Source organism: Podarcis bocagei (genome assembly GCF_964188305.1).
Source record: "Podarcis bocagei genome assembly, chromosome: 4".
Taxonomy (NCBI): Eukaryota; Metazoa; Chordata; class Lepidosauria; order Squamata; family Lacertidae; genus Podarcis; species Podarcis bocagei.
In genome coordinates, this window is record NC_138128.1 from 88,338,328 (window position 1) to 88,408,257 (window position 69,930).

Sequence of the window (69,930 nt, forward strand, 5' to 3'; positions counted from 1 at the left end):
CCCGAGAAAGCTTTGGCGATGGAAACAGAAGTCTTTTTATCACAGGACAAGAAATCAGCCCTCCAAAACTTAACATGCGGAAAAGACTTTTTTGAAAAAATCCCTAAGCCCCGGGGTCACCATTTCAGCAAAAATCTGACTTTTGGCAATTCACTGAAAAATGGTGCCAGAAGCTTGCAAATGGTCCCCTGAAAGCTTTGGCGATGGAAACAGAAGTCTTTTTTATCACAGGACAAGAAATCAGCCCTCGAAAACTTAACCGGTGGAAAAGACTTTTTTGAAAAAATCCCTAAGCCCCGGGGTCACAATTTCAGCAAAAATCTGACTTTTGGCAATTCACTCAAAAATGGTGCCAGAAGCTTGCAAATGATCCCCTGAAAGCTTTGGCGATGGAAACAGAAGTCTTTTTTATCACAGGACAAGAAATCAGCCCTCCAAAACTTAACCGGCGGAAAAGACTTTTTTGAAAAAATCCCTAAGCCCCGGGGTCACCATTTCAGCAAAAATCTGACTTTTGGCAATTCACTCAAAAATGGTGCCAGAAGCTTGCTAATGCTCCCGAGAAAGCTTTGGCGATGGAAACAGAAGTCTTTTTATCACAGGACAAGAAATCAGCCCTCCAAAACTTAACATGCGGAAAAGACTTTTTTGAAAAAATCCCTAAGCCCCGGGGTCACAATTTCAGCAAAAATCTGACTTTTGGCAATTCACTCAAAAATGGTGCCAGAAGCTTGCAAATGGTCCCCTGAAAGCTTTGGCGATGGAAACAGAAGTCTTTTTTATCACAGGACAAGAAATCAGCCCTCGAAAACTTAACCTGCGGAAAAGACTTTTTTGAAAAAATCCCTAAGCCCCGGGGTCACAATTTCAGCAAAAATCTGACTTTTGGCAATTCACTCAAAAATGGTGCCAGAAGCTTGCTAATGCTCCCGAGAAAGCTTTGGCGATGGAAACAGAAGTCTTTCTATCACAGGACAAGAAATCAGCCCTCGAAAACTTAACCTGCGGAAAAGACTTTTTTGAAAAAATCCCTAAGCCCCGGGGTCACAATTTCAGCTAAAATCTGACTGTTGGCAATTCACTCAAAAATGGTGCCAGAAGCTTGCTAATGCTCCCGAGAAAGCTTTGGTAATGGAAACAGAAGTCTTTTTTATCACAGGACAAGAAATCAGCCCTCGAAAACTTAACCTGCGGAAAAGACTTTTTTGAAAAAATCCCTAAGCCCCGGGGTCACAATTTCAGCTAAAATCTGACTGTTGGCAATTCACTCAAAAATGGTGCCAGAAGCTTGCAAATGATCCCCTGAAAGCTTTGGTAATGGAAACAGAAGTCTTTTTTATCACAGGACAAGAAATCAGCCCTCGAAAACTTAACCTGCGGAAAAGACTTTTTTGAAAAAATCCCTAAGCCCCGGGGTCACAATTTCAGCAAAAATCTGACTTTTGGCAATTCACTCAAAAATGGTGCCAGAAGCTTGCAAATGATCCCCTGAAAGCTTTGGCGATGGAAACAGAAGTCTTTTTTATCACAGGACAAGAAATCAGCCCTCGAAAACTTAACCGGCGGAAAAGACTTTTTTGAAAAAATCCCTAAGCCCCGGGGTCACAATTTCAGCAAAAATCTGACTTTTGGCAATTCACTCAAAAATGGTGCCAGAAGCTTGCAAATGATCCCCAGAAAGCTTTGGCGATGGAAACAGAAGTCTTTTTTATCACAGGACAAGAAATCAGCCCTCAAAAACTTAACCGGCGGAAAAGACTTTTTTGAAAAAATCCCTAAGCCCCGGGGTCACAATTTCAGCAAAAATCTGACTTTTGGCAATTCACTCAAAAATGGTGCCAGAAGCTTGCAAATGATCCCCTGAAAGCTTTGGCGATGGAAACAGAAGTCTTTTTTATCACAGGAGAAGAAATCAGCCCTCGAAAACTTAACCTGCGGAAAAGACTTTTTTGAAAAAATCCCTAAGCCCCGGGGTCACAATTTCAGCAAAAATCTGACTTTTGGCAATTCACTCAAAAATGGTGCCAGAAGCTTGCAAATGATCCCCTGAAAGCTTTGGCGATGGAAACAGAAGTCTTTTTTATCACAGGACAAGAAATCAGCCCTCGAAAACTTAACCGGCGGAAAAGACTTTTTTGAAAAAATCCCTAAGCCCCGGGGTCACAATTTCAGCAAAAATCTGACTTTGGGCAATTCACTCAAAAATGGTGCCAGAAGCTTGCTAATGCTCCCGAGAAAGCTTTGGCGATGGAAACAGAAGTCTTTTTATCACAGGACAAGAAATCAGCCCTCGAAAACTTAACCTGCGGAAAAGACTTTTTTGAAAAAATCCCTAAGCCCCGGGGTCACAATTTCAGCAAAAATCTGACTTTTGGCAATTCACTCAAAAATGGTGCCAGAAGCTTGCTAATGCTCCCGAGAAAGCTTTGGCGATGGAAACAGAAGTCTTTTTATCACAGGACAAGAAATCAGCCCTCCAAAACTTAACATGCGGAAAAGACTTTTTTGAAAAAATCCCTAAGCCCCGGGGTCACAATTTCAGCAAAAATCTGACTTTTGGCAATTCACTCAAAAATGGTGCCAGAAGCTTGCAAATGGTCCCCTGAAAGCTTTGGCGATGGAAACAGAAGTCTTTTTTATCACAGGACAAGAAATCAGCCCTCGAAAACTTAACCGGTGGAAAAGACTTTTTTGAAAAAATCCCTAAGCCCCGGGGTCACAATTTCAGCAAAAATCTGTCTTTTGGCAATTCACTCAAAAATGGTGCCAAAAGCTTGAAAATGCTCTCCTAAAAGGTTTGGCAGTCGAAACAGAAGGCTTTTTATCACAGGACAAGAAATCAGCCCTCGACAACCTAAGCGTCGGAAAATATGTTTTTGAAAAAATCCCTAAGCCCCGGGGTCACAATTTCAGCAAAAATCTGACTTTTGGCAATTCACTCAAAAATGGTGCCAGAAGTTTTCGAGGGCTGATTTCTTGTCCTGTGATAAAAAAGACTTCTGTTTCCATTACCAAAGCTTTCAGGGGATCATTTGCAAGCTTCTGGCACCATTTTTGAGTGAATTGCCAAAAGTCAGATTTTTGCTGAAATTGTGACCCCGGGGCTTAGGGATTTTTTCAAAAAAGTCTTTTCCGCAGGTTAAGTTTTCGAGGGCTGATTTCTTGTCCTGTGATAAAAAAGACTTCTGTTTCCATCGCCAAAGCTTTCAGGGGATCATTTGCAAGCTTCTGGCACCATTTTTGAGTGAATTGCCAAAAGTCAGATTTTTGCTGAAATTGTGACCCCGGGGCTTAGGGATTTTTTCAAAAAAGTCTTTTCCACCGGTTAAGTTTTCGAGGGCTGATTTCTTGTCCTGTGATAAAAAAGACTTCTGTTTCCATCGCCAAAGCTTTCAGGGGATCATTTGCAAGCTTCTGGCACCATTTTTGAGTGAATTGCCAAAAGTCAGATTTTTGCTGAAATTGTGACCCCGGGGCTTAGGGATTGTTTCAAAAAAGTCTTTTCCGCAGGTTAAGTTTTCGAGGGCTGATTACTTGTCCTGTGATAAAAAAGACTTCTGTTTCCATTGCCAAAGCTTTCAGGGGATCATTTGCAAGCTTCTGGCACCTTTTTTGAGTGAATTGCCAAAAGTCAGATTTTAGCTGAAATTGTGACCCCGGGGCTTAGGGATTTTTTCAAAAAAGTCTTTTCCGCAGGTTAAGTTTTCGAGGGCTGATTTCTTGTCCTGTGATAAAAAAGACTTCTGTTTCCATCGCCAAAGCTTTCAGGGGATCATTTGCAAGCTTCTGGCACCATTTTTGAGTGAATTGCCCAAAGTCAGATTTTTGCTGAAATTGTGACCCCGGGGCTTAGGGATTTTTTCAAAAAAGTCTTTTCCACCGGTTAAGTTTTCGAGGGCTGATTTCTTGTCCTGTGGTAAAAAGCCTTACAGGGTTTTTTCTTCTTTTTATTATTGTCCACTTATAAGATTGGCAATTTATAAAGAGTGACATATCCGTTAAGATCTAGATAGCCTGGCAAGTATATTAGCCAGTTAACAAGTCAAAACAGCCACTAAAGGAATATGCAGAAATGGCGAAACTTAGCGGAAGAATAAGAAATCAAGATGGCAATTTTTGTTATAAAAGAATGGAAACGGTTTGTTGAATGTTTACAGATCAACAGATGAAAACATTGGCAGGATTATTGTAATAACCTGTGGTTTTATATTTAAAGACGGGGAGTAATTGAGCAAATTAAGTTAATTTGGGTATGCAGAAGATATTAAAAACGTATTTAAGGAACCGCAGAAAGAGGAAGTCAAGTTCTGAAATGTCAAAATGATTGTAAAATTAGTGAAATGTATAAACTCGAGAGTCCCATGGACTGCAAGAAGATCAAACGTATCCATTCTTAAGGAAATCAGCCCTGAGTGCTCACTGGAAGGACAGATCGTGAAGCTGCGGCTCCAATTTTTTCGCCACCTCATGAGAAGCGAAGACTCCCTGGAAAAGACCCTGATGTTGGGAAAGATGGAGGGCCTAAGGAGAAGGGGATGACAGAGGACGAGATGGTTGGACAGTGTTCTCGAAGCTACCAGCATGAGTTTGACCAAACTGCGGGAGGCAGTGGAAGACAGGAGTGCCTGACATGCTCTGGTCCATGGGGTCATAAAGAGTTGGACACGACTAAACAACAACAACAAAAAATAAACTTGAAAAGTATAAATAAATAAATTCAAACAGCAAAAAAAGAAAAAAGCTCAAAACTGCCAGCCATAGGCAGTTCTGAAATCTGAGATTCTACCAGGGTTCAAGTGGAAGTAAGTGCAGAGACCTGTTTTTAATGTTACAAGCCATGAAATGCAAAATCAGGGATTCTCGGCAGTCCTGGTTCATCATCTTACTGTAAGATCCAGTCATTAGTAGCAACACAAATTTTTGGACATTCCTGTGTGTACCTTTGTCTCTTCATTAGAAATCACCAAATGACTGCTGTAGACATGCAGAATTAAACCAACCCTAGTGAAAAAGGAGGGACAGCCTGCTCTGTATTATGAGTACTGTTGGCTCACAGGAGCCTTAAGAAATTTAATTATGATCACTCAAGTCACTCCTTTGTGGCATGTAGTTTATGAATGACCATTCTGGATCCTGAAAATTTTACAGTGTAAAAGCTGGACTCCAGGGTACTGGTCTGTAGCGAGCGTGGTCTGCAGTAGATGACTCTTCAATTAAAAGCTGTGTCTGGCATACTGTGTTTAAAAGTAACTTTTATATTTAATGCTTAAATTGTCCTATTAAACCTACATATAAAGGGGGGAGTTAAAATATGTGTAACACACAGGACCCAGTCCTTTAAATGTTTTAACTCATCTTAGATTTTATTTAATGTTTCAATAGCTTAATACAACAAATACAAAATATAAATTAAATCAGGTTTCAAATTTGAGCAAAATCCACCTTTATTTACACATCTGTGCTTCAAACATTTCTGCAGTAGGAATATTCAAGCCTTCAAATAACACTATGTTTTCTTGGGGCAAGAAAGAGATCCAAAGGAATGAGTCTGTGCCAAGCATCAAGTCAAGAACGTTCAACCAGCCTTTTTTCTCCTCGTCCTCTGGTTACACTGAGCATTTACTGTATGACAGAAATAGGACTGTAGAACTAAACCCTTTTTAAATGGAATCTCGAGCCATGTCGGGTCTCTTGGAAGACAAGCAGAGGCCTTCACTACAATGGAAATGAATCCCTTGATATTAGGTCATCTTGGTATACCCAGAAAGGCTTAAAGACGTCTAGGGACCTATCCAGACTGTGCTTGGCTCTGCAATCTACTCTGTATGAAGTTCAGATTTGCCAGTTTAGGACTTCACCAACAAAACCAAACCATGCAAAGATGTTCCCAGTCCCTAAAAAAAAAAATGCAATATTATTTTTACACACCCCAATTTCATCACAGTGCCTTTAGGCACAGCACTGTTACATAAGTCAACACTTAGAGGATTCCTTTGCATTAATACTTTGTGCTTTCCTTTCCTGTACACGGATTTATTCCCAGTAAGTAGTTGCAAGGATAGCTGGGTATATAAATATACTGATTTCTGCTAATAACAGTTTAAAATTAGCACACTACAGATTGAGTAATGAATTCTATAATGGGGGTGGTAAAGTTTGAGTATAGTATTGGTTTATCCATATCACAGTTATGTATCAGGGAAATAAACCAAAATTTATTGGGGGGGACCCTTCATAAAGTTGGAATTTATAGTGTTAAGGATACCTCTTATCAACCGTCCGTATCAAGTCACAGCATTTCAAGATGGGCATCATTTGGTACCAAAGGTAGGTAGACATATCTCACTTGGTATAGACCACAAAACTACAAACCAAAGAGTGGGCAAAGCAATTTGAAGTTGGTTGCTATGCACTGAACACTCGTTAAATAGATGAGATGTTCTGGTTATTGCTTGGAATCTTTCAGATGCCTTGCTCTGAATTTTGTCTCCTTTACCAACACCATTCCATATACTAATACACTAAACAAAAACAAAAAAAACCCACCCCAGTGCCACTTGGTAGTCCGACATAAATGACAAGTGCAAAAATGCTTTTCTAGAGTTGTTTTTTTAAAGCACATTCAAAACAGAAATGGTAAGAATTCCATACCTTATAACTCTCCATAATGGGAAGATTTTGGGAGGGTTGATGTGATGTATCTCCCCACGGAAAATACATGTGGAATTAAACCAAGGAAGATATACCAAGTATTATATCACTATTTTAAGTACAATAATCCCTAGGATGGCTAGTTTTGAAGTGCAAATGTAGTCCACAAAACAACTTATAGGAAGATTTATTTTGGGGGGAAGGAATGTATTTCATACTAAATACTATTCAAGTAACTGGGTTACTTGCTACATCAAGAGCCAAGGTGTTCTGGTTAATATTCTGCTCACCTCTTAACTGAATCATCCTGTGAAGTAAATCTATCTAATCTGGGTCACAACGGACTGCAATTCTACGCATATTTCCAAGTAAGTCCCACTGAACTCAGGCCTTGCTCTAACGGAGGTTGTAAACTAGCAGGTCAGGGGAAAGGGTTCTAATAGCCTCCCCTTCCTGATGTTCTGGTTGTCTGTGTGGGTTTAAATTTTTTTTAAAAAACGGGCCAATCTTTCAATCAGCCTTAAGTGGCATGGCCCAAGCGCACCACCTCTGTTAGAATGAAGAACACTGATCCAAGTAAACAGGCATAGAATGACGCTGCGTGTCAAGTCTCATAGGAAGCAGCAGCTCTTAACAATAACCGGATGGAAACCATTGTTTTCCTTTGAACAGACAGTATAATATTGTACAACCTGCAATGTAATGTAGACCTGAACTGTAAACTTTTCAAACACACTGTTGCGGATGTGCCCTTTTCCTTTCTAAAAGGAATCTGTAAACCTAGGGAGAGGCTGCCTCTGTCGTGAGTTCCCAGTTGCATTTTGAGAGCTGCTTTAAGCAACCGACCGTACGTGCTTTCAAAGGATGCTACAATTCCCCTTTCTCCATGCAGCAAAGACTGGGGGCGTGGTGGGAAGAACGGGACGGTTTGCCACTGCAGTTGGTAGAAGCACCTCAGAGTCTGCCTCTATATTGGTGACAAAAAGATGACCATAGTGCATTTATTATGTATACTTCTGGACTACCTGCTGCCCAGATCTTCAGACACCAGTCAGTGCATACTAACAATTCTGAACATATCCTGTGCACCTTAAAAGCCAAAGCAAAAAGGAACGTTTCTGCAAAATGCATTCAGCTGGATCACTGACTCTGCAATAATGTGCAGTTTGTGAATAAGGCATGCTCCGAGATAACAATGTCCCCCCCCCCCTTTCAAGTGGCACGTAAAGATACTGGAGTGGGCATTTAAGTGTATAAATATTGTAATACTGTGACGAGATCAAGTAAAGCCAGAAGCTGTACAACAGCAGTTCTAGAATTGCAGCTACTTCTAATTTGCAGATTTGCAAATTTAACTACGCTTATTTCTAATTCATCACATTGGCCCGTGCATTTCTGCATATAAGTATTAATCCATGTGCAGCAGTGTTTTACACAGAACCAGAAAGGAATGTTTACACCGTCTATTATCGCAGTCTTAAACAAAGGCAATAAACCTGACACCCTTTACTTCTCTCTTTAGAGCTAACCTAATAGTAGCTCTCGGCTATAAGAGCAATATATACTTTGTAGGTCTGGTTCACTTGAGTTACCAGGAAGAGGCACTGGGGAAAGGGCATAACTGGCTGCCAGTGACAACACTGCATCATATAACTTCTACCTGAATTATTCAAAAGATTTTCAGCATACAAGATAGCTGCTGATCTTCTGTGTTGTAGACACTTAAGTGTATTGCATGGAAATGTTCCAATGAATTCCTGCGATAGTCTGGAAAAAGCTTACATGGCCATTTGAAAAAGCAATGTCAGCATCAGCACAAACTACCTACTCTGAAATTATGTATTTCAAACTCATTCTTGAATCCATATGCTAATCACAATTACCGTTTTAAACTAAGGTGGCCTTTTTTGAGCATTTACAAAAGATGGCTTGGTTGATTAAATGCAAACCTGAGCAACTTATCGAAGTTATATTTCACAGAAAAATGTTGTGTGTTCATGACTGCCAAGTGCTACACTTTCAGGACTCCTAATACTTTAAGCTCCAGCTCTTTTCACGACCATAAGAACACTCTCTGAAGAAAGTGATATCTACCACAAAGGTTAAGCCGATTAAGGTAGTTTAACTTGCAAGAACTAAGAATATGAAGAAAACATTCAATGAATAAACTATCCAACATTTCTCAGCTAACCAATGAAATTTCAACATCTGCCAACGCTACATGGAGCCTTATGACAACTGTGGTAATGGGCAAAGAAAAATGATTTGTATGTACTTTCTCAGAGCCACTGTTCAAAACCTTGTCATTTGCCCAAACAAAATAAAAAGAACACCACACATTTCAATTGTCTCATGGGACACCGCCTGCTACTACCCCAATTTTATGGTATTCTTCTTCTAAAAATAGTGTTTTAAAAGCATGCAGAGATTTTTGTTAGTGTTTAATACTGTGTTCAGAAGGAAGAGTTGTGGCACTAAAGCTAAGTCAACCTCATTTCAAAAAAGATAAGGTGTTTATTTCTCACCGATTTACTGAAATGTAAACAAGGAAAACCTTGGGATGGTACAATAGCATGAAGTCATGTGCTCCAAGTCAATGAAGCTCTGTTCACGGTTGTCGTTTGGGTACCAAGACAGCAACTTTGCCCCGCACGACCCAATTCCTTTTACTAAAGGCCTTGGGACCCTTTTTCGTCAGGGTGCGTTTCCCTCTCATGATTTCCCCTCCCAAAATGCACCCTATTCTCATTAGGCAAACAATTATTTTAAAGGTATGACACGTGTTAGTTTTTGTTTGAGACAGCTAAATAGGTTGCACTTGATGTTATAGAGATCCAATGTCTTTCCTTCATCCAAAGACGGCTCAAAGTTCTCCAGACGTTAAAGAATGCCGAAGAACAAGTAGTGACTCAACTTTGCTGCATTTCGACGGGTGCCTTGTAGCCTCGCTGCACGTGAATAACATACCCTTTTTGTGCAGCTGTTCCTGTGGAAAGTTAATCGCAAAGACTTCACACAGATGTGAATTCAAACCAGTCCTCTTTAGCCAATTAGCCTTTTCAAGATTGATGGCTTTGCAAAGGGCCAGCAATACTCATTTGGAACGGTGCCATTTACGTTGCATTCAAAAAAAGAGAACATAGGAAACCAGATCCTGGCCCTCCTACTCTGTTGATAGGCTCTCGTATTCGCCAGCGTGTGGTAGTACAAAAATAGTCTCGTGGTGATGTAGAAGGCAATGAAGACATCTATGGAGTAATGTTCATGGGCTGCCAAAATGAAGAAAATCCCAAAGAGATTCAGCACCCAGGACAGTGTGTGCAAGAAATTCCAGCTTCTTGGCGTATCTAGGGAGAGAAGAGCATTCAGCCAATCACAATTTACCAGGTTTTGTTATCAAATGACAAAGGGGTGCCCTGGATTGACTGCCAACTAGGAGCAATCAGGAAGGTTAGCTATCGTCTTCTGCTACTGTCAGCTTCCACATGGCTGCAGAGGGTAAGGGAAGAAGAATGCCAGTCACCAGCCAGAGGACCAAGGACTGTTTCGAGGTTCTTCCTATTTCCTTCCATAAAGGGAACGACAGCATGGCCCTCACTAGGGCTGGGCATTATCTGGTTTTCAACATTGTGAAACATCACGATATACTGATGTATCACAATGTCTGAAATAAGGATGGAGCTCTGCAGAGGCATTGGCTTGCTTCCCGGTTTCCCCCACATTGGGATTTTTGCATAGCAAACACACACACACACACACACACACACACACACACACACACGATTCACAATATATAGACAGGTCAAAAATGATGAAACCAATATCATAATATGGATTTCAAACCGGTTTTGGACAATTTATTGCCCAGCCCTAGCCTTCAGTGAGCTGAAAAGGCCGTTTGATAACTTGCCTTCTTGTTACTTTGCATTCTTTAAAACATCTCCCCCGCAACACTTTCTTCCTCCACTCCTCTTTCCTGGTGTCTTTTAGATTCTAATATGGCCTTGTGTCTTTTCTTTGACTAGCTTACTTATTTGCTAGACACCAACTAAGCACTGAATGCAGTAAGTAAAAAAATCCCCATCATCCTGTGTAATGATAAAACATTATTTTAATGTTACATCAGTACACGGATCATGAAGTCTGGTGAAACTGAAATTTGCTTTGCTTTCATTTTCTAAACAGGAATGACAGATCTCTCATTCATAGCCATAATAATCCAGTCAATCACAAAGCCCACTGCCAGTTAGGCAGCTTTTGCCCCCCACAAATGCCTGTCTTCCCTTCACTGAAGCCTTCACCTGCTATGTTGGAAAATATTTCACAACATCAAGATGCAAAAAAAGGAGTGACATACTAGATTCATGATGCCATTTCAACGCTGTACTTACATTCAGTGACAAAGAAGTTGAGCATGGTTAGGACAACCGTATGGCCGCTGAACATGTAGTCTCCACAGGTATGTACTCCTGTTAGCGTCATGCCAAACCCACTCCAGATTGCAAAGGCTCGCTGAAGTTTTGCCCACACGTTGCCATACAACTAGAAACAGAAGCGTGCAAAACAAATAAATGAATAAGGAACACATCAAGAATACTTGAAACGATCTACCAACTTTAGAACAGCACTGAATTTGCCCCTAGTTCACATAGCATGGCTTCCATAGGTAACTGAAACACAGTTCATTTTGTTTGTTTGTACATTTGGTCTATTTACATCTACATTTAAAAATACACACCAAGCATCAAGTCTCCAGGATTTTCCCTACTTCCCACAAGGAAAGCACCAAGCTTTGACCTCCTTAGAGATATTCAGCCTAAAAATACATGTTCACATTTTGCCCCTGAATGCATCATGCTCTAAACACACACATATATAATGTATCTTCAGAGTAACATATACTCAGGTTAGAAAGGATGTACTTTCAAAGACCTTGCTCTCTCAAACACTCTGTTCTATTTTCAAAATGAATACAGCTTTATCAATATTGAATGACTTAGCATTAACATAGCATTTTAAAGTGTTCAAAGTGCTCCATAGACATTCTCTCAGTATTCTGTGCAACACCCTGCAGGGTAGGTCAGTATTATCTCTCACCATCTCCTTAGCTTGCTAAGAGCACTGAGTGAGTTTGTGGCTGAGAAGAGATTTATGATTGTGTGAGACCTTTGCAGAATACCACAAAACAGAATTGATTCAAGGCTGGAGTAGATAGCGTGGGATCAGTTCATTTCTCTACTTCCGTTAGTCCAGGAGGCAGGATGAGCTATCTAGCTTATTCTGTGTCTTTATGATGTAGTCATCCCACTCAACTTATGCCACACAGTATTTCAGACTTCCCAAACCTGGTGCCTTTGAGATACTCTGGACTGCAACTCCCATAAGCCCCTGCTAGGATGGCCCATTGACAAGAATGACAGGAGTTGCAGTCCAACAGGCCGAAGGTACCAGGCCGAGGCTGCACTAGAATTTGTTGCCTTAACATGTACCGTATTTTTCGCCCTATAGGACGCACCTTTTCTCCTCCAAAAATGAAGGGGAAATGTGTGTGCATCCTATGGGGCGAATGCAGGCTTTCGCTGAGGCCTGTAGAGCAAGAGGGGTCAGTGCGCACCGACCCCTCTCGCTCTCCAGGTTTCAGGAAGCTATCCGCTAGCCTTGGGAGCCCGCGGGAGTTCCCGCTGGGCTCCCCAGGCTTGCGGACAGCAGACTGCAGCCCGAAAACCAGGGAGCACAGCAGAACGCGCCCCGGCCTTCGGGCAGATATCCACAAGCCTGGGGAGCCCGGCGGGAGTTCCCGCCGGGCTCCCCAGGCTTGCGGATAGCAGCCTGTTCTGGGGGCTGGGGAAGCTCAGGCTTCCCCAGCCCCGCGCCTGGGGGGGGGGGAATAAATTTTTTTCTCTTTATTTTCCCCCAAAAAAACCTAGGTGCGCCCTATGGGCCGGTGCACCCTATAGGGCAATATATACGGTAAATATTGAAAGTATTCCAGAGAACTCGTGTTGCCTAAATTGGCTAAAGAGAAAGGCACATTCTGGAACTTTATCAGGCTATTGCAGCAAGTTCGACAACCTGCTTTCAACATAGCAGGGCTGAATTTTGGGGAGGGACCCTAGTTTAGTGGTAGAACACATCTTGCCTGCTCCAGGCTCCACACTCAATCCATGCCAGCTCCAGTTAAAGGCGTCACGTAGTAGGCAATGTGAACGAGCTTTGCTCAAGACCCTCTGCCTGTCCGAGTGGACAATATCAGGTTAGATGGACAAATAGCTACCATTTGGCATTTCTAATTTGTTTGTCCTAAGTTTACTTCTGTCTCAATGCTGTGGCCAATGCAGAAGTAAACGTCAGAATTTGGGATGGCAAGTGGTTGCTTACCTTCCCAGAACACTGCAGATGTTGGCCTGGCACAGATAATGAGGTCACAAACATTGTAATGCAACGCAACAAGAACACTGTCCCCATAAGACTGCATAACCGTCGCAGAAGGATCGACCTAGAAACAAGCAGAAAACGTCTGAGTTGTTTAATGGAGGGCTTGGATGCCAAGATGTTAACTTAAGGAAGTTCTGGGATGGAAAGTTTTCAGGTCCTTCCTGTCTCAGCAGCCCACCCAAACATGCTTAGGAATCCCCTCCCCTGCAATGACCCTCTAGAGAGATTTTCCAGAGATAAAACGGTAACCTTTACTTCGGGAAGCTTTTCTTAGGATTCAAGATTTTGTTTTGGCATGGCTCACATGTTACATTAAACCATGGCTTTAAAACATAAAATTTAATTGAAATGTGCTGGTTCATGCTACTGAAAAGTTCTCACTCCACTTAAAAACAAGCTGTGATTTAACGTGAGTGAGCAGGGTGCTAGCAAACACAGTTGGGGGTGGTCTGCTATCTCTCTGCAGAGCAGTGCTAAGCACTACCAAAATACATTGGGAATAAGCAACGTGCTACAGTTTGCTTCACAAGTCTGGCACCATTTTCTCATGCCACCAAACCACTTGCGCAACAGTTTTATGGGAGTGATGGAACCACCGTCCCCATTGTTGCACATCAACCTCTCAACATGTGGAGTAGCTGCCATGGATTCCACATGGTGTGGACTTTAGTATTCCCTCTTAATGAGGAATCAAGTCTCTTTTCTATTTTTCTCCGGAACTGCAGCACACGACAGATACACACAAAATCTTCAAACAAGGTTGTCTGCAATTTCCAAAATAAAGGCAACTGAACTATACCTGTGTCTGTGAAGTAGAAGAACAAGCAGCCAGATGTAGCAGAGAACCACACCACATACTTCAGTCATGGCAAAAGCCCACGGTATCCTAGGAACACTAAAAATGGAGGAAAGAAAAATCAAGATGCTATGTGCCACTTTGACATGTGCAATTTCTGGGCAAAATAAATGCAGATGATGTAAGTAGGACCTTACCAACAAAACAAAACAAACCCATTTGATTTAAAACTGAAACTATCGTTTATGTACCTAAACGCTCAGCATCATTTCTAGCATAGCTGATTGGTTTCAAACCAACTTGGCATTTGCAAGAAAGATCACGTTTTTCTGCAGTTTAGTATCTTACCCTTCTTAAGCTTTGCTTTACTGCTCTAAAACTGGGGGAAGTGAAGCAGCAAGAAGCAAAACAGCAGAAGCATTTGCTGAAACTTCTGCAGCCTTAAAATCAATGGGTTAAACTGGCTCTGTTGAAACAAACAGATTTTTGGAATTTGATCACTAGACAAAGCAGAGGCTTGTTCTAGTAATCTTAAAAGTGCAAAGGCACCCTTGTTCTATCCTACCCAAGAGGGGGCCCTGCCTTGGGAGACAGCCGGCCTCCGCAGCGCTGGGGAAGGGGAAGAAAGGGAGGGAGAAACCTCGCCTGACACCATAAATTCACACCATGTATCTACAAAAAGAGAAAGTCTGCAAGTAATATCTGACAGCTCCAATTTCCATGTCTGCATCCTAAGCATAATCACTCTCTTCAACAGGAGAGTAACATGTAATGCCAGGTAATTCGATTCAATGCTCTTTTGCCAAATTACAAAATCAAAATTTCCCTACATTTTAATGGAGCAGCTACCTAAGCTTGCCTGCTCCTCAAAGCTATGTTTTCCACAGTTATATCTGAATACTGTTTACTAGGGCTAAAGATGCTTTATCACACAATCAAATCAGCTGTCTTTTCTGAACTTCAGTGCTTTCCTGCAAGATCTTTTCTTCTCTAAGCTGAGTATACATTTTCCTTGTACTATTATGGCCCACTTCTTCTGCACATTTACTTCTCTACACGCTCCCTTCTTGTCCTTCACATTTTGTCCACCATTTAATGAATGTATTTCATGCCTGTTTCTTCATTTAACAGCAGTTCAACGCTGTACCACCCCCAGCTCATTCTACCACTCAATCATCCTCTTATTTTACAAATTGATAACCTTCCCTTTCAATGCACATACTTGCAGGGAGGCTAAGAATGCATACAACAAATAAGAAAATCAAGAGGACAAGTACCTAAAAAGAGCTGAATAGTAATGTGGATTTTCCAAGGAAGATGAATATATATTATGCTGATGTGAACAAGGTAATTTACATTGGAAAATGTTCCATTCACACCAGAAATTTTTTGATGCCCTGGAAAGTGATCCAATCCAACATACAGTACAGTGGTACCTCGCAAGACGAATGCCTCGCAAGACAAAAAACTCGCTAGACGAAAGGTTTTTCCGTTTTCGATTTGCCTCGCAAGACGAATTTCCCTATGGGCTTGTTTCGCAAGACGAAAACGTCTCGCGACTTTGTTTCCTTTGTCTAAAAACAAAGACATGTTTTGTTTATAAAGTTAATTTATTTTCCCTTCAATTTTTGAACTGCTCTTTACAGTATGTGTGACTTTAAAGAGCAGTTAATAAACTGTTGTTGTACCAAATTTGGCTTTGTTTGGACTTTTTTTGACCATAGGAACGCATTAATTGATTTTCAATGCATTCCTTTCGTGATTCGCAAGACGAAAAATTCGCTAGACGACAAAACTTGCGGAACGAATTAATTTCGTCTTGCGGGGCACCACTGTATTTTACTTCCATTCAGAAAAAAGCTAAGCTTTGAAACAGCTAAGCTTGTTCAATATTGTATTTGTCATTGACATTCATTCATTTTTATGAATATAATTACTAAACGGAACATCACTGGGTCTGAACTCTGAGAAGACAAGGAAGTCTTTGCCTGGTATCAGAAGGACATAAATAGCACCAGGCAAAGCTCCCGGGGAGAACACTCCAAAAGCGGGATGCCAAAACTGAGGAGGCTCTGCCCTCAGATACCACCTCCTTACCACCCACGGCTAGGGCATCCAGACAAGAGCAGCCAAACTTGACATCTGCATGGGCAGACACACACAGAAACAAGTAACCCTTCAAATATCCGGATCCCAAGCCATGTCAAATATAAGCACGATCACTCTGAATTGTGTGCAGAAACAGAACAGGAGCTAGTGAAGCACCATTGTTCCACTTTAAGCAGCCAATTCCAATTAGCAGTTTCCAATCAGCCTTCAAAGGCAGCCCCGCATGTAATGTGTTATGGCAGCTTACTCTGGAGGTCAGCAGAGCATGGATAACTTTGGCCAGGCTCTGGAGAAGTGTGCGTGACACAAATTGGGGAGGGGGCTCACTTAACACTTTCGGCAGTGGGGTGCTCCCCCCACTTCTCCCAGTTCCTTCCTCTCAAGCTTTCTGCCTTCTGCTAGCAGAATGAAATCAAATAAAGAGTGAAGCTTATTGTCCTTCAGCCACATAGGACTTAGGAAGAGCAGGTACAACTACTTACCTAGATAAAATCTACAGCCTTTCAATACTGGTAAATTGACAACAAAAAGGTTTTTTTAAGACAACACCCAGATAGGGATTGTGCATTCTAGAAAAGCTTTAAGATAAAACCCAAGCAATGTGGTGACTGTGGGCTGTAAAAGAACACTTAATTTTTCAAGCACTGCCAGTAAACAGCCGTAAACATTTCAAAATGCTCTTAACTGTCCTTTCCGTAAAAATTGTTTTTAAAAAAGCACAGAATGGAACAGATACCAATGTATCACTCAAAACATCCCCCGATCACAAAAAGGAACATTGCAAAGGAATGAGAGCCAAGAGATAAGTTTCACAGCTAAAATCTGAGCTACTGATGACCTAATCTGCAATAATAGCTCCTCTTCTATTCAGCCACTTGCCCTCTTGTTATCCCATCTACTATTCAGCAAATGGTAATCATGGGAAAGTTTAGGCTTTTTTGCTGGCCTATGAAGTCTATGTATTAACCTTTTAGCCTTGTTTTCAAGTGCTTTTGCAATCACTGCCCACAACCCATACTTTTTGGAGACAGAATATGTGCACTCTAACACCACAACAATATGCAATTGCTTCAGTCGAAGCTATTCTGCAGTCACATACCTTTGCTGCTAAAAGGGTAATAACAAAGGCCAGTCACTAAGACGACTATTGTAATCTTCTGACCTTGTTTTCCTGATTACTGTCCCTACACTGAATCCTTCCTTGGTGCCCTGATGACAGTAATTCTATTCTAAAACAATATCTAGCATTCAATAGTTTCTCTTTTTGCTCCCTGCAGGGATTTTTTTTAAAAGCAGTTCTTGAAACAAATAATGCCTGCATTTAGTATCAAATTTTGTAAATGTTACATTTCTTGACCGAAAGTCAATAATAATGCGCCGTGTCTACAGAAAGGACAATTTCACCCCAGCCACCAGTTAAGAGGACCAAGGGCTGTTGCTGACAGATTACATTCTTCCCTCCCAGCAGGAAAATGCATATGATTTCCCAGCAGCTCTTGAGATCACTGCTGTAGGGCAGCTCAGTGTTTTGGAGGCATTTATAAAATTGTTTTGGAAAACTCCACTTTCTTCTTCTTGCGGTGTAATCTTAAAATGGACGGTGGTTTATTTGTTTCAGACAAGCCACGCATGATACGACAGAAATAAAGCAAGGGCAAACTTTGGTTTATTTGTTGCTTACCTTTCATGGCTTCTCTGAAACAAGCCAACAAACCATGCTATGGGTTCAGGTGAAACAATAAACCATAGTACAGCTTCGATGACTGGGTCTGAGTCTGGAGGGTGTTGTGGGTGCAAGGCCAATGAATGTTCTCCTTTAATTAAACCATTCTTTTAAGATGAACTGTGGCTTATCATGATGTGCAAATCAGGCCACAGTCAGTTACGTCATGCATCATGGCTAGCCGCTGCATGCTCAAAGAACTGGGGACAAGTCCACTATGAGCCTCTGAATCCAGGGAGAGGAAAAGCAGTGCAGATGTTGTGATCTAGCCATTTTCCATATTTCATGGATTTGCATAGACCTTGAGGTATTTTCACAAAACAGTGGGAAAGAGCTGGTCAATGAATTCCCCAAAGGTGGTGGGGGTTGCCATAAAGGTGCTGACAGCATACTTTCATGAAAAAGGGGGGGGGGGGAGAAACCTAGGAGAATTATTTTATAGATTCTTATTTTGCAAAATAAAAATACATTTTTTAAAAAAATTAAGAATGGGAGAAGCAACACGAAATTCTGCAAAACACCTAGTTTGGCCTCAACAGTTTAGCAATTCTGATTTTTAGCACTTTTTCCTAAGCAGGTTAAAGCACTTACCTGTCTAGGAATATGTCTGGTAGTGGTGGGTATGTCTGCATGTCAGGAACTCTCTCGTGCACGATAACCATGACAAATGATGTGAAGCCAAACACAATAAAAACATATATACAACTCAAAGCTGTCTTCCAATACTCTGGGTTCAGTCTTCGCGTAGGATGTTTGTTTTTTCCATTTGCATACTGATCAGCGTTCAAATCGGCAACAGGCTCACAGTCATCACAATCCCGTTGAACCTCGCCATTGCTAAACCAGTCTGTTCCTTGAAGGGAGCCAATCACAGGTGACAGGGAACCAATGGGACTATCACTGTTATAACCAAGCTCTTCCAAAACTTCAATGTGGTGCTTCTGTAACTTGCGAATTGACAACATGAGCCGCTTGATATCACCTAGAACCTTGATTTCCAGAGGAGGAGACCTCAAGTCGTATTCAGTCAGCGTCAGTAATGTAATTCCATCTAATCTGTGCTTGTCACACAAAATGTCCACATACTCACAGAAGCCTTCTTCCTTCAGCCATTTGGCTACATGCCTGGTAGACCAACGCTGAATGCAAAGCTGGCTGTTGCCTTCCATCTTCTCTACCTGTCAAAAATCAGATGTTTTAAAGACCGAGAAGACAGTGCCCACATCATTATAGCACCAAGTTCTCAATGTTCTGGGATATAACTTTAAAATGTACTTCAGACAGACTTTCCTACGAAGTAACAAAATTACATTGTATTCAGCTGCGCCTGAATACCCTTTTCAGATTTAATTTTTACAGCCCAGAGACCTAGTGCTTCCCAACTGGTGACTAGACTGTCTGCTTGGGAAGGACAAACTGTATTCCAAATCAATGTACTCGCCTACAAAAGCATTTTTTCTGGCCTGTCCAGCCACCCACACCTTTTTTAACAATGGGTGGCATACTGATGACGTGGAAGAACTGTGCTTCCCTGACCCCCACTTGAAAGGAACTTTCCCGGCCAATTAGTCACAGGACAATTATTACTCATCTTGAGCAAGTAGTTATTTCTGAAACAGATATATTACGCAAAAGTGTCAAACTCAACTCATTCTGATCCCTGGCTTCACAGAGGAAGTTGACCACGTGAGGTAATGCAGGCCATTAAAAAGAGATGTGCCCTTTCCTCACTATGGAGGAACGGCACGTCTCCAACTAGGAGGTCCTCTGCTGTGCCGTGTTTTGCCTTTCCAGACAGCATCTCCTTCTTTCTTTTCTACCCATCCCATCTCCAATAGTTCTGTAGTATTACTATTGCTATTATTATTAATTAGAAAATTTGTATAGGCTTCATCTGAAGATCACAGGATGGGTCACAACAGAAAAATAGAAAATTAGAACACAAAATACATAAGAAAAAAGCAAAAAAAAAAAAAGCGTCAAAAGAATTGGAAAGCCATGGTGGTAGGATAGAAAACTAAGCACAGCCATTTCTGAGATAGCGTAAGCCTGTGTATACCCTGATTCTGGCTTCAGTGTCTGTTAACTATTAGGAAAATACGTGCCATTTTTACAGTAACGTCTCCAAGTCAGTGTTGGAAATTTAGATACGAAAGCCAGGCACTAAATGGCACTTTGAACCTAGGTTATGGGAGCAACAACGGAATGTCCAGGCGCATTTTTTTTAATAACAAGAATAAAATGAAAAAGCTGAAAATGAATGAATTGCAGTGAAAATATTATGTTCATTTTTCACGAGGTCTAGTCCATCTCCTGCCCACCACCCAATATTCTTAAGAGGGTCTCTTCTCCAGTCTTCAGAAAGTAGCTGGAAGTGGGGAGGCAGAAAAAAGGTCCTCCTTTCCTTCCACTCTGCAGTTTTAATCTGAAATCTTAGGTGAAGTACTGCGCCCAGAGCTCAGAGACTGCTCACGCTAATGAAATTCCCTGTTGCAAAATGCACCTAGAACAATGGGAGTTTTGAACACTGCTCTAAGTTCAAGAGAATGAACTTTCATGGGCAGCACCAGCGTAATGTCTGTTTCTTTTTTAGTGTGGATGATCTGCATGTGGAAACTTGTCCCTGCAGTGACAATAAACTGCCATGAAAACTTAGATGGTGCTAAGGGCAGGACAGAAATCTGTAGATTCTTACTTAAGAAACTTACTTACTTACTTAAAAGAACAATTACAACAAAACAAAAACTCCACAATGTCAAGCCTTCAGAAGATCACTTGCACATTCATGTAAAGGTAAAAAAAGCCAAAGGACCACTGGACAGTTAAGTCCAGTCAAAGGCTACTATGGGGAGCAGCGCTCATCTTGCTTCAGGAAGAGGTAGCCAGCGTTTGTCCGCAGACAGCTTTCCAGGTCATGTGGCCAGCATGAGTAAACTGCTTCTGGCGCAACAGGACACTGTGACGAGTGCCAGAGTGCACAGAAACACTGTTTACCTTCCCACCGCAGCTGTACCTGTTTATCTACTCACACTGGTATGCTTTCGAACTGCTAGGTTGACAGGAGCTGCGACACAGCAACAGGAGCTCACTCTATCGGGCGGATTCAATACATTCGTGTTTCACTTAATCAAGAATCTATTTGTCATTTTCTACTGACATTGCAAACTGAGTTTCAACATTTTCTTGCCTGAACACAGAGAAAACTGATTGTAAAAATACAGTGGTACCTCAGGTTACAAACACTTTGGGTTACAAACTCCGCTAACCCGGAAGTAGTACCTCGGGTTGCGAACTTTACCCCGGGATGAGAACGGAAATTGCGCGGCGGCGGCAGCGGGAGGCCCCGTTAGTGAAAGAACACTTCAGGTTAAGAATGGTTTCAGGTTAAGAACAGACCTCCGGAACCAATTACGTTCATAACCGGAGGTACCACTGTATCCTAATCCTTACGTCAACCAAAGCAGACAAAAGGTTCAGAGAAAAATAAAATACAGACTCACCAGAAGATTATTCTCAAGATTTTTCAGAAAAAATCGGAAGACAGATACCTAAAGGGTTGACCAAAGAAATGCTCTTGATGCTCAAATGCTTCAATTAGGACTCCTTTAGAAGAGATGTCAGACAACAGATTCTTTGCTTGGCACAGCAGGAAAAAGAGCACCATCCTTCAATTTTCACACCATATGAGTCACTCACAATGCTGATCAAGCATACATACGCTCATACATCAAAGGTCACATGTGATAAGTCTTGTACTTGGGAGTAAGTCCACAGTGAATTCCAAACATTGGAAAGGTGGGAGGGTCAAATGACTGAAGAAATCATGCTCTCTCAATGGACTTCCCAGATAATTTTTTTATCAGTAGCTCTATACCAGGGCTTTGCTGTTTAATTTTTACCCTACATTTCTACAAGTACATGCACCCAAAGCATATTACAAATCTTGTTTAGGGAACGGTTAACAAATATTTCATCCTGTTCCAGAGGAAACAAACACAACAGTATGTCAATCTGTACTGTAAACCAGAGACATTACAATAAACGAGGGAAACTCCTGCTCTTAGGCCCATGAGCAGTTGCAAACAGTGTTAGAAACCGAGATATGAAAGCTAGGAGCTAAATGGCACCTTAAGTCTAGGTTATGGGCACAGAAATAGAATGTCTAGGCACGCTTTTTAAATAAGAATACAAAGCTGAAAATGAATGAACGGCAGCTAAAACATTATGTTCATTTTTCACATGGTCTAGTCCTTCGCCTGCCCATCCCCCAATATTCTTAAGAGGGTCTCTTCTCCAGTCTTCAGAGTGTAGCTGGAAGTGGGGAGGCAGAAAAAAGGTCCTCCTTTCCCTCCACTGCAGTTTTAATTAGAAATCATAGGCGCAGTACTGCGCCCAGAGTTCAGAAACTGCTCACGCTAGTGAAATTCCCCGTCACAAAATGCGCCAAAACAAGGGGAGCTTTGAACACTGGTTGCAAACCAGAGAAACATGGGAAATACATGTGCCCAAGCCTACACCATAACCTGCTCTACTGACTGCAACAGAATGCTTCTTCTAAGCCTAATTTCAGTGAGCGAAAAGGACTCTGTGGATGCCAGGGAAGCACTCTGCAGGTAGGTGTGGACCTGCTGAAACCATGTTGGTGACACCTGCAAACAAGTTTTACCTGCTGGGTTCTACAAATGGTTAAGCCAGTACCTCAAAGTAGAACCAACTACATCTAGACAGACATCAGAAGATACACTGTGGTATTCATGTTGGCTACTTAGGTAAATACCACAGCTTGCTCTATCAAATAAATTTTCTGGGGAGTAGGCATCCTGCCCTGCTATTTCAAGCAATACATGGCCCACCTTTCCCAAAATGATCTTCATAACTACACCTGAAACAAAGCACAGGAGCAAAGAGACAAATCAAAAGAAAAAAAGCCAAAGGAAGACAGGCACAAATGTTTTCTACTTATCGTGTATTGTGAGTTTTAGCTCCTGTAAAGGTATGTGACCCCCCAGCTCTCAGACAGAAGAAACTGCAAACAGTTCCAAAGAATTTCTATCGCGTTTTGGTTTCTAATAATTAAAACTGGATTACAGTGTCAGAGACAGTATCTATCAAGCTTAGTCATCATTTGGGACTAATCACGTCTAGCAGTAAGGCTACCAATTATAATCATTTCAAATATGCAGTAGACATGTAACAGCTACAACCTGGGAAAGGTTCCTTCCAAAATGCTTCTTGTTTCCAATTCATCCAGTACACTTCCTGAAATTCCAACCCCGTGCCTGACTAAAAATCAGTATGTAAATTGGTTCTACAACTAGAAAGTTTAGCCAACTACAGCAAAGTACAAAGACTCATTAATATATATACACTGCCAGAACATATAAAGAGCTGGACTAGAGTTATGGAAGGAATAAATACCCCTACTTTTACAAAATACAGAAGGGATGTGAGTACTGAGAGACCACCCAAGTTATTACACTGGGTCTGGTTCTTAAATAACTGTCATAGCCACTTGCTATTCACATTCTAAGCAAGACGGAATAATTTATGCGACACCTACTGTATTAAGTTAACTGCACCTATATAAGAATTTCAACCAACTCTGTAACAACTGCACTGATATATGTCGGTGGCAACCTATGGCTTTTAACCTTATTCAGCATGGTCCAGGCCATTTGCAATGGGTACATGACTGCTGCTTTGGGTATTTTGCTTGTCTACTTATTTAAATTGCTTTTATTAACAGTGATGTTACAAGGCAAGCTATGTTTTAATAAGATAGATATAAATAACACAAATTATACCTGAATTTCCAGGTCAGTTAAAAAGTACATACTGTGCTATAAAACTGGATTGTGTGTCTTCACTGGCTGGTTACACTGATCATTCTTTTATATTTAGTTACCAAGATATCCAATCCGACATGGCTTTCAAGAGAAAGAAGATAATTGAGCCTCCTGCAGAGGGAGAGCTTGCCAATATACTGTAGAAAGAGAGCATGTTCACACCTGAAGCTATCTAAGTTTCAAAACTTTTCACATCCAGCTGATAAAAAAGTGGGAATGCTGCACAATACACAGAAATCCTTGGCAGGGAAACAAAGCTCAATTCCTCCAATATCTCAAAGTTAATGATACTATTTGATTTCTCACACCTGTTTGAAGCAGTAATATGCCAACTCTAGATAGCTGAATTACTCCCATGACCTTATATTAACAGAGGACCACCATTTAACAAGCAAAATAACTGCAAGCAAGTTGAAGGATTAAGAAACATTAAGGGCCAGGTCAAACTAAAGACACGACAAGTTAATGTCCATAATAAATGTCTACTTGGGTATACAGTATATGAAAAGCCACTTGTCCAAATGTACATAAATGTTTGTGCGTTTCATAGAGTATGTCATTTTCATGCAGTTCACTAACCAATGCTACTCCAAGGGCTAAGTATGTAGAAGCTTCCATACTTCTTTGCCTTCCTGGTCCTCACGACAAGTGCCAATGTGTTTACTTACTCCAGGAAGAAACATTAGCGCAGACACACATATTTCAATGAAAATTGATCTTAGAACTGCTGACTGTTGTAATGACAATCTAAGTTTACATTCTAAATGTTACATGTTTTACGAGTGTGAATGAGTGGCATAATGCAATCTATACGTTACCAAAGAATGTGATATTGATAAGCAGCAACATCCTCAATACATTCCCCTACTCTACAAAGGGAAAAAACCAAAAACCAACTTTTAAGTAATAGCTGTGCTTTAATCATCAGCGTCCTACAGATCTACTGAATAATATATGGCAATGATTCACAGGCTGAATCAGCTCAACAGAAAGGCAGATATACACTAGACTAGAGCAAGCAGAACTGCATGATCTTTCCTCGTTTCACACAACAGGAAAAAGCTGGGAATGCCTCCTCGATTCTCTGCTAAGCAAGCTGCCAGAAGTTTTCCTTACATTGGCACCACCCTTGCAGGAAATCTGAAGAGAGGAATAAAGGTTAACTCAGCAAACCTGAAGAACAAACTACAACAGTTCCAAGTAATGCAAAAGGCATCTAAAGGAAATTTATAGAAAGACCTACATTGGCTCCCAGTACGTTTCCGAGCACAATTCAAAGTGCTGGTGTTGACCTTTAAAGCCCTAAACGGCCTCGGTCCAGTATACCTGAAGGAGTATCTCCACCCCCATCGTTCTGCCCGGACGCTGAGGTCCAGCGCCGAGGGCCTTCTGGCGGTTCCCTCATTGCAAGAAGCAAAGCTACAGGGAACCAGGCAGAGGGCCTTCTCAGTGGTGGCACCTGCCCTGTGGAACGCCCTCCCATCAGATGTCAAAGCGATAAGTAACTACCTGACATTCAGAAGACATCTTAAGGCAGCCCTGTTCAGGGAAGTTTTTAATCTGTGATATTTTAGTGTATTTTTGGTTTCTATGGAAGCCGCCCAGAGTGGCTGGGGAAACCCAGCCAGGTGGGCGGGGTACAAATAATAAATTATTATTATTATTATTATTGTTATAGTAACCCAAAGCTTCTGTCAGGGACGTGGGTGGCGCTGTGGGTTAAACCACAGAGCCTAGGACTTGCCAATCAGAAGGTCGAATCCCGAAACGGGTTGAGCTCCTGTTGCTCGGTCCCTGCTTCTGCCAACCTAGCAGTTCGAAAGCACGTCAAAGTGCAAGTAGATAAATAGGTACCACTCCGGCGGGAAGGTAAACGGCATTTCCGTGCGCTGCTCTGGTTCACCAGAAGCGGCTTAGTCATGCTGGCCACATGACCCCGAAGCTGTACGCCGGCTCCCTCGGCCAATAAAGCGAGATGAGCACTGCAACCCCAGAGTCGGTCACGACTGGACCTAATGGTCAGGGGTCCCTTTACCTTTAAAGCTTCTGTCACCTGTTTGGTAGACACACAACAACGTAACTTGGAAAAATACATGCTTACTTTTCAAGTAATTCTAGAGTGTTCCCCAGCACATAAAAGTATACAAACTCAGAAAGCTAACAAAGTTATTGGAAAGGCATTTACTAGTATTGCTACTAAAAAATTACTAGGCATCAATAAAAACCAACTAAAGCAGTATGGATATGATCTTGCAATTTGATCTCTCCTGCAGGAATGAGATATGAAGAATGAGGGGGAAATGGTTTCCCCTTTTTTTTAATGGGGAAAAATTACATTGAGGAAAAGTGGAAACACTTTTACACAATACTTTATCTCTCCTAATGAAAAGTGGAATACTTGCAAGATCAACTTGTGCAGTGAAGTATAATGCACATATTGTTCCATAAACCCTCACATTAGTTAGGAGTTGTCCCAGGACACAGCAAGACTTCCTTACAGAGAAGATGGCAGGACTCACCTGCAGGCTGCAGCCGCATTATTCTAATTATTTCAAAGCCCTTTCACCACCTCCCTTTACAGCAGCCTGAGAACACAGAACAAAAGCTTTTACAGCTTATGAAAATACTCCAATAAGCTACAATATTGATTGCTGGCACTACTAGTAGCTCTCCTCCCATGCCAAATAGTAGCTGGAAGGCAATTTTCCTCTGGAGCAAAAGGGTAAAACCCCTTCATAGTCTCTGCCACCCCAACTCTGATTGCCTCTGCAACTGCATACTGCAGTTTAAAAGATTCCTGCAACATGAAGTTTGTCCCAAACCTACTGAACTTCAAATGCCAATACAGTACAGGCTGTGGTAGAGTACAAAATGCAACAGCCAGAGCGCATGTTGTGAAACAGCATGTTGAACATTTAAGTTTGGGTAGAAGATCACATCATCCTGGCAGTCCTGGAAAGGCTGCTTCCCAGAGAGGACGGTGCTCTTCAGCGATCATTTAAAGCTGCGCCTTCTGCAAATTTTTTTTTATATGAAAAACAACCCTGCTGGATTAGACTTTTAAAGCTTGGGGTGGGTTTTTTGGGGGGGGGGGTTGTGTTATTGGGTTATTGTTGCTTTTCTTCCAATTATGCATTCTGTGGTTTTATATTCTGATTTTATTGTGTGAACCGCCCCAAGACCTCCGGGTATAGGGCGGTATATAAATTCAACAAATGAAACTAAATAAATAAAAATAATAAATAAAGTGTCATCCAGCCTACCCGTCTTGTGTCCGGAATACCCCAGGAAGCTCACAAGCAAGGCAGAGATAACCACCCCCACCAAGTGCTGTTTTGCACCCCTACACTAGCCTATTTTGCAGCCTTAGAGCAGGCTACTTTGCAGCCTTAGAGCAGGCCGTTTTGCACCCTTAAACAATGTTATTTTGATTGATTCTACTTCCATGCCACTTTTTATTCAAATCCCAAAGCGGCTTACGAATATAAGATAAAAATAACATAAAGGAACTTCACGAATACTGTACAGCATAAATGGTATAGAATACTTAACAAATCAGCGGTAAAACAACACCAAACCCCAAATAAAACAACTACCATCTATGTTAACAATATTAACAAAACAACTAAAAAAATAAGCTAGCAGGCTAATTTGAACCCTGAGACCAGGCTACTTCACACCCTTTGGCTATTTTGCACCCTTAGGCAAGGCTACCTATTTGTAACCCTCAATAATTAAATTTCTAACTTCGTTTTTCAAAATCATATATCTTGCAGAAACGATAGCACCCTTCAAAATATAAAATTCTTCGAAACGGGAAAGCCCGCGCCCCGATAGCTAGAACCTGCCGCCCCCCTTTCTTCGGCTCCCTCGGGAGAAGCAGCAGCTGAGCCTGCGAAGGGTAGACTGCTCCCGGCTGTGGAAGCTCCCTTCGGCTCCACACAGCAGCCGTTGCTAAAGGCAGAACCGGCCGGCCGACCGGCCAGCCAACGAACGAAACCCGCCTCCGCCGCCTCCCCTTCTTCACACACACCCCTCAGAAGCCGAAACTCCCCTCGCAAGCGCCTTGGCGGCGAGGCCGAGCCAGCCGGAACCTACCCGCTCCCTCCTCGCCGGGCGACGCGGCCCCGCTACGTGTCGGCAGGGAGAGGCCGAGGGCTTCGCTGCTGCTGCTTCTGCCGCCGCCGGTGCGCCTTCGCCATCGCACGGAGGGGTCGCCGCTGGGACTGAGGCGGCTGGGAGGCTGCGGCGACGGCGGAGCAGCTCGACCCTGCCAGGCAACCGGCCCACCCACTCACCAACCGGGCGCGGCTACGTAGCGGAAAAGGCGGGGCCAGGCACTGACGCAGCTTCCGCAAGAAAAACAAACAAACAAGGGGACGAGACGGCGAGCGGAAGTGGGCGGGGCCACGCCCACGCCACTCTCCCGCCTCGCCTCCGCGCGGAGGATTCGCGTGGAGCCTGTAAATAGTACATATGCTTGGCTTAAAGCAAATAATCAGCAGTCTGGTATAATGCATCTATTTTGATATTTGTTTTCCTTATTGACAAAGTAATAATTATAAATACATAAGAATAAAAATGTGACCATTCCATTGTAACTATCCAAGCTCCCAAAATATCAAGACCTCTTGCGATGGTTTGACCCCCTTTCCGTTTTAACAGTACACATTCGACAAACACCCTCCGTATCTCCTGCGTATCATTTCTCCTGCATATTCCCCCTCTTACCTTAATGGCACATGTCAGTTTATCATTAATAGCTATATCCCACACCTCTTTATAGAATTTTTTCATTTTATATTCCGCTTGCCCCTTTTTAAATTTGTTTTCTTTTTGTTATTATTTTATTTTGACAAAGTAATAATCACAAATAATTGAGAATAAAAATGTGCACCCCACCACGGAGACCATTCCGTTGTAACTATCCAGCCTCCCAAAATTTCAACATCTCTTGCGATGGTTTTACCCCCTTTCCGTTTTAACAGTACAAATTCTACAAACACCTTCCAGATCTCCTCAAAATCATTTCTCCTGCATATTCCCCAGCTTACCTTAATGGCGCGTGTTAATTTATCATTAATAGCTACTGTATATCCTGCACCTCTCTATCCCATTCTTCCATTTTATATTCTGCTTGCTCCTTCCACTTCCTAGCTGTCATAATTCGTGTGATGCAATGCATATTTCTGAAGATCTTAGCAATAAATCTCAGCACAGCATACCCAAGGCATGATGGAGAACAGCAACAACCAGAAAAAGGTAGAGAGGACATTTCACAAGGACAGGAAGAAACACCTCGGACAGAATTAATTGCCCCACACAGGAAGAACAAGGATATAGTTTGAATGCCTCACTTGTAGTTCTATAAATCATTTAATGTGACAACACAAATAGAAGTTATTACTATTGCAGTTGTTGTTTAAAGGTATTATGATGATGACCAGAATGTAATGGAAATTAGTAAGATTTTGGAACGCAGAAAATAAAATCAGTCATCAATTCTCGCACGTGGGTGGCCACCTAAATGATATAATTTAGTATTTGAATGATTGGTTTTAGTAATGTTATTATAAGTTGGTATTGTTATAACGAGGCTATTATTGGAATATAACTGAAAACTAATAACAATTATTATAAAAAATAACATTCTCAGGACAGGGTGTTGGACTAGATGGGCCCCTGGCTTATTCCAGCAAGCTCTTCTTAGGAGGTTCTAAATATTCCTTCCTCCTCCTCCTCCTCTTCTTCTTCTTCTTCTTCTTCTGAATATCGCCCTTTGCAAAAAGAAAAAGAAAAAGCTCCATCTTATCCTCTGTAAAGCTCACCTAAGGCTTGCAACAGATGTTGCTCAACTTGGCAGCCAGGGGTCCAGAGAAAAAAAATAAAAATAAAAATGCCTGTCCAATCCATGGCAATAATGTCTGAATGAAGAGTGCTTGATTGAGAGGGAATTAATATCTCCTGTGCAAGAAGAAGAAGAAGAGTTTGGATTTGATATCCCGCTTTATGACTACCCTAAGGAGTCTCAAAGCGGCTAACATTCTCCTTTCCCTTCCTCCCCCACAACAAACCCTCTGTGAGGTGAGTGGGGCTGAGAGACTTCAGAGAAGTGTGACTAGCCCAAGGTCACCCAGCAGCTGCAGGTGGAGGAGCGGGGAAGCGAACCCGGTTCGCCAGATTACAAAACTACCACTCTTAACCACTACACCACACTGGCAAGAGAACGCATGAGACTGGAGAGATCATCTCTGCCAGAAATCATGCTCCTGTGTATTTCCTCTTCTGTTCAGCAGACTTTGCCTTTCAGCTACAATGACCATTGCTGAATGCCTGTTTGCCTTCAGGGTGTGCAAAAATGGCACCTCCTTTCCAAGCTTTGATTTAACACGGATGCTTTGCTGCGGCCCAGCACCTGTCCAATAAATTCAAAATGACAAGCACGCAGCCTGAGAGAGCGCATTAAACAAGCAAGCCTGGACCACTTTCTCAGGTTTCAGAGGGAACAGTTGCTACTTTAATAAGGATGGCTGAAGAGTGTGTCTCCCTCTCCAAAGACCCTGAGTGTTCTGGAACATTCACAGCTGAGACCCCCACTCTTAAAGATCTAGAACAGCTCCTGAATACTGGGAGGCCTTCCTGTAACCATGTTGATGAAGTATGGCCTAACCTTTTCTTAGGAGACCAGTAAGTATATCTCTGTGGAACAACTCAGCATTTTTTTGGCAGTGCTTAAGAGCTCCGCCAACGTAACTACTGCAGCCAAGTCAATGCCCCTTCCAAGGAATGTGTCATTCTGTGATCCTGTCCAGTACCTTGTTATGCATGACTATACCTCATTTAAACCAATGGGGCATTCTGACACATAACCGGTGGTAGGATTGCACATCATCCTGGCTTCTTTGAGAAGACAGTCTTGCAATTAATTGTTACGCAGCCGTAAGCAATTTATGTATTTTGTTTCATGTGCATTCAGAATGCCACACAGAATCTGGAACAAAATGTTGGATTCTTCAGTGCATCGCCTTTCTTCCCACCACCTATTCCTTTTTTTTTTTTAAAAAAAAAAAAAAAAGCAATTTCTAGCCCTCACAGTTGCGGTGACACATGGCTGAAGGCCATGCAGTTGGTATATGAAAAAGGCGAAAGAGTTCAGTCAGTGTGGCTTCCGTCCCCTTCAGAGTGACCTAGTCCTCCCTTGTGACTTCTCATTACCTTTGCCTGACTGTTTCGGTTGCTTTAATGGTCTAGCTCTGATTCCAGTGTAAACACACATCTAGACTTGTTTATTCATTCCCAGTAACCAATTATCTGTCACATTTCCAGTGAGGCTACCGGAACCCTAAACCTGACACCACATTTGCTTCCAAGTCCATGGATGTACCATGATTCAGTGCCTAACATAGGATTGGAATATAACTTGTAGTTTAATGGTGAATTTTGAACACAATGCAGAGGTAAAAAAAATTGGACTATCATAAAAGATGCAGGAGGAAATGATTAATAACAGGACCCACAAAGCAGAGGACGGAAGTCCAAGAGATTCCTTGGAATCTTGTTTTTATGTTGTATGTTGGACTGTAAAATTTTAATCTGAAGGAAAAAAAAGACGCAGTTCCTAACACCACAACATGGGGGTTTCCAACAAAGCTGAATGTTCAAATATTGAGGACAGGCAAAATAAAGCCCTTTGCCACACAGTACAAAGTTAAATTTTGGAATCTGCGCTAATAGAGGCAGTGACGGCATCCAACTTGAATGGCTTTAGAAGATGATCAGACAAATTCATGGAGGAGAAAGCTATCAGTGGCTACTGTGTTGTGCCATCAATCTGAGACAGTATGATTCTGAATAACAATTGCTGGAAACCACAGGAGGGGGGGAATGAAGTTGAGCTCAGATCCTGCTTCATGCTTCCCATAGACATCTAAGAGGCCATTGTGAGAACAGCGTGTTAGACTAGATTGTCCAGTGCCTTATTACAGCATGCTCGTCTTATGTTCTGAATATTCATTCGTTAAATCTGTAGGCGCAGACCATCGCCCAACTCAAAATAGTCCGGCATGAAAATCCCCAAACTCGGTTCCATGGGTGACTCTGAGTCAACTCCCTGGGATAGTTTATTGTTGCACATCGTTTCTAAATTAATTTTTGTACATTGCTTTGTCTGTTTTAACCATATTTGCACATCAGTTTCTAATGCTGTGTCCTCTATTTCAGAGGCTTCTACTCTGCAGCCTCTTATAGTTGTTTTAACCGCGAGTCTTTTAGTTCTTATGCTCTTACAGTTGTTTTAACTGCATGTTTTTATTTGTTTTTATCTGTTTTAATTATCAGTTTTTATCCATCCATTATCCATGTTTAATCTTGTATTTTATTCAGATGTTTTATCCTATGCTTGTTCCTTTGTCCTTATTTGCTCCAACATTTATCAGTTAAAAAAAATAATCCTAACTGCTATTTTATTTATATGTTTGTTTGTTTGTTTGTTTGTTTGTTTGTTTGTTTGTTTTAAATCCTGGTCTGTGACCGTAATAAAGTTCATTCATTCATTAAATCTTACTGAAATCTTTGTTCCTTAATGTGGGCTATTTTCTTCATAGAATGTGAGAGGACCCAGACCACAAGTTAGAGGGGAAAGCCTGAAAGGAAAACAGGACTCTTCTTGTATCTGTCTGCCTCTCACTTTCTGTTTTGTCTTTTCTTCAGTGTTACGGCGCACAGCAGATTTGGTTTATGGAAAATGGGCATTAGCCATGTTTTAAATGCTGCACATGGCAAAATATTTTGCCACGAACCCCATGATTTTTACGGCACAACGATTGAATACTATGGTGTACCGGCCGATGACCTTCCTGATTTTGATATGACTCCATATTTTTACCCCGCGGCAGAATTTATACACAAAGCCTTGACCACACCAGGAGGTAGAGAAGCAACATTCGTCACAAATGTCAATATTATGTTGTGTTGTGTTGGCAATTTGGTACTTCACTGCTATTTCTTTCTGGAGAGCTGGAAGTTAGGGGAGGATTGGCAGCTCTGGTGTTGCTGTTGGGTTTGTACTTTATAGTCTCATGGACTTAAATAGCAGATATTTAAGGTCATGTTTAACTCTCCCAGAGCAATAAATAGAATACAACAACAACAACAACAACAACAACAACAACAACAACAACAACAACAACAACAATAATAATAATATTTATTCCCCCTCCCATCTGGTTGGGTTTCCCCAGCCACTTTGGGTGGCTTCCAACAAAATATTAAAAATACAATAAAACATCAGACATTAAAAACTTCCCTAAAGAGGGCTGCCTTCAGATGTCTTCCAAAAGTCAGATAGTTGTTTATTTCCTTGACATCTGATGGGAGGGCATTCCAGGGCAGGCGCCCCTACCAAGAAGGCCCTCTGCCTGGTTCCCTGTAACCTCGCAGTGAGGGAACCGCCAGAAGGCCCTCAGCGATGGACCTCAGTATCCGGGTTGAACGATGGGGGTGGAGAGGCTCCTTCAGGTAAACTGGGCCGAGGCCATTTAGATCAGCACCAACACTTTGAATTGTGCTCGGAAACGTACTGGGAGCCAATGTAGGTCTTTCAGGACCAGTTTTACGTGGTTTCAGTGGCCACTCCCAGTCACCAGTCTAGCTGCTGCATTTTGGATTAATTGCAGTTTCCGGGTCACCTTCAAAGGTAGTCCCACGTAGAGCACATTGCAGTAGCCCAAGCGGGAAATAACCAGAGTATGCACCACTCTAGAGAGACAGCCTGCGGGCAGGTAGGGTCTCAGTTTGCGACCAGATGGAGCTGGTAGACAGCTGCCCTGGACACAGAATTGACCTGCACCTCCATGGACAGCCGTGAGTCCAAAATGACTCCCAAGCTGTGCACCTGGTCCTTCAGGGGCACAGTTACCCCATTCAAGACCAGGGAGTCCCCCACACCCACCCGCCCCGTCTCCCCAAAACAGTACTTCTGTCTTGTCAGGATTCAAACTCAATGTATTTGTGCCTGACTTTGGCAGTTCTTCCTCAGCTACAACAGATAGCATCCCTCTCCTGTTTTGTCATTTCATCAATTGCAACAGTACTATCCAATTGATTCTCTCAGCTCATAGGACTCCCAAATGAGATTATGGCTACAGTGCTGGGAGGAGGGGGCCTAGGCGCCAATACTAACGAATTTTACTCAGTAGTAAGTAAGTGAATTCAATGCTGGTTATGCCCAGGTAAGTGGGGTAATGATTGGAACCTTTACCCCATGCCAGTTTGGGGTTTTTTTAATTAAAAAATTGAACAAGAAAAACAAACAATACACACAGAGGAAACGAACAAACAGTCTAATAAAAATTTGACACAAGGAGCTTTTGATAATAAAGTCAAAAGAAACATAACAAATCAGGGAGCGAATGAAATGGTTACAATGATAAAATTATAAATGGGGTATAAAACACAGTTTACATTGTGCAATAAATGAGAGAAAAAAGAAAGAGGTTTTGCCTGTTTATAGACACCACCAAACGAAACCATATTTTGAAGGAATTCACCTGTGTTTTACCTTGTGTGTTTGTTTTGCGAGTGTGGATTAAGCCCAAGCAGATATCAGTTAACGAAACTTCATACAAGCTGTGTAGAGCCCCACAATTTAGGTATAAATGAGAATAAGCTCCCTGATTGGAGAATAAATTTATACAGTATTACCGTAGCTGCTGGGATTAGATGCAACAATTGTTAAAAGTACTTGTTTAGGAAACATTTGAATTCTCTTAAAGATGCTTTAAAAAACAACACATTTTCTTCATTTGCAGCTAAAATCTTCGTGCACTGCGCAGTGGGGATAAGCCGGTCGTCTTCGTTGGTGCTAGCATACCTCATGATTTACCATCGCTTCTCTTTGGTTAAAGCCATTCAGGCAGTGAAAGAACATCGGTGGATTTTCCCCAATCAAGGGTTCCTGAAGCAACTGAGAAATTTGGACATTCAGCTAAACAAAAAAAGCACTAAGCAAGAAAGCAAGGAAACAAATGCCTGATGATCAGGAAAGCAGGTCATTTTCAAGCTTCAATGTCATGGAATGTTTTCATAAAAGTGTGTTCTTCGTTGTCTTTTTCTATCATCATCGAAATATCAGTCTGTGCTCTCTCCTTTCGGCTTCGTTCTTTCTTTCTTTTTAATTATCAGATTTTCTATGGTATGATGAAATAAAAATACGCAGAGACAGAGAGAGAGAGAGGGAGGGGTAAAGGACCTCTGGACGGTTATGTCCAGTCAAAGGTGACTATGGTGTTGCTGGGAGTCCATGTAGGTCTTTCAGGACTGGTATTAGATGGTCTCGGCATCCGCTCCCAGTTACCAGTCTACCTGCCGCATTCTGGATTAATTGTAGTTTCTGGGTCACCTTCAAAGGTAGCCCCACATAGAGCACACTGCAGTAGTCCAATCAGCTGAATGGCGCTGGGAGCTTAACTTCAAATGCACCTATCAGTGGTTCTAAGTCAGCATCCTGTTTTGAACAGTGGTCAGCCTAATGCTTCTGGGAAGTACAGAACTGGGCCCTGAAGGAAACAGCCTTCTCCCACTTGCAGTATCCAGCAACTAGTCTTCAGAAGTAAACTTTATCTGTGGGGACTCCACTAAGCTATCGTGGCTTAGTTATTGATAGACCTGTCTCATATTTAGGCAGCATGGGAATGGGTTATTACCCCTTTTATTTCAGAGTATGTGACATTAAACCCTTGGTTCTACAACTTGATCAGCCATTGTGCTGAAGCCACAAAATCATCGGTTTAAAAATAAAGAAATGTACAGTATCTGAGGGAGACATTTGTATTGAAAGTGTTGGTGTACTATTTTGTTGTTTTTTTTAAAAAAAAAAAACCACAGCAAATGCTGTTAAAACATTTTGCTTTTCTGCAATTTAACCTTGAATGTTTCCAAGTGTCAGCCACACATTCGGACCTTGTTGAAATCTTGCTCTCTTCTGAAATCAAATTCCCCCAACCTGCTCTAAAATATGAAATAGTGCATCAGCGTTTTAAATTGTCGGCTCAGGTGGATTCACTGATGAGCAATATAATATCGGCAAGCACAGCAGCAGTGTAGAACCCTTAATAAATAACAGTTTTGCTGCTTGTGTTGCTCAAAATCCGTAAGCCGGCTAGGAGAAGAAGTGATCTTCGGAAGCATCATAATCCACTTACTGTTCTGCCTCGCCATTACCATGTCTTTTAGAATCTCCTGGTCCATATGTCAAGACTTAGCTCTACAATCTGGAATCAGACTTTACTTTTTGTGATTAACAGGTTTGTCTTTGTGCATACGACATATAAAACTCATTGCACCTTGGGCATTCTTCCTAATCCACAATCCTTGTGTTGCTGAGCTTGGCAGCCAAGGGTCCAGAGAAAAAAACCCTCAAAAAAATGCCTGTCCAATCCATGGCAATAATGTCTGAATGAAGAGTGCTTGATTGAAAGGCAGTTAGAGTTCCTGTGCAAGAGAATGCATGAGACTGGAGATATCATCTCATAGATAGATAGATAGATAGATAGTTAAATTTCTGTTTTACAATTTAAAATGCTCATTTTACATCCTTAAGATATCAATGACCTCCCTTCTTCTCTTTCCATGGTTCATTTTACATATCACAAATCCCTACATGCAGTGGTACCTTGGGTTACAGACGCTTCAGGTTACAGACTCCACTAACCCAGAAATACTACCTTCAGTTAAGAACTTTGCTTCAGGATGAGAACAGAAATCGCGTGGCGGCAGCGGGAGGCCCCGTTAGCTAAAGTGGTACCTCAGGGTAAGAACAGTTTCAGGTTAAGAACGGACCCCCAGAACGAATTAAGTTCTTAACCCGAGGTACCACTGTATTTTACAAAAAATATACCAGTCAGTATTCCATTATTGCATCCATCAAACCTTATTTACACGGTTGAATTTATCTCAGTGCTGCCAGCGTTTTCAGCTTAATGCAATCATTCCCCATATATTCAATGAACGTTTTTCAATCTTCTTTAAATGTATGTTCTTCTTGTTCTCTTATTCTATATGTTAAGTCTGCAAGTTGCGCATATTCTGTCAACTTAAGTTGCCATACTTCTTTGGTTGGGACCTCGCTCGTTTTCCATTTTGGGGCTAACAAAACACGGGCCATAGTATCAGCATACATAAATAACCTTTTTTGACAACTGGGAATTTCAGTCTGAATTATCCCCAACAAAATGGACTCTGGTTTTTTGGGAAGGTACTTCCGAACATTTCCCCCCAATTCATTATGGATCATTTCCCAATATTCTTTTACCCTTTTGTAAGTCCACCACATATGAAAGAACGTTCCCTCCACTTCTTTGCATCTCCAGCACTTATCTGATTCAGTCTTATACATCTAAGCAAACCTACTCGGAGGCAAGGACCATCTGTAAATCATTTTCAAATAGTTCTCCTCCGAAGAATAACATGCTTTAAACTTAAAAGTTGCTTTCCCAGAATTTTCCCCAGAGGTTAAAATCTATATTGTGTCCTATATCTATTGCCCATTGTGTCATTAAGGCTTCAACCAGCTCGTCTTTTGTTTCCCAAGACTGGAGATATCATCTCTGGCAGAAATCATGCTCCTGTGTGTGCGACAGTGGCCGTTGCTGAACGACTGTTTGCCTTCAGGGTGTGCAAAAATGGCACCTCCTTTCCAAGCTTTGATTTAACACGTTGGATGCTTTGCTGCGGCCGAGCACCTGTCCAATAAATTCAAAATGACAAGCACACAGGCTAAAAGAGTGCATTGAGCCAGTGTGGTGTAGAGCCAGTGTGGTGTAGTGGTTAAGAGCGGTAGTCACGTAATCTGGGTAACCGGGTTCGCGTCTCCGCTCCTCCACATGCAGCTGCTGGGTGACCTTGGGCCAGTCACACTTCTTTGAAGTCTCTCAGCCCCACTCACCTCACAGAGTGTTTGTTGTGGGGGAGGAAGGGAAAGGAGATTGTTAGCCGCTTTGAGACTCCTGAAGGGGAGTGAAAGGCGGGATATCAAATCCAAACTCTTCTTCTTCTTCATTAAACAAGCAAGCCTGGACCACTTTCTCAGGTTTCAGAGGGAACAGTTGCTACTTTAATAAGGATGGCTGAAGAGTGTGTCTCCCTCTCCAAAGACCCTGAGTGTTCTGGAACATCCACAGCTGAGACCCCCACTCTTAAAGATCTAGAACAGCTCCTGAATACTGGGAGGCCTTCCTGTAACCATGCTGATGAAGTATGGCCTAACCTTTTCTTGGGAGATCTGTAAGTATACGTCCGTGGAACAGCTCAGCATTTTTTGGGCAGTGCTTAAGAGCTCCTCCAACGCAACTACTGCAGCCAAGTCAATGCCCCTTCCAAGGAATGCGTCATTCTGTGATCTGGTTGAGTCCAGTACCTTGTTATGCATGACTGTACCTCATTTAAACCAATGGGGCTTTCTGACACATGACTGGAGGAAATTGCACCTTAACATGTTATCTGATTTTTGCAATACAGACTTGCAATTAATTGTTAACGAGCCTGAAGCAGTTTATCTTTTTTATTTTGTGCATTCAGGATGCCACACAGAATCTGGAACAAAATGTTGGATTCTTGAATATATCATCTTACTTTTTCTTCCAAAAAGCCATTTCTAGCCCCCACAAGTTGCGAAGAGACATGGCTGAAGGCTAAAGAGGCAAAAGAGTTCCGTCGGCATGGCTACCTTACCCTTTAGAGCAGTGCTTTTTTTCTGGGGGGATGCAGGGGGACGCATAAAGGTAAAGGTAAAGGTAATGGGACCCCTGACCATTAGGTCCAGTCGTGGCCGACTCTGGGGTTGCGGCGCTCATCTCGCTTTATTGGCCGAGGGAGCCGGCGTACACCATGTGGCTAGCATGACTAAGCCACTTTCTGGTGAACCAGAGCAGCGCACGGAAACGCCGTTTACCTTCCCGCTGGAGCGGTACCTATTTATCTACTTGCACCTTGACGTGCTTTCTTGGCAGGAGCTAGGTTGGCAGAAGCAGGGATCGAGCAACGGGAGCTCACCCCGTTGCGAGGATTCGAACCGCTGACCTTCTGATCAGCAAGTTCTAGATTCTGTGGTTTAACCCACAGCGCCACCCGAGGGGGATGTATACCCCTAAACATTTTGTGAATCTAAGTTTGGCCTCATTGGGGGCAGTATTTCAATATGAGTAGGAAAATGAGAGTACCCCTTAACATTTTTTATAGGAAAAAAAGCACTGCTTCAGAGACCTAGTCCTCCCTTGTAGCTTCTCACTGCCTTTCCCTGGCTCTTTGGGTCATTTCACTTGCCTCGCTCTAACTCCAGCATAAACCCATGTCTTTATAGATCTGTCCAGTTCTGGTGAGGTTGAGCCCACAGATATTTTGGGAGTAAGCAAGCCCAGCAAGCATTCTCAGGCTGATGGTATCCAGGCAGGGATGACAGTCTTTCTGTCCAAGGTCAGGAACCACGAACTGGCAAACAAGGGCGAAAGACATGGAGAGATCACTGGGAGCAAACCAGGTATTCCAATGGATTCCTTGGTCCTTTTTTAGTCCATGGACCTGCCTACGTCCCCCTGGCTCCACCCGCTTCCCAAGGACCATAGCAATTTAAAGGGACTGTTCTGCAGCCTGGAATCTAGCATGCCGCCATCTCACTTCTATTTTCTGGCTGGGTGCATTGTCCGTTGTTGTGATTGGGTACTGGGGAGTAAGAGGCCCTTGGTGGCGAGGGCAGTGGTACCCTGAGGGTTATTTGGGCTACCGTCTCAAGGGAAAGTGGCTCAGGGGATTCTGTACTAGGGTCTTATTTAAATATTACATTTATACCCTGCTTCTCTTCCAAGGGGTTCAAGATGGTCTAAACGATTCTTCCCACTCCCCATTTTATCCTCCCAGTAACCCAGTGGGGCAGGTTAAGGTTGAGAATTGGTGAATGGCCAAAGTTACCCAGTGGGCTACATGGCTAAGTGGGGATTCGAACCCTGGCCTCCCAGGTCCTAGCCTGACCCCCTAACCACTAGGCCACACTGGCTTCCAAGTCCATTGATGCGCTTAACGGATTTAGTGCCTAACCCTAAAATTCAGGGACATCGAAGGAAGCCAGATGATGGAAGATTCAGGACAAAGTACTTCTTCACATAATAAGACATTAAATTATGGGATGGCTTTAAAAGAGAATTGGGCAAATTCATAGAGGACAAGGCTATCAATGGCTGTTAACCCTAATGGCTATGTTCTGCCATCCCAGTATAATTCTGAATATCAGTTGCTGGGAACCATAGAGGGGAGAATGAAGTTGAGCTCAGATCCTGCTTCGTGCTTCCCAGAGACATCTAAGTGGCCAATGTGAGTGTTATGTACTGAAGTTCTCACCCCGGGCCAGCAGAGGGATACTGTAGATAGTTATGCAAATGAAGGATTGAAAGTGACGTTCAGTGATTGGATAGTTTGTATGCAAATGAAGGATCGAAAGTGCCGTTCAGTGATTGGATAGTTTTAGAAAGTTGCTACAGTAACGTTGTACTGGAGCTCTATATAAGCAGGCTGACTGAGCTCTTCAGTTCAGTTCAGTTCTGGCCTCTGAATAAACAAGAGCTGTGTGAAGAATCGCTGTGTCGTCTGATATGTTCACCCACAACTTAACAGTGAGAACAGCATGTTGGACCAGATGACCACTGGCTTATTCCAGAATGTTCATTCATTACATCATAATTGAATTTTCTGTTCCTTAACGTGGGAGATTTTCTCCATACCATAAGTGGATCTGAGCCACAAATCAGAGGGAGAAGCCTGAAAGCAAAACAGGATTCTTCTCCTACCTGTTAAGTCTCCCTCTCACTTTCTGTTTCATTTTTCTCTCTCCAGTGTTATGGCCCACAACAGATTTGGTTTGTGGAAAATGGGCATCAGCCATGTTTTAAATGCTGCACACGGCAAAATATTTTGCCAAGGATCCCACGAGTTTTATGGCACAACGATCGAATACTATGGTGTACCAGCCTTTGACCTTCCTGATTTTGATATGACTCCATATTTTTACCCCGTGGCAGAATTCATACACAAAGCCTTGAACACACCAGGAGGTAGGGAAGCAACATGCGTCACAAATGTTCATATTATGGTGTGCTGTGCTGGCAATTTGGCACTTCACTGCCATTTCTTTTGGAGAGCTGGAGATTGGGGAAAGATTTTCAGCTCTCTCACTGATTTGGGGTTTACTTGATGGCCGCCCTGTGGGGATCACTGAGCAGCTTTTGCCCTGTGCCTCTTCCCCGACCTTCTCTTTGTTTCCAGGCAGAGATTATTGGCTTCTTAAATTCTCTGCCTACCTCCTGCTTCCATTTCTCTACTCATATGTACAGTGGTACCTCGGGTTACATACGCTTCAGGTTACATACGCTTCAGGTTACAGACTCCGTCAACCCAGAAATAGTGCTTCAGGTGAAGAACTTTGCTTCAGAATAAGAACAGAAATTGTGCTCCAGCGGCGCGGCAGCAGCAGGAGGCCCCATTAGCTAAAGTGGTGCTTCAGGTTAAGAACAGTTTAAGTACGGACCTCTGGAACGAATTAAGTACTTAACCCGAGGTACCACTGTATGCTCATCTGGTTCCCATTTCCTTATTATTTGTACATAGCTATAACATATTGAGGTTCCAGGTGTCTCCAATACCCTCCTCTCACATTATATATCAACACTGGAGTTCCTTATCACCTTGACATCACTTTGCCATGACACATTGGAAACCATGTTTAAATCTTCTGTCTTTTGTCACTATTCTTTTTCTGGACATGGGTGGCACTGTGGTCTAAACCACAGAGCCTCCTGGACTCGCCAATCAGAAGGTCAGCAGTTCTAATCTGCACAACAGGGTGAGCTCCCATTGCTCTTTCCCAGCTCCTGCCAATCTAGCAGTTCGAACTCACACCAGTGCAGGTAGATAAATAGGTACCACTGCAGCAGGAAGGTAAATGGCGTTTCTGTGTGCTCTGGTTTCCATCATGGTGTCCTGTTGTGCCAGAAGCGGTTTAGTCCTGCTGGCCACATGACCTGGAAATTTGTCTGTGGAGAAACGTTACTCCCTCAGCCTGAAATCAAGATGAGTGCCGCAACCTCATAGTTGCCTTTGACTGGACTTAACCATCCAGGGGTCATTTAACTTTACCGTTTACTGTTCTTTTATGCTCAGGTGGCAAAGAGCTGTGAGTTTTTATCACTGCTTGAGAAAAAACAATATAAGAACCCCTGTTGCCAAAAACAACTAGATTCACTGTTCTTTCGATCTTGTCCTAAGTACATTTTGAAACTGCAGTTTATCCCAGCACTGAAAATTCGTCAGAATCCAACAAAGAAAACTGTTAAACGTGCGCACACACAAATACATACATACAGTGCTTTTTTCTGGGGGGATGCAGGGGTAAACATACCCCTAAATATTTTGTGAATCTAACAGGAGAAGAAACTTAAAATTTTTAAAATTGTGGTTGCTTCTCTAGCATGGTGAATCGACGGTTCTGTTCCTACCCCCGATGGCGGCTAAATTTCCTTTCCCAGTGTTTACTGAGTCTCAGATGGAAGCGAGCATTTAATATGTGAAGCAGTGTGGAATGTGGATGTGTGGTGTTTTACTGATGAAAGTTTGGTCTCATTGAGGGGCAGTATTTCAACATGAGTAATGCATGTTCTTTGTACTTTTGTCCGTTTACTGTATTTATTTTTCCCAATTTGAACTATAAAATGGTGATTTTCTTGAGTCAAAATGAGAGTCCCCCTAAATGTTTTTAAAGAAAAAGATCACTACACACACACATATATACTGAAAATCTGAGCAATCATTAATTTCTGCCAAACATTGATTTCAGCTAAACTGTGAAGTAAGCCCAAGAAGATTTCCATTAACTTGACACAAACGATGTACTATAGGGCCCCACATTTAGCAAAAATGAAGATAATACCAGAATTGGGGACTAAATTTATCCAGTATTAATGTAACTGCAGAAAGTTAAATGTACCTGTTTCAGAAATGGTTGAATTCTGTCTTCTCTGTAGTTTAAAAATGCCATCTTTTAAGATGATAAAAAATGTGGTTTACTTCATTTTCAGGCAAAATCTTCGTGCACTGCGCAGTGGGGATAAGCCGGTCGTCTTCGTTGGTGCTGGCATATCTCATGATATACCATCGCTTCTCTTTGCTTCAAGCCATTCAGGCAGCGAAAGAACATCGGTGGATTTTCCCCAATCAAGGGTTCCTGAAGCAACTGAGAAATTTGGACCTTCAGCTCAGCAAATAAAGCACTAAGCAAGCACCCCAGAACGCAAGTTATTTTCAAGCCTCACTGTCCTGGAATATTTTCATTAAAATGTGTTCATTGTAGTATTTTTCTAATAGTAGCCATGCTCTCAGAAATAATGGCTATTTCGAGGGGTGTTAGCAGGGTCCACCCAAGAGGCAAGGCGAGCCCCCAACACCCACCAAAAGCAACCTCTACAGCGAACTCTCGGCAAACCAGTGAACCCCTCTCCTCCATTAGGAAGGACTTTCTTACAAATAAGCAGTTCAATAGTGGGGAAGCTTGTCTTGGAAAGAAATGGACTCCCCTTGTTTAGAGGTTTTTAAGCAGAGGCTGGATTGCCACTTATCAGGAATGCTGCAGCAATGGGTTTCCTACATTAGCATGGGACTGAACTACAGTGGTACCTTGGTTCTCAAACACCTTGGTACTCAAACGCCTTGGTTCTCAAACGCCGAAAATCTGGAAGCAAGAGTTCCGGTTTTCAAACGTTTTTTTGGAAGCCAAACGTCCGATGCGACTGTCATCTATTGTTTCCGGGGCACCTGCACCAATCAGAAGCTGCGCCATGGTTTTCGAACATTTTGGAAGTCAAACGGACTTCCGGAACGGATTAAGTTTGGGCTTTTGTTTTTGCTATTTATTTTGCGTTTTTGTTTTTGAGGCTTTTTTTGGTTGATTTGTTTTTGCGACTGTGTGGAACCCAGTTCAGCTACTGACTGATTGTGTGACTGCGGAAATGAATAAAAAAAAACCCATCCAAACAATGACTATCATCAGTGCAGGTAAGGGGGAAAATGTAATTTTACTTTTTTTCATCTACAATACTGTCATATTTATTTTATAGTACAGTACATTGATTATTGCTTTCATTTTATGTATGGATCAATGATCTCGCTAGGTAGTGAAATCCATGTTAAGTTGCTGTTTTAGGAGTTGTTTTTAAAAGTCTGGAACAGATAAATCCATTTTGCATTACTTTCTATGGAAAAGCACGCCTTGGTTTTGGAACGCTTTGGTTTTGGAACGGACTTCTGTAACTGAGTAAGTTTGAGAACCAAGGTACCACTTTCAATCACTTTCCAGGAACCTTTGAAATCTATGATTCTATGATCTTCCATAACGATCTTCAGAGGAGTACATAATAATATAATTCAACTCAAAATAATTATTTTTCCCTTTTAGAGGAAAAATAGGATGTTGATCTCCACTCCTGCTTATTGCATTTTGTGCTGCCGTGTCAGCAAAGGATGTTCCCACATTAGGCATGGGGGTGGGCAGGGGGCGAAAAGGGGACATCTCTCAAGAGGCGCACCTGCTTCTTCCTGTCAAACGTCGAAAGGTAACTGGAGCTCATTGGGGCTCTGCAACGACCATGTATCATCGCATGACAGCGGATGACCCCTTTCCAAAGACGACCGCCTCCTTTTGCAAAATGAACAGCCGCAGATCCACCTCACCCTCCGTCCAAGAGTTGGAGCATGTGATGGACAGCTGCAGGATGGAATTAAATGAGATAGATGAAGTGTGGCCCAATCTTTATATAGGCAACATGTAAGTGTGACCCGGAACGAAGCCACGGCTTGAGCGTGGGGTAAAAGGAAGGTACTGTACAGCAGTATAATGTTATGACCAATGAATTCACATTGCTAACGGAGGACAGATCTGTGCACGCTGAAGTTAAAGTCTGAAAAGAGTTTCCCTTGTTTTTCTCTGTCGTTCAACATGGGACAGCCTTCATAATAGAAAGCACATTACAAAAATCTGTATATTACTGGGGCAGGAACAGCACAGATAGTCCTATCACAGAGACACAAGGTAATATATTTTATTATGCGCTAAAACTAAAAATCTAAATTCTAGCAAAGGAACCCACTTTCTTTTCCCAGAATACCTGTCCTATCTACACCCAAATGACGCAAACCGCCCTCTGCATTTGGGGTGCCCAGTATATCCTGTGTTAGATACAGATTTTTTAAAAAAAGAATTTACAGTTGGATGAGAACAAGGTGTGATATGCAGACAGGTGGAGAAAGATGCAAGGAATGTAGACAAGGTATTCAAACTGAGAAATCTGCGGCCGAGTGAGGTAGCCTAGCAGAGTACAGAAATTCCAGTGGCTACTGAAACCTTATACTGGCGAATTTAAAATGCACGTCTTCAAGAAACATGAGCGGTGATGGACTTTCTAAACTGAAGGTTGAGTTTCTCAGGAACCCTAGCTGTGGGCCTGGTTACAGATAGTATGTCTGAATATTCTATTGATTAGTTATGTGTTTATGCACCAAGAATATGCTCCTCTATCCATATGCAATTTACAAAGACAACTCATATTGTTTTATCCTGCTTTGTATTTTGAAAGTATATTCCTCTGGAGTGATTATCTGCATTTTATATTGGCAAATATACGGTGGATTAATTATACAGTTAGCATGCGCTTGTCAACCTTTGATGCATAAAAAAAACGTTGGAAGTTGGAAGGCACCCGAGGGTCATCCAGCCCCCGGGCAATGCAGGAATCCCACATCATTTGGCTCCATTGTTGGTCACTTCCTGTTGCTAGCTATTAACAGCATATTTTGTATAAAGCTGTGCTATTTAAGATGTCCATGCAGCGCCTGCTATTGGTCAAAACGTCTCATGAGTGAGCAGCAATAATTCATTAGGACCACATGTTCCAAGCTTGCTAAATAAATCATCCCGGTTCCTCCGATATTTGCCGCCTCAGCCTCTTATCGGAAAGAAGAGTTATACCCTGTCACCGAACCTTTCCCTTTGCATGCTCCTGGACTATTTAATTCATCTGACCATTTAAAAGCTAGTGTTGGCCAGCATTCAAACAAATCCAGTGGTAATAGAATTAAGTAGATCTGACCACACTGAAGTCTACCCTATGGAATAGAAAATATTAGAAGAAGAAGAAGAAGAAGAAGAAGAAGAAGAAGAGGAGGAGGAGGAGGAGTTTGGATTTCATATCCCGCCTTTCACTCCCTTTAAGGAGTCTCAAAACGGCTAACATTCTCCTTTCCCTTCCTCCCCCACAACAAACACTCTGTGAGGTGAGTGAGGCTGAGAGACTTCAGAGAAGTGTGACTGGCCCAAGGTCACCCAGCAGCTGCATGTGGAGGAGCGGAGACGTGAACCCGGTTCCCCAGATTACGAGACTACCGCTCTTAACCACTACACCACACTGGCTCATTTTTATTTTTTTTAAAGAAGTTTCCAGCAAGAAGCTACTGAGCTAGACTCCATTAGTTTAGCAACTAAAGGAACTCAGACTAGGTAGAGATCTGGAGTAATTGTCCCATTTTAAGGAGCTTATACTATTTTTGCTATACTCATTTACAATCAGGTGCAGCCAGTTGCAGAAGAATCACACCCATTCTCTTTGAATCTCGTATTCATATGTATTTTGCATCTGCTACTATCCGTATCTTTCCTTGGCCTTTTGTCATTGTAAAGGGTTTTTTTTGCTGTATTTTCTCGCTGTATATCTTAATCTAATTTGTGTAGCTTCCGTTTGCCTCACTGCTTCCCTGTAGTTTACAACCGAATTGGACCAATCCCTGTAGTTTACAACCGAATTGGACCAAACACAAGTGCCCCTATTTTCCAGGGACAGTCACAGATTTACAGAATCTCTCCCAGTTTCTGATTTATAGAAATATAGAATATAGAAATACTTTATTGTCACTGTACCACTTGTTTACAGTGAGATTAAATGAGCCCCCCCCCAATCTCTCAGTCCTTGTTACACTCTGTGTGCTGTCATATGACCATCAACCCCAAATGTCAGCTGCAATGTTGCTGTCTTCCATTCAGCAGCCTCACGGCCCACAGGTAGAAACTGTTCTTTAACCTGTTGGTGCAGCTTATCTTGCTTCTATATCTCCTGCCCGAGGGCAGGAGATTAAAAAGGTGCTGGCCAGGGTGTGAGTCATCCCTGAGAATGTTCCTCGCTCTTCTGAGGCAACAGTCTCCTGCGATAACATCTAGCGGACTCAGGGCACAGCCCATGATATCGTGTGCTGTCTTCACCACCCTCTGTCGGGACTTTCTGTCAAACCAGCGTACCACACCGTAATACAGTATGAGAGAACACTTTCTATTGTGGACCGATAGAAGGAAATCATCAGCTGATTTGATCCTGGAATGTCCTGCTTTTCCTTAGGACATCCCTATTTTCATCAGAGAAATGTTGGAGGGTATGTAAACAGCAATTGTGTTTTCCGTGAATTGCCGTTCGTTCCAATTCAGCGGTAAAAAGTGTGTTTTCCAGGGAAAATCAGCGGAACAATTGCAAAACTGCTCGGCCCACGTCTAGAAAGGATGGGACAAAGGGGAAACTGCTATCTAAGACCAACTGTTTCGGCATCTGAAAAAAAAACCTCTAACTTCAAATCCTTCTGTCTCAATAAATCTTATTAGTGTTTACGAAGCTGCAGGAATCTCATAAGTTGCAACAAAACTGCCTCACTGGAATAAAGGTAAAGGTACCCCTGCCCGTTCGGGCCAGTCTTACCAGACTCTAGGGTTGTGCGCTCATCTCTCTCTATAGGCCGGGAGCCAGCACTGTCCACAGACACTTCCAGGTCACGTGGCCAGCGTGACGAAGCTGCTCTGGCAAACCGGCACCAGAGCAGCACACGCCGTTTACCTTCCCGCTGGTAAGCGGTCCCTATTTATCTACTATTTATCTATTTATCTATTTATCTACCCAGGGGTGCTTTCGAACTGCTAGGTTGGCAGGCGCTGGGACCGAACGATGGGAGCGCACCCCACTGCAGGGATTCGAACCGTCGACCATTCGATCGGCAAGTCCTAGGCGCTGAGGTTTTACCCACAGCGCCACCCGCGTCCCTGCCTCACTGGAATACATCAGTATTAATTTATGAAATGTAGATTTCTGATTCGGTGATTCATACTACTCTAGGCAGATCTGCCTTATTGGAATTTGATCCTACCCTACACTCTATTTAAACTTTCCCTGACACTATCAATAGGACAGAAAGAGATGCTGAAAGCACAACCCGTTCGGATCAGTGGCAATCATTTTGAAATAAGTATCGGATGAGATCCTGCCAGGGGAAGCTTACGCAATCCACTGGATTGTCGTAACATCGGGAACATACCCTGTCCATATGTTCAAGGAGCCACAAATGAAAGAAAGCTTTCCCTGTTATGGAAATAAAACAACAAATCCGAACAGCGATTCTGTTAGTGCAGCCTGTCTTCATTCTGAAGACGTAAACCTAGTATAAGATCGACACATTTCACATGCAACATCTGTTTCAAAAGGAAGGATGGCGACTTTCTGTGTGTGTGCCCTTCCTGTCCAGATGAAATCATGATTACATCTATATGAAAACATTATCCACAGCCCTCGGGCTCAGAAAACCGTTCATCTGTGCCAAGTGCAGCTCGGCAGCAGTTCACGGCAGGACACAGAGAATGCCCTGCGCTAATGAAACCACATGGTGATATCTGTGCCCTTCAAATGTGATTGTCCATACTGGAGGAGGTTTATCCTCATAATCGGTTCAAAGTGTGCCCTCTATTGCATCAGCCTTTACAGGAAAATCCTGCAAATCTCGATTAAGAGACCATTGTGCTATATACAAAAGATCAATCACAGGCTTCCGAAGAAGTTGAAGCCCAGATATCTTAACATGGCTCTCTTGCCCTTTATGATTTCAGAGGGGGAAAGTCCAGTCACAGTTTCTCATCCTAACCTACCTCACAGGGTTGTTGTGAGGAGTCAAAGGTGACTATGGGGTGCAGCGCTCATCTCGCTTCAGGCTGAGGGAGCTGGAGTTTGTCCAAAGACAGCTTTCCGGCTCATGTGGCCAGCATGACTAAACCACTTCTGGTGCAACAGGACACTATGACGGAAACCAGAGCGCACGGAAACACCGTTTACCTTCCTGCCACAGTGGTACCTATTTATCTACTCGCACTAGCGTGCTTTCAAACTGCTAGGTTGGCAGGAGCTGGGAGAGAGCAACAGGAGCTCACCCCATCGCAGGGATTCGAACCACCGACCTTCCTGATCGGCAAGCCCAAGAGGCTCAGTGGTTTAGACCACAGCGCCAGCCACGTCCCATGTGAGGATAACATGCATGGAAGAACCACATACGCCACACTTAGAACATGGGACCAAAACATCAGGAGAAGCACTTTAAAAAAATGTTGGTTGGGGGCAAGGAATTCATGTTTCAGAGGCATATCTAAATAGCAGTTTTATAAACAGGTATCTGAAAGTAAGCAGGGATGATTCCTACCAAGCCTCTGCTGGCAGGCAGTTCCACAGGACAGGGCCTGCCACAGGAAAGACTTGGCCCACCAGACCTCAGAAAAAATGAAGATGCAGCTTTGGGTCTGGGAGCTGTGGCAATAATGATAATATTTGTCTAGGAATTTGAAGTGGGATTAGCAGTTGCGTTGCCTCCTGAAAGGAATGCATATGCACTCACGATGCTCTTCTTACATATTTGTTTAAATCAATAAATCAATAATCAATATCCAACACTTTCTCATTCATCGGAAACTAAGCCCTGTATCACTGTTTCCACCATGAAAAGATGAGCCGGTGTGGCATAATGGAGAGAGTGTTTTTGGTTTTATAATTTTTGTTAAATTTCTGTTTTACATTTTAGGATATTCACTTAAACAACCTTAAAATATCGATGACTTCCCTTCCTCTCTTTCCGTGGTTCATTTTGCACAACATAAATCCCTGCATATTTTACATAAAATAAACCATTCAGTATTCCATTATCACATCCATCAAAACTTATTTACACTGTTGAATTTATCTTAATGCTGCCAGCATTTTCAGGTGTGCACAATTCCGCCCCCCATATATTCAATAAACATTTTCCAATCTTCTCTAAACGTATGTTCTTCTTGTTCTCTTATTCTATATGTTAGAACTGCAAGCTGCGCATATTCCATCAGTTTAAGTTGCCATTCTTCTTGTAATGGTGAGAGTGTTAGAACTGGGAGATCAGAGTTCAAATCCCCACTCACTCACTGGGCGACCTTGGGCCAGTCACCATCTCTAAGCTTAACCTACCTCACAAGGATGTTGTGAGGGTGAATCGGGGAGGAGGAGAACCCTGTAAGTCACCTGGAGATGCTTGGAAGATAAAGATGGTATAAAGGGAAACGGACCACTGACCATTGACACTGAGCCAGTGTGGTGTAGTGGTTAAGAGCAGTAGTCTCCTAATCTGGGGAATCAGGTTTGCGTCTCCGCTCCTCCACATGCAGCTGCTGGGTGACCTTGGGCCAGTCACACTTCTCTGAAGTCCCTCAGCCCCACTCACCTCACAGAGTGTTTGTTATGGGGGAGGAAGGGAAAGGAGAATGTTAGCCGCTTTGAGACTCCTGAAGGGGAGTGAAAGGCGGGATATCAAATCCAAACTCTTCCAATCCATTCGGTCCAGTCATGACCAACTCTGGGGTTGCGGCGCTCATCTCGCTTTATTGGCCGAGGGAGCCAGCTTACAGCTTCTGGGTCATGTGGCCAGCATGACTAAGCCACTTCTGACGAACCAGAGCAGCGCACGGAGACGCCGTTTACCTTCCCACCGGAGTGGTACCTATTTATCTACTTGCACTTTGACATGCTTTCAAACTGCTAGGTTGGCAGGAGCAGGGACCGAACAACGGGAGCTCACCCCATTGCGGGGATTCGAACCGCTGACCTTCTGATCGGCAAGTCCTAGGCTCTGTGGTTTAACCCACAGCGCCACCCGCGTCCCAAAGATGGTATATAAACGTAATAAATAAATAAGGACATGGGATTCATTTCTGCTAAACTGCCCACTTTCATATCTGTTTCCCGGCAGCACGGCGGCACACAACAAGGAAGAGCTAAGGAAACGGGGTATCACTCACATTCTGAATGCAGCACACGCTGCCTGGGGAAGCAAAGGAAACCAAATGTTCTACGGACCAGAGTTCCATTACTATGGAATAGCAGCAGAAGACTCCCCAGACTTTGACCTCAGCATACACTTCCGCCCTGCCTCCGAATTCATCACCAAAGCCCTAAGTGTACCAAATGGTGAGTGCCTTGGGATGGAGCAATGGGGAAGTTTCTGAAACAACAATGGGATATTAGCTCCGCCCAAGGCATGATGGAGAACAGCAACAACCGGGAAAAGGTAGACAGAACATTTTACAAGGACAGGAAGAAACACCACGGTCAGAATAATTGCCACACACAGGAAGAACAAGGATATAGTTTGAGTGCCTCACTTGTAGTTTTATAAATCATTTAATGTGTCAACGCGAATAGAAGTTATTAATATCGCTGTTGTTGTATAAGGGATTAGTATTTTGACCAGAATGTAATTGAAATTAATAAGACTTTGGAACGCAGAAGTAATCATCAAACCATCCATTCTAGCATCTAAATTATATAATTTGGTATTTGAACGATTGGTATTCGTAATTGTATTATAATTTGGCATTGTTATAATTAAGCTATTATTGGACTGTAATTGAAAACTAATAAAAAAAATATTATCAAATGGTGAGTGCCTGCCCTGGTGGAACTGCGGCACTGATGTTTTAGGTATTAGCAGCAGCATAGCATGGGTTGCTGGTGTCCGGGGCAGACAAGCAACCATTTTGAGATAGGTCAGACTGAGAGACAGAGTGAATGAGTGGCCCAAGGTCACCCAGTGAGCTTCAGAGCCACTTGACAATTTGGATTGCTTTAATACAAATTAGGAACCCCAAAAATCCCCTACTGGAGGAGCTCAAAGGAGTTCCCAGTTGCTCTCTTCTTAAATCATTTCATCTCCGTTCCAGGAAAGATCTTGGTCCACTGCATTCTAGGCAGAAGCAGATCAGCAGCCCTGGTTCTGGCTTACCTCATGATCTGTCAGAATTTCTCCCTGGCTGACGCCGTCGGAAAGGTCCTGCAGAATCGAGCCATCTCCCCAAACCGAGGGTTCCTGAAACAGCTGCAAGACTTAGATCTGGAGCTACGGTACAAGATCAGGCTGTGTCGGCTTCTGTAACGTGAAGAAGAAAGCAAAACGGCAAAGTGACAACATCTGACAGAGAACTTTGTTTCCGCTGCCAATCTCAGCAGTTAAGCTTGAGGCTGTGTTATTTATCTTGACAGGAATTTTGGATGCTTAGTTTGGGAGTGGACCTTGACATCTAGAACATCTAACATTCAAGTTAGGTGCTTGAATTTTCTGGATCTCTTTAAGGGAGATTGAATTTGAAGCTTACAAGACTGAGAAGGGGCCACAGTGCCCCCATAGAGCATCTCACATGCAGCTTTCAAAGTGCTTTCAGATTTTTCAGAGCGCTCACATATAGCATCTCACTAATCCTGGCTTACCACAACTTTGCAAAGATAAGTCATTATATTTAGATAGAAATGTATAAGATTCAGGTGGTGGTCGTGTTGGTCTGACGCAGTCGAAATATATACAGTGGTACCTTGGGTTAAGTACAGTGGTGCCTCGCAAGACAAAATTAATTCGTTCCGCAAGTCTCTTCGTCTTGCGAGTTTTTCGTCTTGCGATGCACGGTTTCCCATAGGAATGCATTGAAAATCAATTAATGCGTTCCTAGGGAAACCGCCTTCAGACCAGGTCCAGGGACAGTCTGCCCCCGGACCTCTTCTGAAGGCTGGGGGGGGATAAGGGCTTTTCTTCCCACCCCCAGCATTTTAAAAAACCCCGGGACAGCGGAGGACTTCTCCGCTGTCCGGGCAATCTTAAAATGCTGGCGGGCGGCATTTTAAAATCGCCCCGGGACAGCGGAGGACTTCTCCGCTGTCCGGGGCGATTTAAAAGCCCCTGGGAAGGCAAGCAGGGGGGACAAAGACTTTTGCCCCCCGCCAGCCTTCAGAAGGTGTTCCCGCCCCCCGCCCCGCTTCGGAGCACCGTTCCGAAGCCGGGCAGTGGGGGAAGGTGTTCCCACCCCCCACCCCGCTTCGGAGCACCGTTCCGAAGCGGGGCGGTGGGGGAAGGTGTTCCCACCCCCCCCACCCCGCTTCGGAGCACCGTTCCGAAGCGGGGCGGTGGGGGAAGGTGTTCCCACCCCCCCACCCTGCTTCGGAGCACCGTTCCGAAGCCGGGCAGTGGGGGAAGGTGTTCCCACCCCCCCACCCCGCTTCGGAGCACCGTTCCGAAGCGGGGCGGCGGGGGAAGGTTTTCCCACCCCACCCCGTCCCGCTTCGGAGCACCGTTCCGAAGCGGGGCGGCGGGGGAAGGTGTTCCCACCCCCCCGCCCCGCTTCGGAGCACCGGGAGAAGCGGGGCGGCGGGGGAAGGTGTTCCCACCCCCCCGCCCCGCTTCGGAGCACCGGGAGAAGCGATCTCCCCGCAGCCCCTTGCTTCAAAAGAGGTCCAGGGGCAGCGGGAAGCGCTTCCCGCTGTCCCCGGACCTGGGGCTGCGGGGAGAAGATCGCTTCTCCCCGCCGCCCCTTGCTTCAAAAGAGAAGACCCGCTGTCCCCGGGGCAAGCTTCGTTTTGCGAAGCAAGCCCATAGGGAAATTCGTCTTGCGAGGCAACTCGAAAACGAAAAAACCTTTCGTTTTGCGAGTTTTTCGTCTCGCGAGGCGTTCGTCTTGCGGGGTACCACTGTACTTAATTCATTCCGGAGGTCCGTTCTTAAGCTGAAACTGTTCTTAACCTGAAGCACTACTTTAGCTAATGGGGCCTCCTGCTGCCGCTGCGCCGCCAGAGCACGATTTCTGTTCTCATCCTGAGCAAAGTTCTTAACCCGAGGTACTATTTCTGGGTTAGCGGAGTCTGTAACCTGAAGCGTATGTAACCTGAAGCGTATGTAACCCGAGGTACCACTGTATACAAATAAAAAATTGTCCAGTAGCACCTTAGAGACCAACTAAGTTTGTTCTTGGTATAAGCTTTCATGGTGCTACAATTTTTTTTTTTTTTTTATGTATAAGATTGTACGAGTAAGGAGCTTTTTGAACCCTAACTGCTGGAAAGTCCTTTGCGCTGAATTAATAGTTATCTAAAGAACGGGAATGCATTTAGATCTCAAATTGTAATGTGTTACTGGGGATGGATTATTATTTTTAATGCACAAAATTATAATCATAAATAAATAAGAGTAAAAATGTGTACCCCACCACCGAGACCATTCCACTGTAACTACCCAACCTCCCAAAATTTCAACACCTCTTGCGGTGGTTTTACCCCCTTTCCGTTTTAACAGTACAAATTCTAAAAACACCTTCCATACCTCCTCAAAATCATTTTTCCTGCGTATTCCCCATCTTACTTAATGGCACATGTTAATTTATCATTAATAGTAATATCCCACACCTCTTTATAACATTCTTCCATTTTATATTCTCCTTGCCCCTTCCACTTCCTAGCTATAGCAATTCGTGCAGTGGTCAATAAATTTGTGAGCAAGTTCTTCACAGCCTGTGAACCTTCCACCCCATCGTAAATTGATAATAATGCTACCTCTGGACTTTCGCCCAGCTTTCATCCAGCGATTTCTGTTATCTCCTTAAACACTTTTTGCAAAATAAATAAATAAATAATGTACATATTTACACCCCCACCACATGTGAACATAATTCCCGGTTTCCTGGCATCCCTTCCAACATAACACTGAATATTCCTTGTTTATTTGATTTAATCTGACTGGTGTTAAATACCGGGTGTGGATGGATTTCTGTGGAAATACAGGGCTGGTCCTTCCATGAGGTAGTGAGGTGGCCACCTCAGGTGGCATCACTAAGATGACAGAGCTGCGAGTGTTGTGCAGCCTGCGTTGTGCCACCAAAGGCTAGGCACACATTCGTGGCTTAAAAGAAGAAGAAGAAGGAGAGTTTGGATTTGATATCCCGCTTTATTACTACCCTAATGAGTCTCAAAGAGGCTAACATTCTCCTTTCCCTTCCTCCCCCACAACAAACACTCTGTGAGGTGCGTGGGGCTGAGAGACTTCACAGAAGTGTGACTGGCCCAAGGTCACCCAGCAGCTGCATGTGGAGGAGGAGGGAAGCGAACCCGGTTCACCAGATTACGAGACTACCGCTCTTAACCACTACACCACACTGGCTCTCAAGGTGAAGAATGAAGATGAGTTCATTTCCCCCTGCTGCATTTCATTTGCCCTTGCTGCAAACACACACAAGAATGGACAGGAAAGTCTTCATCCAAGGCACATTACCTGCCTGGTTTCACTGTGCCTGGCACTGTCCCCTGTCCCAGTTGCTCCAGGAACATATCTCCTGGGAAGAAATGGCTGCTTTGGATGCCTTCCTTTTCTGGCGCATCAAAAGGGAAATCCTTCTGGATCAAGATAAAGGAATGTCAGGGACCGTGCTGAAGAGGGCTGCACTGAGGAGGAATGGTGGGAACCTCCCCCTGCTCCTAATCCTGGATCTTCCCAGGAGCAAGAGGACAGTATAGCTTTGGAACAGTGGTTTGCAGAGGGGCATAGTTCAGAAGGCAGAAGCTGGGAAATACTGGATGGGGAACAGCTAGGTGAAGAAATACGGGGAGAGAGAGGGTTAACAGATTCACTGTCTCTGGAAAGCATTCCTCCACTCTCCCCAAGGTCAAGAAGAGCTGAGAAAGTGGCAGAACAGAAAGCACACAAAGCACAGACGGTACAAGCTCAGATTTCAACATGTAGAAGTGACGTGGATTAATAGGGACATAAGGGGGGGTGATCCTTAACTGGGAGCACCGCCACACTAGGAGATGGGTTCTTTGTTCTCTCGCTGTGATTATTAAAGTTTCTAACTGGTAAGAAGACTCCTTTTCCTTTGTTCTGCTTATCTACTGCCACGGGAGGGAGGAAGCTGATTCCCTGAAGCCTGACAGGGAATGTGTGATGGCGAATTTTGGATAGGGACTTCTGGTTTGCAGGAGAAAGGAGCCTAAAGCGCAGTGGCAGAAAGTTCTTTGCCCTATTGATCAAACACAGCTCCAGTTCATTCTTGTAGTTCTCCAGAGAACTTCCCACTGGGTTTGGCCATAAGTCTTTGGATTTTTTAAAATATCGGCAGGCATATAGGTGCCCTACATCTGTTGCACAGTGCAGTCAGATGCACACAACAACTGATGGTTGGCATTATAAATATCTTCTCTGTATCACTGTGGCCCAGAGCAGCTGGAACACTTCAAAACCACTACAGAATTAGTAGTACCCCGGCATCCTCCTTTTACTACTGGCGCGAATAGCCATTGCCTAGGGAGAAGTTATCCTCTTTACTTTCAAGGCTAAAGGATCGTTTAACATTCGTCAAAACCCCAGACGCTCTTGTCTGCCAGAGACTTTTCCCTGCCTGGATTTTTTCAGGCTGGGAAACTTTATTAACAACTTTAATATTTAGTAAGCAGCATTTATATGGCACCCAGAAACAGTGCTCTCCGGCTGGCTAACACCGATGAAACGTTAAGATACTGTATAATAATAATCGCAGAACAATAAAAGCAAGACAGTGGTACCTCAGGTTACATACGCTTCAGGTTACAGACTCCGCTAACCCAGAAATAGTGCTTCAGGTTAAGAACTTTGCTTCAGGATGAGAACAGAAATCGTGCTCTGGCGGCGCGGCAGCAACAGGAGGCCCCATTAGCTAAAGTGGTGCTTCAGGTTAAGAACAGTTTCAGGTTAAGTATGGACCTCCGGAACGAATTAAATACTTAACCCAAGGTACCACTGTAAACAAGTCCCATCATGAGCAAAACAGCAAATAAACATATACCGTATTTTTCCGTCTATAAGACTCACTCATGTATAAGACGCCCCCTATTTTGGGGGACTCAGATTTAAGAAAATGGCCTTGGCACTACCTGTGTATAAGACATCCCCTAATTTTACATAATTTATTTGGGGGGAATCCTAGTCTTATACACAGAAAAATACGGTATATTTGAGTCTATTGTTGTTCTTATGAATTGAACTTTTCCAGCTTTGGGAGACTTTATAATCCAAAATGGATTTTGACAATGTCTGCCAGATCACCCCTGCCCTACAACCCAGCTGGCACTACTCAAAGAACTCTTTAAAACAACACCCTGTTTATTTTTCTTTTACAAGCACTAGAGAACTCTTAAAAGATTTGCAAGAAGATAAGGGCAAATGACTTTGCTGCAGTGACATCTCTTGCCTGCTCTTTTGGAAATACTTGTATTTTAAAAACCCACAACGTTAAAGACCTGCTTTCTTGATAAGGTTTGTACGGAGGCCCCGGTCATCTCACGGACTATTAACCCATACACCACTAATCCAGAGAGAGAGCCAGTGTGGTGTAGTGGTTAAGAGCGGTAGTCTTGTAATCTTGGGAACCGGGTTCGCGTCTCCGCTCCTCCACATGCAGCTGCTGGGTGACCTTGGGCCAGTCACACTTCTGTGAAGTCTCTCAGCCCCACTCACCTCACGGAGTGTTTGTTGTGGGGGAGGAAGGGAAAGGAGAATGTTAGCAGCTTTGAGACTCCTGAAGGGAGACTGATAAAACGGGATATCAAATCCAAACTCTTCTCTTCTTCTAATCCGCTGCCACCAACCAGGTCTTCCCCAGTAAATCACTTAGTCTCAATCAGGTTCTCACGTTAACAAAGAAGAGTGTAGTTTATTTTAGACACAAACAAACTTTAACTGCATTCCAAACATTGTTACTCTTTACCTTCTTAGTCTTATTTTATCCTCAAAATAAAAAAATTCCTTCCAGTAGCACCTTAAAGACCAACTAAGTTAGTTCTTGGTATGAGCTTTCGTGTGCATGCACACTTCTTCAGATACACTTCAGGTATCTGAAGAAGTGTGCATGCACACGAAAGCTCATACCAAGAACTAACTTAGTTGGTCTTTAAGGTGCTACTGGAAGGAATTTTTTTATTTTGACTATGGCAGACCAACACGGCTACCTATCTATTATTTTATCCTGTCTCTGTCTCTTCTACACAAGAACCCACTGCCCTGTCTCTCTATTTCCAACTGCCTGCCAACTGCTTTTCCAACTGCCTTTCCCAACCAACCAACCCACTAAAACCAACCAACTATCCACCACCAACTCTAACAAAACCTCGGTCTAAGCCCTTTTATAAACAGGTAGGCTCCGCCTTCGGCTTTCCTATTTTCTACATTTTTAACCCTTTCTCTCTCCCCTGTTCAAACATTTTCAAATGAATGGGCAAATGCCACAGCCTTCTCGCTGATTAAAAAGTTTTAAAATCAATCCATTTGATCAAAATAGCATTGCACTAAAAAAGAAAGAAAAGCGAATGAACAATGAGTATGATGAGAACCCATGGCTTTTAAAGCTGCCTGCCAATTCTGTGTCTGAGTCATGCTTTCTCTGCCCATGAACTGTTCACAATTTCCCTGCCACACCACCCAAGCCATGCTCTCCCTCCACCACACCCATGTATTTGCCAGCGCTGTGGTGGCCTCCAAGCAAACACGATACGCCAGTTTCCAGTGTGTTTGGCCATCTGAGTCATTTGCAGAGCCTGCCATTAGTCACCTTTAGATAGGCATGGGTGGGGATGTAGTCATTTAGCACACATAGGGTGCAGCAAAGGAAAGAGTAAAGTCTAGGAAATAGAAGGGAGATTAGGGTAGATCTGGCACCCATCTTAACACCCTAAATCCATGACATTATATAGTGTTAAGGATAGGAAACACACAGAGAGAGATACAGAAAAATAAACTGAAGTCATATTTCATTTAGTCCATACGGTTAAACAGTAAACACAGAAGTTTTATAGTGGTCCAATTAAATCTACGAATCCACAGAATGGGCTTCACAGCAAATGAAAGTTCAAGAATCTACGATTATGACCAGGACCCACGGAATTCTATCTTTAGTCGGGTACCGTAATTCTAATTTTCAGAACTCTGTTGATCTTACCTACATATTAACAATGAACAGGGACACTGAACAAGGAAGGCCATGCTATCAGTGTTGAAATTGGGGGATTATCGTTGTATGCGAGAACAGCCATTTCGGTTATTGCTTCCTCTCATTTCTTATGCGGTTGCAGAGCAACATCTAGTGGCCAAAATACAATCTCTAGCATCTGTTCTCCACGGCTGCCTTATAAAATGAAATATTTTTAGGCAATGACAAGGCACTGGCAAAGCCTTATGGGATGGGGGGAGGGGGCAGAGAGAAGAGGCCGTCAAATTTGAGATGGTCTCGAACAGTTCAGCGCATGACGCAGTAAGTCTGTCTCCTTTAAGAGTGTGGACTGGGGGACCCGGTTTAAATCTCTAGTCAATTAGGCAATATTTAGGCAAGCCACTCTCTCCCTGCCTCAGCCCCTCTTTGGCAGCATGGGGATATTTGTATTGGCCTAATTTACCATTCTGATAAGTACCCTTACCATATGCTTTCGATCAGTCCAGGCCAAGTAGTTCGACTTCACTGTGCCATAAGTGACTTGCCAGGAGAACATGGGTCGATATGGCTGCATGCAGGAGGAAAAATTTATCACTGAAGACCAGGGGTTGGCTTGTTAAGGATTCACACTCTTCAGACATTGGGTGATGCTTAGGAAGACTAGACTGGCAAGCTGCTTCCTTGAAGCTCACTCGAGTGACAACTTTCCTGATCAGAAGGTTGGCAGTTCAAATCCCCGTGATAGGGTGAGCTCCCGTTGCTCGGTCCCTGCTCCTGCCAACCTAGCAGTTCAAAAGAATGTCAAAGTGCAAGTAGATAAATAGGTATTGCTCCGGCAGGAAGGTAAACGGCATTTCCGTGCGCTGCTCTGGTTTGCCGGAAGCGGCTTAGTCATGCTGGCCACATGACCCGGAAGCTCTACGCCGGCTCCCTCGGCCAGTAAAGCGAGATGAGCGCTGCAACCCCAGAGTCGTCCGCGACTGGACCTAACAGTCAGGGGTTACTTTACCTTTACTTTTACTAGTTAAGTTAAAAAAAAAAAAGGTAAAGGACCCCTGGATGGTTAAGTCCAGTCCAAGGCGACTATGGGGTTGTGGTGCTCATCTCGCTTTCAGGCCAAGGGAACCGGCATTTGTCCACAGACAGCTTTCCAGGTCATGTGGCCAGCAGGACTAAACCACTTCTGACACAACGGGAGACCATGACGGACACCAGAGTGCACTCAAATGCTGTTTACCTTCCTGCCGCAGCAGTACCTATTTATCTACTTGCACTGGCGTGCTTTCAAACTGCTAGGTTGGCAGGAGCAGGGACAGAGCGACGGGAGCTCACCCCGTCGCAGGAATTCAAACCGCCAACCTTCTGATCAGCAAGCCCAAGAGGCTCAGTGGTTTAGACCACAGCGCCACCAGCATCCTACATGTTATGGGTGGATCACAACATTTGGTAGGTACGCACACTTGAGACAAGATGCACAAACGCATGCACACAAATCATACTGCAAAAGGTAATCTGGTGTCAGCGATCCACTTTTTCTGCTCACCAGTGCTGTTAATAGCCTTTGTATTTTAGTAGCAGTGCAGGCCATTTTGCAAGGAGCTCTCTTTTAACCTTCTGCAATGCCATGAAATACTTGCTGAAATTATTTTGCTAACTCAACAATAGGATGCTGAGAGGCTGGCCCAATCCTGCTCTGTCTACAGATAGGAAGCCCTGGGGAGCACCTCTGCCACAAGCCTCATCCCGGCTTGAATTTTCATAATCTTCAGTCGCCTGCAGCTGGTGTAATCTCACCCTGAAACTCCTGCAGTTACCCAGAAGGTATTCTTTCCCTCTTTCTCCTCCAATTACAGGATGCAAAGCGGCCCACGCTGCTTGAAGCGAGGCTTAAAACCGCAAGCACTTAAAATAACAGAGTATCAGCAACTTAATCCACAAGCTCGCAGAGGAGGCGCGCTGTTTATCCCCGTGTTGGACGTCGGCGACTAAGAAAAGAAACAGAGCGAGGAGGAGGAGGAAGGCCGGGAATACATCACTCACAGTGAACACAAGGAAGCCCTGAAGAGAGTCCGAGGAACTTGCAGAAAGAAGACAGAATATTAAGTCACAAAAAGGTACAACGGTAACAAGAAGGGAGCTACACCCACCACCTTGAAAGAGGCAGTGGTACACTCCCTCTCAAAGAGGTCCTCTCTGGATCCAGAGGTTTTGGGAAACTACTGTCCAGTCTCTAATATTGCTTTCATGGTTGTAGAAAGTCAGCTGCAAGTATGTTTGGAGTGGATCTAGGTCTCTTCCAGCCTAGTATCAGGCCCAGTAATGGCCTTGGTCTCCCTGACTGATGCTCTCTATCGGGAGAGAGACAGGGGTGTGTGTGATCTTGTTGATTCTTCTTGCCCTCTCAAGAAGACACACCATTGACCATGGTGTTCCTCTGGAGCGGCTGGAGGAACTGGTAGTCAATGGTGCTTATTAAAACAGTTCTGCTCCTACCTGCATTGTCACTCCCAGGGGGTCATTGCTTGGCTCATGGCTTTTGGGCTGTGGGATCCCACAAAGGTCCACTCTGTTTCCTATGCTATTTAATGTCTGTATCAAAGTGTTGGGAGCTGCCACCTGGGGATTTGAAGCATGGTGTCATCAGTATGCTGTCGATACGCAGGTCTCTCTCACATTCCACTGGAAACAGAGGAGGCCATGAAGGTGTTGAACAGATGCCTTGGGGCAGTGATGGAATGAACCGAGGGCTCAATAAACAGAGGCTGAACCCAGATAGGGCAGAAGTGCTGTGAGTGGGTGGTTCATGTGTCTGAGAATTTAGGTGCACGTCCTACTCTGAGAGAGGTTATGCTCCCCTCGAAGAATCCAGTTCATAATTTGGGAGCACACCTGGATTCAAACTTTTCACTTTTCTGTAGCTAGGAGTGCTTCATGGCCAACTTACGCCAGGTGGGTTCCTGTTGAGGATATTCAGTGAGCCAACATGACAGCGAAATGGGATTGAGGATTGGAGTGATCATTCTGTGATAATTATGGCAGTGGACAAAGCTGTATTGTAACTTTTGAATTTTTTATTTTTTATTTTATTTTTATTATTATTATTATTATTATTATTACAGTGGTACCTCGGGTTACATATGCTGCAGGTTACATACGCTTCAGGTTACAGACTCTGCTAACCCAGAAATATTACCTCAGGTTAAGAACTTTGCTTCAGGATAAGCACAGAAATCGTGCTCCAGTGGCACGGCAGCAGCAGGAGGCCCAATTAGCTAAAGCGGTGCTTCAGGTTAAGAACAGTTTCAGGTTAAGAACGGATCTCCGGAAGGAATTAAGTACTTAACCCAAGGTACCACTGTATTATTATTATTAAAAAATAGGCTAGTTGACCAACCACAGCCATTTCTGAACTAGTTTGCCTGACCTCAGGTGTCCATGCTCTTTTCCTGCTTGGACTACTGGAATACACTCTACCTGGGACTGCCCTTGAAGACAGGTTCCTATTCATGTGGAGGAAGCCTAAAAGGCCATTAACTTGGTATAAACAAGCTTCCAAATTGCCCCCTCTTAAAAATCACCCCCCCCCCCGTTGGAACCTTGGTTTTAAACAAAGTTTTTAACCCCCTGCCTCTCTCTCATTTCCCAAAGGCCATTTTGGTTACATCTGAAGCTCATGAAAGCACAAAAGCAGGTATGAGCCATGCTGGAAACGGCTCCTCCAAGAATCAAAACTCAGAAAGTCAAAGCCGTTATGAGACACCAGCACTTTCTGAATTGCAGAGGCTAGTTTGGAGCAGAGGAGCATCCGACAACCACGTGGATCAAGTCTGGCCAAACCTCTACCTTGGAGACGCGTAAGGAAATGGAAGGATTGCATCTTGTTACTTACCAGTCAGAAGGAGAGCAGAAGGTTAAAAATCCTATAAAATAGCAGCAAACAAACTGGGATCTCAACATCCAAATTCCACAAAATAGACTAGTATAAACTGGTTCTGTAATCCAACTTTCTATCAGAAATATGGACAAATTAAAACCGACATAACCTTTAAATGCTCATTTGAAAAGGGAAAAACACAGATCAACCCAAGTACAACTAAAATATAATATTACAATTAAATACAATTAAAACATACAGTGGTACCTCTGGTTATGAACTTAATCCGTTCTGGAGGTCCATTCTTAACCTGAAACGGTTCTTAACCTGAGGTACCACTTTAGCTAATGGGGCCTCCCGCTGCCGCCGCACAATTTCTGTTCTCATCCTGAGGTAAAGTTCTTAACCCAAGGTCCTACTTCCAGGTTAGGGGAGTCTGTAACCCAAAGTGTGTGTAACCCAAGGTGTTTGTAACCTGAGGTACCACTGTAAAATTGCTTTACATAAAACTATTATTTTGTGAAATTTCAAGAAGGACACTGACAAACTGGAACGTGTCCAGAGGAGGGCAACCAAAATGGTCAAAGGCCTGGAAACGATGCCTTATGAGGAACGGCTAAGGGAGCTGGGCATGTTTAGCCTGGAGAAGAGGAGGTTAAGGGGTGATATGATAGCCATGTTCAAATATATAAAAGGATGTCACATAGAGGAGGGAGAAAGGTTGTTTTCTGCTGCTCCAGAGAAGCGGACACGGAGCAATGGATCCAAACTACAAGAAAGAAGATTCCACCTAAACATTAGGAAGAACTTCCTGACAGTAAGAGCTGTTCGACAGTGGAATTTGCTGCCAAGGAGTGTGGTGGAGTCTCCTTCTTTGGAGGTCTTTAAGCAGAGGCTTGACAACCATATGTCAGGAGTGCTCTGATGGTGTTTCCTGCTTGGCAGGGGGTTGGACTCGATGGCCCTTGTGGTCTCTTCCAACTCTATGATTCTATGATTCTATGATTCTATGATTCTATGATTCTATGATTCTATGAAATGTTCAGATCAAAACTTGTTTGCACACACATACATAGTCCCTCCACTGCCAAGGAAAACCTCTTTTGCTCTCTGTCGCAGACACATACATGACCTTTGGGAAGCAGGTGAGAGGACTCTAGGACCCTGTCTGAACCCTCATGTCTCCTTCCCCAAATCCAGGAAACTCAGTGCCTGAGCACCCTTTGTGCGCCCCTAAATCTGCCCCCGTTGGCCTCAACATTGTTGACCCACCTGCCCCAAATATTTTCATGTATTAGGGAGGCTGTAGGGACCTGGGTGCCTCAGAGTTGGCGCCTATGCCTTGCCTCATGGGTGGGGCAGCCCTGGGTGAAAAGGGAAAGTAGCCCCCTCAAAGTGTCCCTATTTTCCAGGCACAGTCCTGGATTTACAGAAGCCAACCCGGTTTCTGATTTGATCCTGGAACGTCTCACTTTTCCTTAGGACATCCCTATTTTCATTGGATAAATGTTGGAGGGTATGAGGCGATGAGGCGAGCAAGGGCAATGTAATAGTAATAGTAATAATAGTAATAATAGTAATAATAGTAATAATAATAATAATAATAATAATAATAATAATAATAATAATAGTAATATATTTATACCCCACCCATCTAGCTGGGTTTCCCCAGTCACTCAGAGATTTTACTAGTTGGGCCAAGGGCTACATTGTATAGAAACCATCAATTTCGGATGTGCAAAGACTTTATTAAATACTTGGGTATAATGATTTCATCAGCTATAGACCAAATTGAAAAATTAAATCTGAATCAAATCATATGAGATTTCTTTTGCTATTGAAAGGTGGGGACCTCTAAACCTTTCCCTTTGGGGAAAGGTTAATGTCCTCAAAATGAATGTTGTTCCAAAGCTTTTATACATTCTTAGAGGATTACCAATACATGTTCCCAAATTTTACTTCCAAAAAATAAATCAACTATTTAGATCGTGCCTATGGGGTACAAAGCCACCCAAAACATCACTACATGAAATGCAACTTCCAACTAAGGAAAGTGGCTTTGGTCTCCCAAATCTGGAACTATATCACCAGGCCTACCTGCTGAGTAAGACTAATGATTGGAGAGTTAGCTGGAATCCCAATTGGGCTACTCTTGAATATACAGTGGTACCTCAGGTTAAGTACTTAATTCGTACTGGAGGTCCATACTTAACCTGAAACTGTTCTTAACCTGAAGCACCACTTTAGCTAATGGGGCCTCCTGCTGCTGCCGCGCCGCCAAAGCCCGATTTCTGCTCTCATCCTGAAGCAAAGTTCTTAACCTGAAGCACTATTTCTGGGTTAGCGGAGTCTGTAACCTGAAGCACATGTAACCTGAAGCGTATGTAACCCGAGGAACCACTGTAGTTTCTTTGAGCGTCTTGTAGGGTACACTAAACTCAACTCCAATTTTATGAAATATCCTATTATCCTGGAGACTATTAAAGCACCTATAAAAATTTGGATGGATATAAATAAAAATAATAAGAATGACCCCTATCAGCATGAGAAATTAACAGCATGGGCCAACCCAAAATTAAAAATTGGAAATCAAGTAATATGATGAAAAAAGATATTTTGACACTGAATCAATTAATTGATGAAAATTACAAATTTGTGGAACATAAGACTTTGCAAGTAAAGTAAGGATTAACCAGTGAAACACGATGGCAATACATCCAATTGAAACATATGTTGGAAAGGCAGTTTGGCCCTGACGCTATAGCAGCATTGGAAACACCCATGCTGCTACGAGATTTAATCTCTGCAACAAAAACAAAAAATTCTACACTTGCACTATATAAAACCCTACTCAACAGGAAGAAATATGATTTAGAATATGATAGACAAAAATGGAGTGAAGAGTTAGAGATACAGATAACAAATGATACATGGGAGTCAAGTATAAGATCAACAGAAATAGCCTCTATGGATCCAAGACTTATACAACAGAAAATAATATTCAGAGTCCACTGGAATCCAGCAAAACTATACCAGAAAAAAATAACAAGTACAGACAACTGCTGGAGATGTGGGAGTAAAAATATGAACTTAGTACATATGATGATGATTTGCCCGATGATAAGATCATTTTGGTGCGTGGTGAGGACATTTATAGCAAGAGTAATAAAAAGAAATTGTTATTTAAGCGAATTGAATGCTAAATTATATTCCGGAAACGTGGGAGAATAAAAGGTGTCCAAAAAAATGGATGTACCGTGCCATATTAGAAGCAAAAAAACTTGTTTTGATGAATTGGAATAGCCGCAAAAAGATTCCATTAAGCACATGGATTGTTAATATGGACAGGCTCGCTACATACGAACGAATTGCATGTTGACGCAAATTAAGAATGGATAAATATGAAGAAATCTGGAAGGAATATTTAAGCGATAAGGCGGACGGTGGTGGGAAGTAGGGGGATGAGAGTTGGGGAAATATTGTTAAAAAGGTGTAGCCATAGGTGTATCAGTATTCAAATCTGAATTGTCAATTTGTGTTAGTAGTGTTATTATGGTTTTTGTTGTATGTGTCTTTTGCGGTTGATGTTTGTATTGAAAAAATGATTAAATAATTTTTTAAAAAAACTCTGGGCGGCTCCCAACAGAATATTAATAATAAAAATAAAAAAGCGATAAAACATCAAACATTAAAAACTTCCCTAAACAGGGCTACCTTCAGATGTCTTCTCAAAGTCAGATGGTTGTTTATTTCCTTGACATCTGATGGGAGGGCATTCCACAAGGTGGGTGCCACTACCGAGAAGGCCCTCTGCCTAGTTCCCTGCAACTTCACTTCTTGCAGTGAGGGAACCGCCAGAAGGCCCTCGGCGCTGGACCTCAGCGTCCGGGCTGAACAATAGGGGTGGAGACGCTCCTTCAGGTATACTGAGCCAAGGTCATTTAGGGCTTTAAAGGTCAGCACCAACACTTTGAATTGTGGATGTAACACAGAGAGACCTGTAGTCCAAAAGAAAGAGGGAGAACAGAAATTATTCCTCCAACTGCAAGGGAGGGAAGCCCTAAAACTGATTCTGCCTAACAGAGCAGGTTGTAGGGAGCCATGGTCAGGTAAACAGGGAATGTGCTATGAATTAGAGATGAGACGCAGGTGCTCATTGCTTCTTGCTTCCTTGAGGCTCAAGAGACCTCTTAAATAAGCCCATGTGAACATGGAGCAGGAGCAGCCGCAGCAACCCTTTATCATCTTTTGACAGATGGACAGCTCGAAGCAAAGCCATTCTCCAGAGCCTCGGCATCACCCACATCCTCAACGCAGCAGACGGGCCGTACAACATCAACACGGGCGCTCGATATTACAGAGACCTGCCAATCGAGTACTACGGGGTGCAGGCGTTTGACGACACCTCGTTTGATATCAGCGTCTTCTTCCAGGATGCTGCAAATTTCATCCACAATGCCTTGAAGGCTACAGGAGGTAAGAGGGAGATAGCGGGAGGAGAAATGGCCTTTGAGATGCGAGAGGCACTCGGTTGCCAGCTGCGTGGGCCAAAAGCTGCTGCTGTTCCCTTTAATCTTGCCGCATTTAGCAAGGGGCTTAAAGCTACTTAAGGATGCTTTGCTTAATTGGTCTTTCTTGCTCAGGGATGGGCTTCCCCATACTACATCTCCAGGAAAGGAGGAGGAGTGGCACATGTGGGGTTGTCACTCTTTGATGAACCTCTTCCTATGCGTTTGATGGCAGCTTAGCACTGGAGCAGGCGAAACTTTTCCTAGGGTAGTGATAGTAGCATGGGAAGCATTGCTTGATTAATTTCTCTGTGTCTGGCTGAAGTTGAAACTGTAGAAGCAAGGCTAGTTTGGAAAAAAGCAGGAAGTTATTCCAGTCGCCCAAATCCTATATAAAAAGTTATTGGGCTATATCAATCAGTATGATAATTTTTAAAGTTGATTAACCACCTCTCTTCTCGTTGGCCAAAGCTGACTGTACATAAACATGAATAACTCAAGCATCTCGTTGTAGGGATGCGGGTGGCGCTGTGGTCTAAACCACTGAGCCTCTTGGGCTTGCTGATCCGAAGGTCAGTGGTTCAAATTCACAGGATGGGGTGAGCTCCCATTGCTCTGTCCCAGCTCCTGCCAACCTAGCAGTTCGAAAGCACGCCAGTGCAAGTAGATAAATACATACCCCTGTGGTAATAAGGTAAACAGCGTTTCCATGCGTCACGGTGTTCCATTGTGCCAGAAGCAGTTTAATCATGCTGGACACATGACCCAGAAAGATGTCTGCAGACAAACGCCAGCTCCCTCGGCCTGAAGCAAGATGAGCACCGCAACCCATAGTCGCCTTTGACTGGACTTAACCATCCAGGCGTCCCTTACCTTGATCTTTACCTTCTCATTGGCCAATGCTGACTTTACATAAACATGTGTAACTCAAGCATCTCATTGTAGATGTCTTTTTATGATAACCCAATGCAGGGCTTCTAAAGTTCACCACCAGTACATAGAATTAGCAGAAGGAACTGCATCTCATCATTGGCCCTGGGTGTTGTATAGAGTCTCGTTCTGCCTCCGTCATGGACTTTTCAATGGTTTTCCAGGGTATCTTCAGACGGGTGTACCTTCAGGGAGAGAAATCCTCCCCACAGTTACTATTGTGTGTCAAGGCCCCAAGGCCTCCCCCTTTATGTTGAATAATTGCATATGGACACTGTATACTGTATTAGGTTAATGGGCAAAATTTAGACCACAACTTTATTGGTTACAGAATGTGAGTGGTATTGGCTTAGGCATTGGAATTGAACCGATTATATCTGACTCCTGGCCGCCATGCAGGAAGTCTCTCAAGGGTTAAACCACCAGTAGGGGGAGCCCTGTTGATGCACACCAACTCGGAGCTCCCCCAGGGTCACTGGAAGGTCATGCCATGGCCCTAGCCTCCACCCGGGCTTCGGACAGGAACCACGACCCCCGGATTCCTTTAACGGAATACCCTTTAAAATGGAGGGGGAGGTGATGGCCACACCTCCCCTCCCCCAAACCAGGCTTTACCAATGCCTAACCGCCAAACCCTACAAAAGTTGTGACGATTGCTACAAGGTAGGCGAAAACCAAATGACCAGTGCCAATTTGCCAAGTGGAAAAATTCCTACCAGGCCCCTCGGAAAACCAAGGCAACCAACCGAAGTCCATAGTAAGGCCAATACGACGAACGCATGAAAAAAGGGCGAACCAGAAGAGAGATCCCCTGTGTGGGAATAAGGCTCTGCCGGTGCTGAGGCACACCTCGCACCCGCCATGCCACAGCGTGCCAAGGAGCCTTGCACCCATGCTCCACAAACTTGTGGCCTCTTGGCTAGCAAATAGGGTTTCCCCCCTGACCATTTGTCCTCTCACAGATTTGGTTACTCGACATAACGCTTGGCTGGAGCATGACCAGGGACGCAGATGAAATCAAGTACCGGGGAAAATTTTAGGGAAATACCTGCTAACACGTGTATTTGATAACGCCGGAAATGTGCTTAGATGGAAATACGTCATGTTCAGAGTGGTTTCACTGCTGTTTCCAATTGTTGACTTCTGTTAATAAAAGGAGCCTCTGCACAGCTAGTCGGCAGCTTGCTTGGAGCATGCTTGCCAGCTTGCTCCTGCACCGCTCACCTGCATCCAACCTCCTGTCATCCTCCGTTATTCCTACACCCTGGCTGCGCAGCTGCTTAAAAGGGGTAAGCCACGCCCCCCAGCTGACTGGATTGGCTGGCCGGGGGTCGTGATGCAGCCGGGGTCTCCCTGATGAGGTGGGGGCCTGGCCCAACCTCCGCTGTGTGTGGAAGTGCTGGTCTTAACCTTCTATGTTCCACATCAGTTAAATGCTGTTCTTTTGTTATTTCTCTGCAGGCAAGGTATTTGTCCATTGTGCCATGGGGTTAAGCCGCTCAGCTACTTTAGTACTGGCCTATTTGATGATCCATGAAAACCTGACACTCGTGGAGGCCTTAAAATCGGTGGATTCAAACCGAGGGATCTGCCCAAACACAGGGTTCCTCATCCAGCTACGAGCCCTGGACATCAGATTAAATAATGAGAAGAGAGGTGCATTGGCACTCTGAGGAAAACATAGTGATAAAGACAGGGAATGCTGCAGCACCAATGCCCAGTTTGGAATAATTACTTCAAAACTGCTAAGCTTTTACTTCAGTCCCACACAACACGCTAGATGGCCAGTGCCCTCCACTTCTAGGTATGCGTGATAAATGATGGCTCCTCGATAGAGTACAACATTGGTTTGCTGGACTTGAGTGGGATCACACTGGTTATT

General features: G+C 43.4%; 5 protein-coding genes across 11 annotated transcripts in view; 4 read left to right on the plus strand and 1 right to left on the minus strand.

Moving 5' to 3' along the window:
* Positions 1–7,857: 7,857 nt before the first annotated feature.
* On the minus strand, positions 7,858–27,810 carry SAMD8 (sterile alpha motif domain containing 8). 2 transcript variants are annotated; one of them, XM_081191764.1, is made up of 6 exons: positions 27,655–27,810; positions 18,306–18,888; positions 13,886–13,981; positions 13,030–13,147; positions 11,043–11,193; positions 7,858–9,998 (listed from the first exon to the last, which is right to left on the minus strand). In XM_081191764.1, exons 2-6 carry the CDS (start codon positions 18,881–18,883, stop codon positions 9,694–9,696), a joined length of 1,248 nt encoding a protein of 415 aa, XP_081047890.1. In that variant the 5' UTR covers positions 18,884–18,888; positions 27,655–27,810; the 3' UTR covers positions 7,858–9,693. The 2 variants fall into 2 exon arrangements, with proteins under 2 accessions (XP_081047890.1, XP_081047889.1); XM_081191763.1 differs by lacking the exon at positions 27,655–27,810 and having other exon boundaries at positions 18,306–18,892.
* A 2,019-nt stretch (positions 27,811–29,829) lies between these two features.
* Positions 29,830–36,095, plus strand: LOC308585797 (dual specificity protein phosphatase 13A-like). Its single transcript, XM_081191918.1, has 3 exons — positions 29,830–30,247; positions 32,270–32,487; positions 34,369–36,095. The coding sequence occupies exons 1-3, from the start codon at positions 30,087–30,089 to the stop codon at positions 34,590–34,592; spliced, it is 603 nt and encodes a 200-aa protein (XP_081048044.1). The 5' UTR covers positions 29,830–30,086; the 3' UTR covers positions 34,593–36,095.
* A 419-nt stretch (positions 36,096–36,514) lies between these two features.
* Positions 36,515–42,902, plus strand: LOC308585803 (dual specificity protein phosphatase 13A-like). Of its 2 annotated transcripts, none has more exons than XM_081191938.1 (4): positions 36,515–37,359; positions 37,629–37,840; positions 40,439–40,656; positions 42,676–42,902. In XM_081191938.1, the coding sequence occupies exons 2-4, from the start codon at positions 37,680–37,682 to the stop codon at positions 42,861–42,863; spliced, it is 567 nt and encodes a 188-aa protein (XP_081048064.1). In that variant the 5' UTR covers positions 36,515–37,359; positions 37,629–37,679; the 3' UTR covers positions 42,864–42,902. The 2 variants fall into 2 exon arrangements, with proteins under 2 accessions (XP_081048064.1, XP_081048065.1); XM_081191939.1 differs by lacking the exon at positions 36,515–37,359 and adding an exon at positions 39,822–39,919 and having other exon boundaries at positions 37,795–37,840.
* Positions 42,903–44,180: 1,278 nt separating this feature from the next.
* On the plus strand, positions 44,181–52,322 carry LOC308585796 (dual specificity protein phosphatase 13A-like). The gene is made up of 3 exons (XM_081191917.1): positions 44,181–44,417; positions 50,717–50,934; positions 51,687–52,322. Exons 1-3 carry the CDS (start codon positions 44,239–44,241, stop codon positions 51,896–51,898), a joined length of 609 nt encoding a protein of 202 aa, XP_081048043.1. The 5' UTR covers positions 44,181–44,238; the 3' UTR covers positions 51,899–52,322.
* Positions 52,323–57,792: 5,470 nt separating this feature from the next.
* LOC308585801 (dual specificity protein phosphatase 13B-like) overlaps positions 57,793–69,930 on the plus strand; it is a 14,394-nt gene continuing 2,256 nt past the window's right edge. Inside the window, exons 1-6 of one of the 5 annotated variants that reach the window (XM_081191934.1) lie at positions 58,610–59,057; positions 60,590–60,850; positions 62,117–62,274; positions 62,385–62,590; positions 66,866–67,086; positions 69,510–69,930. The exon at positions 69,510–69,930 is cut by the window's right edge and continues 2,256 nt beyond it. In XM_081191934.1, coding sequence (XP_081048060.1) covers positions 62,430–62,590; positions 66,866–67,086; positions 69,510–69,721 — 594 coding nt within the window. In that variant the 5' untranslated portion in view covers positions 58,610–59,057; positions 60,590–60,850; positions 62,117–62,274; positions 62,385–62,429 and the 3' untranslated portion in view covers positions 69,722–69,930. Of the gene's footprint in view, positions 57,944–58,609; positions 59,058–60,401; positions 60,558–60,589; positions 60,851–62,116; positions 62,275–62,384; positions 62,591–66,865; positions 67,087–69,509 lie in introns of those variants that run through there. The other 4 variants (XM_081191936.1, XM_081191933.1, XM_081191935.1 and 1 more) reach the window with 4 other exon arrangements.

What these genes read in the sequence shown, in the direction of transcription:
- SAMD8 (XM_081191764.1), bottom strand. Translation starts at nt 18,883, where the DNA reads ATGGAAGGCAACAGCCAGCTTTGCATTCAGCGTTGGTCTACCAGGCAT. An exon ending in ATCTGCAGTGTTCTGGGAAG is followed by an intron (nt 11,194 to 13,029) that starts GTAAGCAACCAC and finishes TTCTGTTTCTAG; the next exon opens with TTGTATGGCAACGTGTGGGC. An exon ending in CAACTTCTTTGTCACTGAAT is followed by an intron (nt 9,999 to 11,042) that starts GTAAGTACAGCG and finishes TTCTCTCCCTAG; the next exon opens with ATACGCCAAGAAGCTGGAAT.
- LOC308585797 (XM_081191918.1), top strand. Translation starts at nt 30,087, where the DNA reads ATGGCTGAAGAGTGTGTCTCCCTCTCCAAAGACCCTGAGTGTTCTGGA. An exon ending in AACCTTTTCTTAGGAGACCA is followed by an intron (nt 30,248 to 32,269) that starts GTAAGTATATCT and finishes TCTTTTCTTCAG; the next exon opens with TGTTACGGCGCACAGCAGAT. An exon ending in AGCCTTGACCACACCAGGAG is followed by an intron (nt 32,488 to 34,368) that starts GTAGAGAAGCAA and finishes CTTCATTTGCAG; the next exon opens with CTAAAATCTTCGTGCACTGC.
- LOC308585803 (XM_081191938.1), top strand. Translation starts at nt 37,680, where the DNA reads ATGGCTGAAGAGTGTGTCTCCCTCTCCAAAGACCCTGAGTGTTCTGGA. An exon ending in AACCTTTTCTTGGGAGATCT is followed by an intron (nt 37,841 to 40,438) that starts GTAAGTATACGT and finishes TTCTCTCTCCAG; the next exon opens with TGTTATGGCCCACAACAGAT. An exon ending in AGCCTTGAACACACCAGGAG is followed by an intron (nt 40,657 to 42,675) that starts GTAGGGAAGCAA and finishes CTTCATTTTCAG; the next exon opens with GCAAAATCTTCGTGCACTGC.
- LOC308585796 (XM_081191917.1), top strand. Translation starts at nt 44,239, where the DNA reads ATGTATCATCGCATGACAGCGGATGACCCCTTTCCAAAGACGACCGCC. An exon ending in AATCTTTATATAGGCAACAT is followed by an intron (nt 44,418 to 50,716) that starts GTAAGTGTGACC and finishes GTTTCCCGGCAG; the next exon opens with CACGGCGGCACACAACAAGG. An exon ending in AGCCCTAAGTGTACCAAATG is followed by an intron (nt 50,935 to 51,686) that starts GTGAGTGCCTTG and finishes TCTCCGTTCCAG; the next exon opens with GAAAGATCTTGGTCCACTGC.